A 72089-nucleotide genomic window follows, 5' to 3' on the forward strand; every position below is an offset into this window, starting at 1 on the left:
TTACAATCATTTTGGTGAGTGGGTTCATGGACATAATACAGCCTGTTTCTTTTATTAGTTCCCTTCCACTTCCCTTTTGGCAGGAAATAATTTCACAGTTTCCTGAGTCATTTTCATAGATAGTTATATGTCTGGGATTCCTGTAAATGCCCCTTTCCTAAGACTTACCCTTACCATGATACCAGGCTGCCCTAGGAACCCTGGCTCTCCAGTGCTATGCCACCTGGAATGCTGTATTGCAGCTGATGTTTCCTTCTCTGCCTTTGCAACTCAAAGCATTCCTACTCCACGGGGACCAGAAGGGCATCTCTTCACACACTTAACTCCACTGCCAACACACTGCTCAGCGCTTAAAGGAATAAAAGTCTTCAAGTAAATAAATGAACTAAACCTAGTTGCATAACGTCTCATCAACTAGAGAGCAGGCTTTATTGATTATATTACAGAATTTGGCTGTGATGCCTACACACTTTCAAAAACTCTGTGCTAGTTTCAGTTAAAAATCTGCTTTCTTCTGTGTTACTCCATTCCTGACCATGACACACATAGTAAAGCGTATGACCGGGAAATTCTCTAAAATTAGAACCACAACCTCCAAAAACTTCTGCCTTTCAGAGTAAAAACTCCAAACATTTGAAAGATTTGTGTGGATGGCTACCTGTTTCTCATGCTGATGGGAGACTATTCTCCCAAATTCCAGATTCTGCAAGGGAGATCTTGCCCAGCCATTTGTCTAAAATGTTCGACCCAGTGCTGGGCATTCAGTAGGCACTCAAGAGTAAATACTTATTTAAATAAATTATTTAAAACTCAGGGCAGATCAAAATGCTTCCTTTTTCATAAAACTTTAGAGATAGCTCTTATTTTCCTATATTCACACGGCTACAATATATTAAAGACTCAGTGACATTATCAAAGTTGAGGTATTTTTTATGGTAAATTGATTTGAAACATCATAAGGATGCTATTGGTTTATGTAAAGTTAGGATGTTTAGTATTTAAACTTACTGCATTAGATTTTTGTAAAAATGCTTAAGATTACTATGGTCAGGAGCAGAGCATGGTGACACAGGCTTGTAACCCCAGCATGGGGTTACACACGGGAAGACTGCACGGTCAAACCTAACCTGCACAATTTAGCCTAACCCTGCCTTAGAACTGAAGAAAAACTCCCTCGGTTCCACAGTCCCAATATCAAAAATAAATAAATAAATAAATAAACAAACAAATAAAAAGTTAGTACGTCTTACAAGATTTGTTTTTCTTCTGAGGTCAGTAAACATACTGTACACCATAAATTTGCTAACAATAAGCAGTGTAAATCTAAGTGTATATACAAGAGCTTTCTGCACCTTTACAATATTGAAATAATGTGAATATTTCTATAAAGGAAAAGTTACGATAAAAAAGGTGTATATATATATTTATATTTGGAGGAGCAGTTGAATTGCTATTCTATTTTATACAAGTAGAAAATAAAAGAATAAGAATTTTTAACCTTTTATAAAATGAATTTTATAAAAGCATTATCATAAGTCATTTGTACATTGTTTTATAAAATACTGTTTTAGATTTATATAAAAATTAATATATAAATTCATTACCTTGTTTTAGACATTTAATATGGTCACAATCGCTTGTTAACTAAAATCAGACTATCGTATTATTTAATGGATCTTTTTCTTTTTGTGTTTAAGGAAAACTCTATGAGTTGTAAGAAGTCAAAATGAGATGTGTTGTGAAATATGGTGCTCACTATTTCAAAGAATGTGATTAAACCTGATAGGATTAAAACTATTTTCTGCAGTGGCTGCACATGTACCATATGTTAAGGAGCTCCTTGTAAGGACGTGCTCAGGTCCAGAAAAATTCTGCATCTATAACTCTCTTTAAATTTTTATTTAAAAACAAACAGATAAAAAGCTACCCGATGCTTGAATTAAAGGTCAATGAAACTGTGAAGGCCAGGGTCAAACACAAAGAAGTCAGAGTGAAGTTGAACATCACCAGTCGTCCAGAGTCATAGTTAGCCCACTCTTTCTACACAGTTGGTAGCTATCAGATACATATTTAATGTGGTCTCATTATATCCTATAAATGCTGGCAATAGAATCATCTCCCCAGGGTATTCAGAGAATAATAGGAAAGAGAAAATGATGAGCACATTTAGCACATGCACCCACAACCTCATGATAAAAGGCAGCATTTGCCCCATACAGCACCTGTTGTCATAGCTGGTTTAATTACTTTTCATTGTAGTCAGAAACCTGAAATATTTATCATGGAGCCTATAATTTTCCAAATCCAAAGCTGACAGCGACTCAAGTGTCTGCTGTAAGAACTGAAATCTTACTAACCCCTCCTCTGTGCTTCAGTGGTGACTTCAAAGTGCTCCACAAATGCTTTCCAGGGAAGCTTCATTTGGTTAAGTGAACCGGGGCATTAGAAGATTGCAGGGTGTTCATGCAGCAATCAGGAAGCAGTGTAGCACAGCGAATTTTGACCAAAGGAGGTACAGAAATAATTTAATTATTAAATAATAAAGCATCCAGTGGCCCAAAGTAAAACACAAGTGAATTTAAAGACTTTTACACAGAGGAGCCAGTTAAGAATTTTCCAGCCAACATTTCTAGAACTTATTCTTCCAACCTGTTTAACACAAAAGAGAGTTTGATTTTTTTCCTCTTCAGTGAATTATTGATTACAATTCGTGCCCTTGGGCTATGCTCTTTTTTGTTTCAGTCATTTAAAGTTTGTGTATTTTAATAACATGTTTATTTTAGTAAACAAGTAATTTTGCTGTTATTTTAGTAGTGAAATATGCCGTGTACTAAGCTAAAATTTTACTTTTTGTTTCAACGGATACCTAAACATATTCTTTTAATCCTATTTAATAACAATGTATTTAAATATTTATTTACTATATAGCTGTAATGCTATACAGGCGTGAATTCATTTAATCCTCACATCAATCCTATGATTTCACAACTATAATTTTTGTCTGTTTTACAGTAGAAAAAATTGAGGTTACAAAAGGGTAGGCTGGAACATAAGTTGAACCAAAATTTAAAAAATAAAGAAAGCAATTGAGGTGCAGAGAACTTTTGTAATTTGCTATTGGTTTCTAAATTATTAAAAGATCTGGGGTGTAAAAATAGGCATTTTACCTGCATAGTCTATTGTTAACCTATTCAATAAAATCTAATTTAATTTTGTAAGAAAGCATGTATTAATAGGAAAAATTTTGCATAAATCTTATGAACTCATGAGAAAAATTCAAATGATTAAAGTAGATTAGTATAATCCAGAGTCAAACATATATTTTTATTGCAACTTAACAACTGTTTATATCCACACCCTGACATAAGGATAGTCAACACTCAAGCCTCCCAAAAGACTATGTTTACTATGTTGTCATAGTCAGTACTGTACTTTGGTTTTTTATATTGTGCTTTTTAAATACAGGACTTCTAAGCGATAGAACTTTGGAATTATTTTACACTAGGATGTCAGGTTTTGTGTGTTATAAAAAAAACCTAGTGAATTCTCAAGGCAGTGTAAAAGTATTTCATTTTTTATAAATGTAGATTTATAGTCACTCTTTCGTCTTATGTACTGTACACTGTTAACTTGCCTAACATGTCTATTCTCTTCAAAATCTTGTGACTGTCTATAAGTGAAAGACTAATAGTACATACTAATTTAATGATTAGGTTTTGAGCAATTAACTGCCTTATTGAAAAAGGCTGCCACCAAATTTGGCCTTGAACACACTAACTCTAAAAGACTGGGCCAGAGTCGGCTGCTGACCACTGAAAGAACAGTCACTGCTGGTCATCTCCCATGCTGAATTGCATGGAAATTACTAACCAGACGCATCCAGGAGACTGATGAAACGGAACAACCAAAATAGTGCTGAGTTGGCCGTTTGCATGCATTGATACAGGTAACAGATGTGTTGACATGAATTTAGATATTTATTTTTACATTTCCTATCCTCCTCTTTGTTTTGTTGTAACTTTTTTATTTTCAAACTCCACTGGCCATATTCTAGTTTTGATGGTGAAAGTGGGTGACATCTTGCAGGGGAAGAGTCTCACAGATACATTCTCCAGACCCGTGACTTCGTTTGTGTAGTCGGCACACTGTTCCCTCGCATTTGATGACAGAATTTATGAAGACGAACCCTAGAACATCTGCCATTGGATGCTCCATTTTGAAGCTAGGATTAGGAATGTGTGAAAGAACTGTAAAAATGAGGCTGGTTTTACTGTTTGGATAGATAATATAATACACGAAAGAGTGAACCGGGGCATTAGAAGATTACAGGGTGTTCACACAGCATCAGGAGGTGGCATTTTTATATCAGAGATACTGTAACTGCAAATTGCAATTGGGACTATTTTAGTTCTCTCTGGTAGTGGTTTTGCTTATTTGATTTTGGTATGATTTCAATTTCAGTTGCAAAGTAAGGTACGTCCAAGAAGGAAACGATGTATAATCTAAAGCTGAGTTAGCACTGTTGATATTTTGGACTGAACAACGCTTCATAGTGGGGTATTGTCATTCTTGACCTCTACCCACTAGAGGCCAGTGGCAGTCTCCAGGATCATGGCAATAAAAACTGTCTCCAGCCACTGCCCGTAGGTCCTCTAGGGTCAAAATTGTGCCAGTTGAAAACTATTGATCTAAGGGATGGAGAAATTAACAGAATTTAAAAAATAATTATAATCACTTTTCTTTCATGTCTTCAAAATTAAAGTTACTACTGAAAACTACTAAGAAAGCTATTTAGTATGTGCAATATACAGTTTCTCTCATTTGGCATTACAAATGAAATTGAATTTAATCTTTCTGTGTCAGTATCTACTGATTGGATAGCACAACACCTGTGATGTTTTCTATAGGAAGTCGGCCCCACAGCTTCAGTGGGTCTTTTGTAATGTGACTGGATTATGCGAACAGCATAAATGACTTACTGTTAGGTGGTATCTGGTCACAGGAGACCAGCTCACTGCAACGAGGCCTGGAAGTGTTTATCTCCCTCTCTGGCCCTCCTTTTACCCTCTGCCATTTGTACACCATCACTACGGCAGCTGCTCCTCTGCCATGCCCCGGTGTTACACCATCCTGTCTTGAAACTATCAGACTATGGATTTAAACATGTAGGAACTGTGAGCCAAAATAAACTTCTTTAAACTGTGTGTGTTTGATAATGTGTCTTAGCTATGAGGAAGCAGTGAAGACAACACCCTCCCCCCAAACAGGAGGCATTTCTGATTTTACTTTGTAAATGTCCCAGCAGAGCAGTCTGAGATGGGCCACATGAATATGAATGCCACTGGTGACAATAGAAATCATACATTTGGTAAATTCAGTCTAGCAAAGCCCTAGAGAGTTAAAACTGTTAGTACTGTCATGCCCACTACTGGACCTACCATTTTGTATTTTTGACTCTCCAGAGTTTAATCAGTTGTGAACAGTCTGAGACAAAGTAAGTAACAACTAGAGTGCACTGTAGCTTAACCCCAGTGTGATTTCAGTTTCTGTAATGATGGGAGTATACTCAGAACTTTGGCATCTAGGAAGCATCGCATTACTAAAGTTACACTAGGTAATTCAATAAATAATACTCAAAATGTATAATGACCAAAACACAGTAATTTTTAATCCAATAAAGTCCAAAATGAGCATTCCTAGTTTAGGGATGATTGCCATGCGAAGTCTTAGTTTCTTCTATCATGTAGCTCTGCCATATTTAAAACACAGCTTCTAAGATTGCTGTTTTGGTTTGGATCAAGTAAGAAGAGGAGGAAAGAATATGGAAAAGCACACAAGTTTTTATGAACCTATCTTCTAAAATGAAAGCATGGAACCTGAAGACCAAGCTAAGGTGCCAGTTTAAGGGTAACACTTCATGGTATTTGGACTCTATCTTTCAAGACCCATGCATGGTTAATAAATGGTGTGATATCCCCAGTAGTTACAATATATAAATCTAGAAACCCATACACACAATTAGGAGTGATCTCTCCTTCTATGAATACTCAGCTCTCATGAAAGGAATTCTTCCATAGGAGGACACAGTAAGATCTTACTTTTCATGGGTACTTTGGACTTTCTATGGTTACTTTGGACTTCCCTTGCTAAGAGATCACCAGGCAAAGTCTAGAATAATACACCTTGATTATCATGAGAATCCAAGAGAATTTACCATGGTATCTGTTGGTATTTCTATTCCAAACAGCAGCTTCACATGGGCAATGGCAGATTCCTCTTGCCAGAAGACAAGTGAGGATAAACTGGAGTCCTGACTGCCATTAGAAATCCAAAGGAAGCTCTATGAATTCTCTTCCTACCTTCCTGACCAGAAAATACTATCTGGGAAGCAGCAAAAACCCTGGTCCTCAATAAAAGATAAGCCAAGGGCCCAGACCCTCCTGGACAGAGAGTTTGCTCAGTCCACTGCAAGCAATTTCAGCAGCTAAAGTGATGTATGAGAAAGAGAGAAATTTAGAGTGGGTGATAGGAAAAGAAAACACTGAATAGTAATTACTACCTGAGGATAAACTGCAAGAGAGGCACTGGAACTTGGTTGGCTAATAGTATGCAAAAGTGCAATAGACATCAACTTAAATAGTTAGGCTTGTATTCTGCCCTTCAGGAAAGGGAAGAATTATACTACTGTCATTTAATGATGACTCCAATATAGGTTTTTAAGTAAACCATGATAATGTTTCTGCATTTACTATAAATGACAATATTGGCCTAGAGATAAAAAGTTTCCTAAGCCAAATTTCTCTTTTAAGTCTGAACCTTCTTGTTATCAAAGTGAATATTCACTAAACATTACTGAGCCATCACTGACATGTGAAGTCAGCAGTGTGCAGCCTCAGCCTTGGACTGCAGGAAGTCTGCCAGCAGTCCAGCCAAGGTGTGAGGAAGCCCAAGCTTGCTAAGGAAAGTCTATGTGGACAGAGGCATGATCATCACTCTTCCCATACTCCATCTATTCCACCTGGACCTGATGTGAATAAAGAAACTCTCTTGGCTAGCCAAATAAGTTGATGTCTAGCTATAGCCACATGAGAAACCCACACACAAGAACCTGTTGGCTGGTACCAGTGAATCTACAGCACTGCAAAAGCAAAACATGTTGTTCGAAGTCTTATATAAACTTCATAAAAATTCAGAGGAGGGCCACCTAAGGGTATGAATATTATGGGAATTCAGTGGTTTGAAAAATATTAGGATGCTCCATACAAAATTAAAGATTAGGTCCTGCTCTTTAAAATCACTGGATTTTGAAGACACATATATAAAGGACAGGGTGGATCCCCGACCCACGTATCAAGTACTCTACAGTGTGCAAGATACAAGTATCTTCTAGGTTGACAGGAGCCAAAAGAAAAAAGTCTGAATATGTCTGGCCTACAATGCAGGAGCATTGGGCTGGAGAACTCAGTAGTGCTTGGAGTGTCTGTGGCAGGAGGTATGTGGAATTGTGCAAGACCTAGTAAAAGAATCTCAACACAAATCCCTTGTGTTCTAGGGTCACATCGTGTTCCTTAAGTTGGATAACTACTTTTCTATTAAAAAATATTTCCTTGATTTTTATAGAGCTCTGACTTCTGCTCAGCCACACAACAATAGCATGAACTTGCAATGAGATATCTCATCATAATCATGGTGCTATCTAATCCAGGGAGCCATAAAACAGGCAGGCGTGACAGAATCCTGTCTTCAGTGGGAGAGATACAGCAAAAGGGGATTTGTGGCACCCACAAAGTACAGATTAATTTCCAAGACAGATGCTTATACTATCAGAGTTCCCGTTCCTGATGCACTGAGACTTCTCCTTTAATCCACGTCTACATGTCTTATAAATTCCACATGATCAGCTGATAAAGAAATAAAAAGCTTAAACTATGGATTATGAGTGACTCTTTATAACACCAGAACACACGTGGTAAGTAGGAAATGCTCAACCTATGTGAAGAAGGAAGTTATTACTAGTGAGAAGAAGCTTCCAGTGTTACTTCCGGCATCCTATGCTACTGAGGAGAACTGACAAGTTACACATGGACACCTGTGCATGACCAGTGATGAGGTGTGTCTTCAGATGGTCAGAGGCTTGGAAAAAATAACAGAGGAAATTAGGGCCAAGAGAACCAGGTGATGGGAGGGACTTCGGTTAGGCCAGCACACATCTTGAAACTCTGAAGTGTGGGATGGTGGAGGATGAAGAAAAACAACAGTCAAGATGCAGAAAATTGAGGTCAGCTGGAGCTTCCTAGCCTGGTGGGAGAGAAAAAACACCCAACAGCTGCAACATATTTATTTACACGCTCTAGAGACTTCTGTCAATTGAAACCCCTCTGCCTAGCAACGTGTTTGCTTTGTTCAACTCCAGCACCTCGCATTCTCAGAGCTGGCTTATCTCTGGTGCTCTGTGTTCTTAGGGCTGCACTTGCTTAGCCCAGCAAGTGTGATCAATCTCCAACTGCAGCCACTCCCTACAGGACTTCTCAAAGGTAGAACTGAATTTCAGGGTATGGCTTTCCCTCAAGAATGCTCATGAAGCCATGCACTGTGGCACACACCCATAATTCTAGCACTCTGGCAGACTGAGGCAGTATAAGCCTAGCCTGGGAAATTTAACAACTTTGTGTCAAAATGAAGAATAGAAAAGAGCTGTAAAATGTTGCTCAGTGTAAAGGTTCTGGATTCAATCTCTAGTAACACACAAACTCTCTCTCTCTCTCGTCTCTCTCTCTGCATTCCCAATGTGCACTCTACATTTCACAGTGATGTAGAAAATGTAGAAACATAAAATTTAAGAATTTGTATCTGCTATCTGATAGGCTGTTGGAACACATGACAAATGCATCCACAGCACAGGAAAAGGTAGAATAAAAATTCCTGAAAATTCTTGGGTTTTCTGAAAGAAGAGTTACATTACTAAAATTATGAATGAAAGAGATAGCATAATTACTGGCTTTATAGAAATGAAAAAGATGATAAGCAAAAACTACATATCAGCAAATTGGGTAACTTAGATTCAATGGAAATTTTCTAACCAAGATACAAGCTCCCAAGAGTCACATAAAAAGAAGTATGAAATCAATGTACCTACAAAGATATCCAATTATTTTACAATCTCCTACAAAGAAAAGGCCAGATCTGGATAGCCATATTATGAATCCTATCACATATTTAAACATTTACTGCAGTCTACTTTTAGGCATATTTTTTAATATTTGGCTGATTTGAAATTTACTAAAAGCACAACAGGGAAATTTAAAATAGCACTTTTAAAGTCACAAATCAACCACTTCAGTTGTGTTCACTGAATGAGGCTTTTCCCCCCACTGATTCAGAGTCCTCCAGTATACAAGCTAGAAGGCAATCTATCGTGCTCCACCAGCATGTCAGTCGGTTCTTGAATAGTACAGCATATCAGTCACTTTACCCTAATAATGTGTCATAATGGAGCAAAACTTTCCTCCCCATTTCTCCTACCCACTGTCACACTTTGGATCTGGAATGGAAAGCTTAGCACCCAGCCTAGTGGTACTGGCAGGTGGTAGAAACTTTAGGAGGTGAATCTCAGCAGATGCTCTTCTGGTCAGTAGGCAGTAGGCAGTGGCGCCCCCACTTCTTCCTCCTCCCATCCTCTTTTGTCCCCAGCTACCAGTTAAACATGGTTAGTCCACCTTGTACTTCTCACCATAAGTAGCTTCACTACAGGTCTAAAAGCAATAGGTTTAGGCAATCCTGGAGAGAACACACTCAAAAGTCAAAACAAACCTTTCTTCTTTACAATTGTCTGAAGTATTTTGCTACAGTAATAGAAAGCTAAGACATTTACGTAGTTGCTAATTAATCTTATTTTCTGAAAGTTTTGTAGCTGTGATCATCTAGTTTCTTTGCTAGATTTTAGAATACTATTAAAGCCCACATACAAAATTCCATTAAAATTTTGAGATTTGTGCTACTATTCCTATTTTCTAATTTGTTAATTCCATTTTTTTCCTAATTATTGGCCATAGACTTGTTCTTTTTCAAATTTCATTAAAAGATTGTTCTTTTAGACAAAAGTATCATGTTGTTTACCTTGCACTTCCTTTGTCTTTAGTAAAGCAGGATGCATGTCCCTCTGCCTGTTGTCCGTGCCAATTTTCTTGTTTGTGGAAGAGACTTCATATTCTCATTGTTCATCCATGTTGTTATCATAATTTTTAGACAGAAGTTTGTTAGCAGCAATAATGACAGCCACCATCTGTCAAACCCAGTTTATGTAGACAGGAAGGAGGGTTGAAAGGAAGCATTCTGGTTGGTTTGTGAGTCTGGAGGACAGGAAATATGTCCCAGTTTCCCCTCCAAGGACAAGTGTCTCAGCTGTATATGACAACTTTTTTGTTTGTTTGTTTGTTTGGTACTGGGAATCAAACTCAGGACCTTGCATTTGCCAGGCAGTTGCTTATGCCACTGAGCTATATCCTCAGTCCATAACTACCTTCTTTCTTCTAAGTGGGGGCAGAAGAACAGGAGAGCTCTATTTATCCTGTTTCTTTTCTACTTTTACATAAGGATTATTGGTAACAGTTGCTAACTTGTAAGAAATTTTCACAGGTCATGACAATTAGATGTATTCAAATCATAAAGTTACTTTATGACCTCCTATTCAGCTGGCATTTATTTCTTCTACCTTTATCTTTTTTCATAATGAAATATAAATATAACATAGGTGATAAAATTATTAAATTTTTAAGAAGGGATTTTAATGATCATTTCCCACATTTCCACAATGAAGAAATTTAACCTTAAGGAAGCCAAATAGTTAGCTCAAGGTTTAATTCCAAGTAGATGAGTAGATTTGGACTTTCTGTTTTTCTGTATTTTGAATCCTCTGCTCTTTTCTAAATATAACTAGGGCTTCTGATATGTGTGTATCTATCCAATCAGATTTCTCATTTAACAGATTGTATCCAATAAAACTGGCAAGATTATCCAGCTATATATAAATCCTCAATGTACAGAATTGTATACATAATATCACTTTCTATGTATATTACTGATCTACCTGCATCACTGAAAATTAGAGATCATTCATTTCTGGAGTCTTCCATGGGTTTTATGTTTCTTAATCTAATCATCCATTGAATTTCATAAGTGGAATTAAAATTCACCACACAATTATTTAATTGACTGTTGTCATGAACTTCCTTAGCTGAGTGGCATAAATTATGCAGTTTTACTTCATGTCATGAGTTTTTGCATGTACTTGTCTGGAGCCCTGCTAGCCATATGGAAGAACTAAGAAGTTGCTGCAGGCTACGACGGGGAGCACCTGCAGTGAGGTAGGATGAAACATGCCCAGTGATTTTAGATTCTTAAGTTTCAGTAGTTAAACATTACATCAACTAACTGAGCATTTTCACACACTGATAATATTGCTCTATGTGGCAAGGTGGCTGTAGAGAAGACCAGGTAAACTTTACAGCTCAAATAAATGACTGCATCATCGGTTTGAGGAAAATTCAACTCCTTCACCAGTCTGAAATTATAATATTTTGATTAAAGAAATATAATAATATTCATTTTATAGTATATTAAAATAAAGGCACACATTCTCTTGAATTTAAATTGAAGGAGTTAATTAGCATGAAAAGTTGAGCATTTTACAGTTCCATAAGCCATTTTATTTTTCCATAGAACAATCAGTAAAGCTGTTCCACATATGTTAGTGATGAACAGTGAATCCTCTGACCACGAGTACAAATTACCTTTGCATAGCATATTCCAGCCTGCAGCTATCTGTTGAGGATTTTGAGGATATTTAATTATATTTGGTACTTTGTGCATTCTGTTAGCTAAATTTTAAAAAGTTGTATTTTGATAAACTTCATTCAATTATGATCTGTGAGGTCCTGTTGAAAATTCTACATGCTTATAGTCTGTAAATACAAGTTCAAGCTTCTTAAATATGAACTTGGAATACATCTAGACATTTTAAAAAATGCACATCTACTTGGAAATTAGGTTTGTCCCAAATTTCTTTCACAGAAATAGTAGTTTCTTTCTTGCTTCTTTGTGATGATTTTCCAGATATGCAAAATTACACTTTTTTCCAAGAAATTACTAGGCCTTTACCTAGTGAGTATTGGGACACCTCGTGTAGTTTAGTTCCCAAGAAGTAAGGTCCCAGAGTAACAAGGGTCTTTATATTTTAGATAATTCAGCCCAATATCACATCATAAAAGTTTCTCTGATTTTCTTCTTGGAAATTCATGGTAGAACCATTCATGTAGCCTTTCTTCATGTATATGTTTTAAAATGAATCAGTAAGCTTCTGAGCTGGGAGGGGTAAATTGAGGCACTGGAATCAAGCACTGTTCACTGCTCCAGGGATATAATGTATTTATTGGGCTGACTAAACGATGTCGCCCTCCAGCTTATGGAATCTATACTAAATTATGAGGCTTATATGTCATTTGCATATATTCTGACTTTCAAAGCAATGCAAAGAAATTTAAGGTATAAATTAGAGGGTGTTATCGCCTTGTCTTCACTGACATAAATGTGCAAGCTAGTGAACGGAAAGAATTTCATTACAAGGATGCTGCAAATTTTAAGTGCATAAAATATTTGCATACTTATTTAGGTCAGAAACTAATAGCTGGTTACATGCCTTGACGATTTCTAATATTTTTTGTTTGTGTTTCTTTGTTTGTTTTGTACCGGGGATTGAATTTATGACTTCCCACTTGCCAGGCAGGCACTTGTGCCGCTGAGCTGAGCTAAATCCCCAACCCAAGCATTTCTAATATTTTAAGGACTATACATATGTAAAATGAAGTAGTAGACATAAAACAGGCATGCTGAGACAGCAATGAAACTTATACCTCTAAAATACACTTTGAATGAACTTTTATTCTCAACTCAGAAATTTTTGTTTACTGAAGTGTCATGCATTTTTTAAAACTGGAGATTTTAATTTAACGAATATTTTTTCCACACGGATATTTAAAGACAAAGAACGTGCAATGCTATGAGCAGAAGTTGACAACACGTAAACTGAATCTGACACACTCTCTGCAGCTTTCCATGCCACGGTCTTATGCGGTCTCCTGGGTCCCCTCACTTTCTTCCCCGTGTCTTGACTGAAAAGCTCAGGGTGCCTTGGGCTTCATAACCAGCCAGTGGCAGGATTTTTCTAGCAAGATCGAGCCCAAACATGGCTCTGGAACAATTCCTGTCACTGATAAACTTATTTAGGTTATTACCTAAAACACTGAAAACTGAACCGGGCCCTGTCCTGAACCCCAAATTCCTGAAAGCTGCATACCAACTGCAGAGCTGCCCCTGTTGCTGTGAACATAGCCAAGTAGAACATCTTGCTGTCCGGCTCATGGAGAAGCCACGGTACTCTGTAAGTGAGTGTCCCTGGTAAATGCTTTGGACCGACTCCCTGGCTCTTACTGCTTCGTTCTTTAAAATCCCAACCTGTCCATCTCTGGATGGTTAGGGACACCCCTTGTGGGAATTCTCATGGTGCCATATAACAAGTATGTTTATTTAACAAATGCTTTTTCTAGAGACTTGTTGGTTTGGAAATCCACTTTAAATCTCCTTTAAAAGTTGCAAAAGCCTGAAGGATGGGGAGCATTATTTATTTTTTACCTTTTTTTTTTTTTTTTTTTTTTTTTGGTGCCGGGACTCAAACTCATGACCTTGCGTATGCCAATCAGGCACTTACGCTGCTGAGCTAAACCTCCAGCCCAGAGCACTATTTAAATGTGTGTAGGAATGTTTAAGGCCCTGCCACATCTCCAGTGGGGGCACTTTTTGGAAAAGGAGCTTTGCCTGGGTTGGTGATAACCACTGATTTACACAAGGACTCGCTCAACACGTGGTTAGCAACTTAACTACAGAAATGGGCAGGCAAGGAGTCTTACAGAATTACCTGTAAGACTCCTAAAGGTAATAAGCATTATTTCCATATTTATATATAAGATGTACTTAGTGTACTCCTTTTCTCTTAGGAATCATTCAAAGTTACAAAATAAACTTTCCCCTATTTAATAACTGACTTACAACAACAAAGAAAAAAAGCATGCAGAATTTAGGAACCTTAATTGTTTATACAAGTTTGAATATTACTGTGATTCAAATTCTTAAGGTGATGTAAACTTAAAAATTATGAATCAATTATTTCCCTATTGTCCATTTCAATTAACCATAACATGGACATTTATGTACCACTGTCTTTGCCAGTCAACTATCTAAGGGTTTTAAAATGCTATTTCATTGAGTCCTTAGCATCTTTGCTGTTTTTATTCCCATTTTACACATGGAGCAGTTGAGATACAAAGTAAAGTAACTTTGCTGAGATACCCAGCTTTCAACAGCAGAGCCTCATCCACTTGGGTCATTGTGTGACTAACTGCACAGTCTGTGCACTCAGTGTCTTCCATACTTCACTACCTTCCATTCCTTCATGTGTCTGAGAACACAAAATTCATTTATGAAAAAGAAGGAATTTCTTTGTCAAGTGATTAAAGGAAAGGGAAAGGCAAAAGGGATGTGAAACTGAAACTCTCCTATCAAATCAGGCATGCGTGTATGCATCTGCTCTTCAGCAGGGGGAAATCCCACCTGAAATCCCACAGTGGAGCCCAGGCTGATACTAATGTGTCCTGAAGGTGACACACATGTGCCAAACTTCACACCTAGCAGACTTATGGAAATCAGCTTGTTCAAGGAGATAATTCTAAGGAAAGGTGTTATTGTCAAATATGGGGCAAAATGCTTGTGAATAGTTTTTGACAAATTCAATTGTTTGTATCAAGAATGTATTAATAGTTTATTATATATAGATGTGCATGTTCTACACTAGATGCTATAAGAATATGGAAATATAGAATTCCACATGAGATTTAAATTTAATGTGAGATAAAATCAAATAAAGCTAAATGATAATGCAATATATGTATATATTAAAATAATCAGACAGAGAAAACAGCACCAGAACATTTGTGCACTGAACTTTGAGATTATTTTTTCTTAGAAAATGAGATGTTATGGTGCTCACTTTATTGAGGTCCCTGAAGGCCACCTATCTGGGATATATGATTTGGTGTCAGAGAACCAGTTCAAGAACTTCAGTGACAGTGTTGACAGCATGAACGTGCTAGAGGGAAGCACACGGTAAATGTGTACCTTAAGTATTTGACTTTGCAGAAAAGATGAAAGAAGATACTGCAGATGAGACAGGCTGGAAGATGGAACACTGCAAATAATGGAGGCGATGTGAGTCCCGGCACTGGACACAGGGGCAAAAGGGAGTTAGGAACTAGACGTCAAGAGGAGCAGATGATATTTACCATGCACACACACACATGCACACATGTGGTGTAACAGAACCTGTTTATATCCATAATGAAGAAACTGGGCTAAGTCACTGAGTGATTTCCCACATTCAGAAATAAGTGTGATGATGCTTGTTAAAATTATTTGTGTCTAAGTCCTAACTCCTAAATGATACCTTCTGGGTGTAGAATGTAGGATCTGTATTAATTCCTTCCTCATTCAGTTGCTCTTCCCTATTTGAAAATTACTGGCACTAAAGGAATGCACGTGACTTTAATATTTCTGTTTAGGGCACTAGAAGTAGAATTCTAGAGCTGTGAACTTAACAGAATTGTGGTGAGACTGAAAAGTGAGCCAAATGAAGTTTCTAAAAATCAGAAGTGGGGTTAAATATACTATGGGTACTATAAAGAGCTGTGTCTGCTGGAAAGTCTACCAATCTTAACATCAACTTTATATAAATGTATAGGCAGGTTGACATTTTTTATGATGAAAGGAAAGATTATACTATAAAATTCTGTCATTTATTTTTATATTAATTAAATGAATTAATTAATTCTACTTGTCTAACCTTGTGCACATATAAGAAAATCAATTGTATTTTGCTATATGTCACTTGTAATACTATAAAATTATGTCAGTACATTGGTTTATGAGTGTTTTATGAAGCTACTCAGCATGTAGTTCTACATAATATGAATCATGTGCATTTCTCAAAGAACTTTTAGGATAAAAATCATGTAACAACTATGTTGAGTGTTGCATAATTTATATTTTCCCCACCCAGACATGATTTTGTCAGTGAATATTTGATTTAATGAGTGCTGCCTTCTAATAGCATTCTCCACTAGATGCCATGGAGATATGCAAATGAAGATAAAGACATTGTCCTCATTCTCAGGGAATTTACAATATAATAGGGGAACAAAGTGCAGATGAAAAGATATAACAACACATGCAAAGATGACATGAAAACAGGAACAAATTAATGTTAACACAAAACATTGGCTCTAAGAGAAATGAAATAGTGGAATAGTGGATGTAGAGGTCAGTAAAGCTCTTTGAATAGATTTCATGAAGAAAATTTATCTTAATAGATGTCTGAAATGAACATAAATGAATCAAGACAAAAATAGTGGGAAGAAAATTCTATTTAGAGACCATGGAAAGATGTCTCAAGAACAAAGGATTCAAAGAAAGTAAAAGAAATTTGACATGATTACTAAAGACATAAAACTTGTGCCCAAATAATAAAAATGCCACATGTAACTCCCTTTGATTCTGCTTAGAATTAATTTTCATTCTTTAGGACACCTATTTTCCATTTCACATAAGACTAGGAGACCTGTTAGCAAGGACTCTGTGGAACATCATTTTTTCAAGAGTCACCAATAGCCACTGTCTAGAAATGAAGTCTTGGGGAAAAGAGAGAGTTTGAGCTAAGGTATCTACTTCAAATTCTGAATTTGACATTTAAGACAGGTAACAAATATATCTCTCTTGCTCCTGCACTGATAGCTGGATCAGAAGTATAATCATCTGTTTTGAAAGGACAGATACCAATGCTAGGTTTAAAAGATTATTTCAAAAGAGTTTTTGGAAATTATGGCTATTTTTGTGCTTATACTTAATTTTTATTTTATTTTAGAAACCCATACTCACAGTTTAAATATAAAATTATATGGGCTAATGAGTGGACTTTCCTTCTCCCAAAAAACATACCGATTCAGTAACAATCCATAGAAAAATTCCTTTCTTGAGAAATCAGAAACTACCTGGAAAGCCCTTGCACCTCAAACAAACATGAAACCAGACTCACTAAAGCTTCAGGAGGATACTGTCCTGCTGGGGACCTTGTTCTCCCTAAACAATCACCTGTTTAGTCCAGAAGCACAGGTAGGTGCCCAGAAAGAATGGAGGTTATAGCTTGGGCTGATCCACTGATGCCATTGATCCTTCTCCCTGTGCAGTACTTAGTGAGCAGGTGAGAAATCCAAGTTCTCAACTTCCCCTTAGGAAATGCAAGAGTAGTTCTGTGTGTTCATTGACTCACCTTTTGAGAGCATGCTCAAAAACGAGCCTGTGCCTTTCCAATCTTAAAGCGCTGATAGGTTCTGAGCATCATAACCATTTAGGAAAGAACAGAGATAGTGGCGTAGGCTGATAGAGTCCTCCTACTGGAGCAAACAGACACAACTGTAACTGCCTGCTTTTTGCTTGGGAGGTTTATGAAGGGAGTTGTTGGGGACCATCAGATCTGTACAGGCTGATTGGTAGGAGTCTTTTCTTATATGAGCCTCATCCATTAATACTGGGAAAGATTCCTGCTTTTAGACAAAGCAGACACTAACACAAAGTTAGGAAAAATGAGGAACAAGACCAAAGATGTTTCAAACAAAGGAACAAATTAAATCTCCAGAAAGGGATCCCAAGGAAATGTGATTTACTTTTCAGAGAATTAAAAATAAGTCTCATAAAGATGTTAATCAAGATAAAAGTGAAAATGTCAGCAAGAGAAAGAAAATATTTTTGACATGTTAAATAGAAACTAAGATGCCAGCACTCAGAAGGCTGAGGTAAGAGGATCACTGTGAATTTGAGGCCAGTCTGGTCTACATAGCAACACCGTGTTTTTAAAAAGAATCAAAGTGATTAGGGACAAAAGTAAACTGAAAAATTACTAGAAGGGCATGACAACATACTAGCAGAAGACAGGATCAGCAAAGTCAAAGCTAAATCTATTCAGAGGAGCAAAAGAGAAAAAAAGAATAAGAAAAACGTAAGGAAATTATGGGACACCATCAAACAGACAATTATCCACACTGTAGGAGTCTCAGAAGGAAAGAGGTAGTAAAAGGATCAGAAAGTTTGTTCAAAGACATAATAGCAGAAAACTTTTCTAATCTAAGGAAGGAAATAAGCCCTCATATCTAAGAGGTCCAAATTACACTAAATTATACTATTATGCACAGCAAGACATATTATAACAAATTCTCAAGTGCCAACGACACAGAGAGAACTTTTAACTACAGCAAGAGAAAAAATTGCCATGTACAAAAAAATTGCAAAAGACTACTAGCAGAATTTTTAGCAAAACTCTTAAAGGCCAGCAGGAAATGCAATGTTATAGTCAAAGGTATGAAAGAAAAAATTAAAAACCCTGCCAACCACGTCCCTATACCCAGAACAACTCTCCTTCAGAGAAAAATTTGCCCATATCAGAAATAGAAAGATCATCACTGCTAGATGTATCTTCCAAGCCAATGTTAAAGAAAGTTTTTCAAATTGAAATAAAGACACTAAACAGCAACATGATAGCATGAATTCATTGACAGTATGAACTCGTTAATAAAGGTAAGTAAACAGGCAACTAAAGAATATTAAATTACTATAATAATTACATTTGAGAATACAAATTGAGACAAATGTATTTAAAATAACAGTAAAAATATCATAAAATATACAAGATAAATAGAAGTAAACTGTAACAAAAACACAGCAGTTCCCCTATTATCCATGTTTTTGTTTTCCATTTTTTCAGTTACCTGAAGTCAAACATATCTGAAAAAATTAAATGGGAAAAATTCCAGAAATAAACAATACATAAATTTCTAGCTGGATGTTATTCTGAATAGTATAATAAGAACTCATATCACCACCCTCTGTCCTACTTAGATATGATTTTATCCAGTATATCCATGCTTTATACCTCACTCACCCATTAGTAGTTACCTTGATTATCAAGCCAGCTGCCCCAGTGTCGCCATATTTGTGCTCAAGCGGCCCATATTTACTTAATAGTGCTCTTAATATGGCCCCAAAGTGCAAGAATAATGATGTTAGTGATTTGGATATGCCAGAAGGGAGATATAAATGTTTCCTTTAAATGGAAAAATGGAAGTTCATAACCAACTGAAGAAAGAAAAATGTCACATGTTGAGGTTGCTGAAATCCAGAGTAAAAAAAAAAAATGAATTACCTATTTATGAAATTAAAATAGAGAGAGAGAGAGAGAGAGAGAGAGAGAGAGAGAGAGATTGTTAGAGCGAGGCTTGGAGACAGAAGGAAAAGTTTATTTAGCTTACAGGCTTTTGAGGTTGCAGTCCATATTCAGCTGGCTCAAAGGCAGGGTGGTGTGGCTGAGGTTTAACCTTTCACTGTGGTCAAAAAAGACAAGAGTGAGAAGGATAAAAAGGAAAAGGCATGCCTCCTTCCCGCCCTTGTATTGTACTCCAGCTACCCACCCCTGGGAGGGCGCAGCACTCTCACTGCCAATCCCAGTGCTAGACAAGGAACCAATCTCAAACACTAGACTCAGCCACCTCCACGGCTGCATTAGGCTTTGGGGGGACACCCAGACAAAAGCATAACACTAGATAAAGAAAAATATCTAAAAATAAAAGATAAATTTTCCCTACTTTCAGGAACCATCATCTGATACATAGAAAACTCTAAAGACTCCTTTGAAAAACTGCCAGAACTTATAAATAAATTCAGTAAAATTGCAGGATACAAAATAAAATAAACACAGAAAAATCAGCTGTATCTCTATACAATGACAAGGAAATATCTGAAAAGAAAATGAAGAAAATTATCATATTTATATAGTATCAAAAGAATTCAAATATCTATGAAGAAATTTAAGAATATAAAAAAATTTTTACTGAAACTTAGGAAACATGAAAGAAAAAGTAGACACAAGTAGAAAGACAGCCTGTCTAAGAACTGGGAGACTTTATATTGCTCAAATATCTGTTCTTCCCAAAGTGATCTAAATATTTAATGCAGTCACTATCAAAATCCTAAAGGTGTCTTTTATAGAAGTGAGAGAAAATCCTAAAATTCATATGGAACATAGGATAACTACATCTTCCTTGGGAAAAAGGGACAAAGTTAGAGGCATCATACTCACTAATTTCAAAATATATTAGAAAACTACACTAATAAAAATCATTTCATTTTACCATTAACGTAATACATATCAATGGAACAGAATACAGATTCCAGAAATAAATCCACACGTACAGTCAACTGATCAAAAATGATGCCAAGAATGCATAATAGGGAGAGAATAAGCTTTTCGACAAGTGATGTTGGGAAAACAGCACATATCCATACAAAAGAACGAAGTTTGACTGTATATTATACATGCAAAAAACTAATTCAAAATGAATTTAAAACCTCAACATAGGATTTGTAACTTAAGAAGGTACAGGGGAAAACCATCATCATTTTGGTCCTGATGATGATTTCATAGATATGATACCTAGAGCACAAATAATAAAATAACAGTTTTTGCCTTTTTGGGCCTCTGGAAGCACCATGGGTCACCAGTAGCTCTACTGGAGCCAGCAGAGGAAATGGGTTCTCACTCGTGCTGCATTTGCTAGAGCTGGCATGGTCTGATCTGGAAGTGTGGCCTTTAACAGATGCCACCAGGGTGTCCATCAGTATACAAAGAATGGATTATCCAGGACAGCCACTCAGTGCAAGGGACCATTCTAACTCTTTATGTATACAATAAACAATCGAAAGGCCTTCAATGTGTGTGTTTTATTGTGAATAGGATAGTTAACTGGTTATAGAAATCTCTTAAAAATATCTTTTTATTAGTCTTAGCCAATATGTCTTCAAAGTATGTAGCTTATTTTCCATTAGTCATGAAACTATCCATGCTAAACTTTAGTAAATAGTATTTTTGTTTTTATACTTAAAAATTAAAATAAATAAGTAGAACTACAAAGAACCAAAAATTTTTATATAGCAAAGGAATCAATCAAAAGATTTAAGAGACAAGCCTCAAACAGGAGAAAATATTTTCAAGTCATATATCAGATAAAGGGTAATTCTCCAAAAAATGTAAGTAATTCTGACATCTCAATAGAAAAAAACAAAATAAAAAATAACACAGTTTATAAATGAGTAGAGGTCTTAGATATTTCTCCAAGCAGGACACATAAATGGCTGACAGACATATGAAGAAAATGCTCTAAGCCACAAATAATCCAGGAAATGCAAATCAGAACCACATTAACATATCCTCTTGCACCTGTCAGGTTAGCTATTATAAAAACAAAAGACAGCTGGAAAAATGGCAGATCAGTGAGTGCTGGCAACTCAGCTTCTCCAGGACAAAATTTGTAGCATCTGGAAAACAATAACTTGCAGAGGAACTGAAGAGGGTGGAAGGTACACTGGATCCACAGGGCACTGATAAAGAGAAGAAAACAGGATTAAGTAACCCAGAAGACATAGAGCTTGCCTCAGAGACATGCTGCATACCAGTGCTGATAGCAGCTGCATAGCCACCACCCAGGAAGCAAAAGCTAACAACTTCTCCACTCAAGGAAAACCAGAGAGCTGCACCAGGACCAGGAGAACCTTCTACAGTTGGAAATATCAAAAAGAATGGAGTGGCCCTCCAGAGTCAAAAGCTGGTGAATCACAGTGCAAGTGCCCACAGTCACAGTCATGAAGGAGGAGCTCACGGGACACCACTGTAGGGCACGGCTGGGTGTTTGAGCTTCAGTCCCAGAACAGCCCTCACCTTCCCAGAGTGGATGACAGAAGGACATCTCGGGAGAGCAGATGGGGGAGTCCTGCTGAGAGGAAGGTGCTGGAGAAGTCACACTGGGCTCTTAGGATCAGAGGCCGGGCTCAGCCTGAGCTACCCAGGCCTGCAGGCTCACATTGGCGCTGTGATTCCACTGCAAGCAGAGCTGTGCACCCAGCACTGTTCTGGCGGCAGCCTGCCACCTTAGACTTCCAGCACGCACAGAGAGTCCGGGCCTGAGCTCAGCTTCTCAGGCCAGGCTGAGGAAGGGAGCCATAGAAGTTTCATTTGATATTCTTTATTTGATTGTATTATTTTTTATTTTTATTTTTATTTTAACTTTTCAATGTTTTATTTTTTAATCTTTGTTGTTTTTCTCCTTCTGTACACCCCCATGCTTTTCTTTCATTATTTTATACTTTTTCTTTTATGCGAATGTCTCTGCATGTAGGGCTCACTTACTCTTACCTGTTTTTCCCTCTCGACATAGTCTATAAAGGGTGAGGGAATTCTCCCTGTCCACCTATATCCCTCCTATTTTACACATGTCTCTTCACCTGGCCTCATTCTCTTGTGTTTTCTTCACCCTCAATTTTTCTTTTCTTTCTTCTCCACCTTTTCATTTGTCTCCGTTAAGCTTTTTCCCTAATATTTCTATCATAGAATCATTTCCCATCCCTATTTCCCACTCTCAGTTCTGTATCCATTTTCCCTGTTGTCCCTTTCTAAAATATCATTATCCTAGTTAGGGTCCTTTGCCCCCACCCCATCCTCCTTTCCATACCACAGAGCAGAGGACTTTTTTAAAAACCTTTTTTTTCTTTTTTTACTTTCTTTTTTTCTTTCTCCATCTTGAATTTACCCAAGCCTCTCCACCCTGTGCTTTAGACAACCGATTCTATAAAATTACTTTTGAAGGCTGTTTTGCTTCAATGGGAAAGACACATGTATTGCATTTGGTGCACATGGACAATGGGTCAGGATTTGGGTGTTACAGTGCTTACACTATGGCTGTGGATTTCTCCTCAAGATTAAAAGGAGAACCACAACAGGATCTCTTGGTATATTATTTCTCAACCAGCCCAGAAAGATACCACTGTAATGAATTAGCTGTTACTACTGTAGCTAGTTCAATTGCATAGGAATAATTCTGACTCAGTGGATAACTCTGTGCTAGTGAACTAGTCTGCCTCATCCAACATCTCGCCCAAGAACAGGGACAGCAAGAGTCTCTAAACCAAAAACTCAAACTGGAACAGACTCTGCAAGAATACCTTCAACCTGGCAGAGAGAAGTCATGAGTCTAGTGAGCTTCAATATTATGGTGGAGGGATCAGAGGAGTGACTGGAGCATGAGCACCCAGACGCTCTGGCGATGACACTACTTGAGAATCTAATGTGTGCTGTCTCATTGGAATATTTAATCTTTGTTCCCTCCAAATATCTTACTGGTGTAAGTTTTTAGGAATGTGGGATTATGTTCTTTTATAATTTTCTCTGTTTATTACCTTGCTATATTTAGGCATTTGTTCTTTTATTGGCTCTGATTTAATAGGTGTCAAACTTCTGTCTCATGTCTCATCTCTTAATCTGATTTCTTTACCTCAAATACCTGAGACAATATTATTAGTATATTTCTTTACTATTTTTTTGGGGGGGTCTTTTTTCGTTTTTATCGGTACCAGGGATCGAACTCATGACTGCCTGCTTGTAAGGCAGGCGCTTATGCCGCTGAGCTAAATCCCCAGCCCCCATTTCTTTACTATTTTTCCAAACATATAGACTCCTCTTCCCAAGTCTTTAAATTCCCCAGACTCACTGAAACTAAACTCATGTCTATCACCATGCAATAAACTAAAGTCAAAATGGGCCATGCACAAGTACCTGCAGGACTGGGAGCATCCAGACCCAAACCCCTTCCAGCATGCAGGCTGGCAAACGAAGTACCAATCATTCCCCCCGCCCCACCACACACACACGCACACATACCACATAAGCAACTGGCTTATCTGAAGAAACACAGGCTGTGATGATAGCTATTGAGGTGAAATGCAATTGGATGCCTGTGGTGCTTTGCTGTTTCATTAACATTGCAGGTCTATGGCCAGCAGTTTGACCATAGGTTCAGAGGATAGTGGTATGCAGTGTGACATCTAGAGGGGATCTCTTTCTGAGGACTTCAGCCATTATTGATTCCCTATGGTTTTGTTTTGGAAGTCCTATATTGTTTCCATTGTTGTGCTGGGTTGTGTTTTATTCTCTTTTGTTTGCTTGATTATGTCAAATCCAATGGTAGGAGCAGCTATTTCAAAGATAGAAAGATATATTATGTTAGTAATTTTGAATTTACTATAGGCTTGTTTTGAAGTCCTTTATTGCATTCATTGTTTCATTATTATTGTTTCTATTCTATTCTGTTCTGTTTGATTTTCACAACATGCAAAGTTATCTGCAGTTATTTTGAAGGCATCAAAAGCATTATGGTAAGTATGGTTGATTTTGTAAAGTTTTGAAGTCCTGTATCTCTTATACTGACTTGTTTTGATTGGTTTTATTCTGTTTTATCCTCTTTAAAATAAAATTAAATTAAAAACCAGATGATCATATCAGTAGAGACAGAAAAAAACTTTTAACAAAATCCAATAGCCCTTCATGAGAAAAACCTGAAGAAAACAGGTAGAGAAGACCATACCTGAATATGATAAATGATATTTATGATAGACCAATAGCCAGCATCGTTTTAAATGGGAAAATGCTAAAAGCATTCCCCCTAAAATCAGAAACAAGATAAAAATATCCTCTACCACCTTTTCTGTTCAACATAGTACCTGAAACGTTAGACAGAGAAATTAGGCAAGAGAAAAAAATAAAAAGGATACATATAAGAAAGGAAGATCTCAGATTATCATTATTTGCAGATGACATGATATTCTAGATAGAAGACCCAAGGAATTCCAACCCCAAACTCTTAGAATTAATAATGAACTTCAGCAAAGTAGCAAGATACAAGATCAACACATGAAAATTGTTTTCATTTGTGTACACCAACAATGAATAGACTTAGAAATTACAAAAACAATTCATAATTCACAGTACCTTCAATAAAAATGAAATATCTAAAAATTAATCCCAACGAAGTAAAAGACTTCCACAAAAGAAATCCACACTACCCTGAAGAAGGAGATTGAAGAGGACACCAGAAAATAGAAAGATGTCATTGCTCCTGGATAGGCAGAAGCAATATTGTCAAAATATCTCTACTCTCAAAACAGTTATATTCAATGCAGTCTCAATCAAAACAACAAGAGCACACTTTACAGTTCTAAAGAAAAAACCCTGAAATTCATATGGAGCCAAAAGAGACTAGACTAGCAAAAGTAATTTTGGGCAATATTAGCAAAGCAGGCAGCATGGAAATATCTGGCTTCAAGCAACACTACAAAGCAATAGTGGTGAAAAAAAAAAAAAACAGCCTAGTGCTAGGACCAAAACAGACATGTGGGTCAATGGACAGAGCTGAGGATGCGGAAACCTCACCAGACCTCTTCAGCTATCGAGCATTTGGTGGAGGAAAGACAGCATATTCAACAAGTGACGCTGAGAAAACTGGTAATCTGGAAAAGAGTCAAACTGAGCACTCATTTCTCACCATACACTAAACTAAAATCAAAATCAATCAAATATTTAAACACTAAAATAGAAACAATAAACCTTCTGGAAGATAAAGTAGGTAAAACGCTTGAAAATATAGGTGTAGGAATGGATTTTCTAAATGGAATTTCAATTGCACAAAACATCAATAAGAATCAAAAATGGGTTTATATAAGACTGAAAAGCATCTGTACAGCAAAAAATCAATAAAAAATAATAGTTGTAATAAGACAACTATTGAATGGGAAAAAATGTGACAGCTACTCCTCAGACAGAGGGCTAATATATAAAATATACAAAGAATTCAAAATAAAATTAAACCATTTAAAATTAAAGACCCAATCAAGAAATGGGCCAGAGAAATGAATAGATAAAACACAGAGGAAGAAATGTAAATGGCCAACAGACGTATGAAAAAAATGTTCAACATCTCTTGCCATTAGAGAAATATAAATTAAAACACTAAGATTCCATTTGTTCTGGAAAAAAATGGAAATTATTAGGAAATCAAACCATAACAAATGCTGGCATGGCTGTAATGAAAAATGAATATTCCTGCACTATTGGTAGGTACAACATATATGTAAAACCATTATGGAAATCAGATTACTCCAAGAACTGAAATTAGAAATTCCGTAAGACTCTACTGTCCCTGGTGGGTAACTTTCCAAAGAGCTCACCTCATCATACTATCACATACATGCGTACTAACGTTTATAGCAGCACAATTTATGATCGCTAAATCTTGGAAGCAACCTATATACCCACCAAGAGTTGACTGGATAAAGAAAATGTGGCCTGTAGACATAACTGAAAATAATTCAGCTATAAAGAATGACAAATTTGAAATATTTGTAGGAAAATGGATGTACCTGGAAAAAATAATGTTGAGTGAAATAAATCAGACACATGACAGTAAATACTGTGTCGTGTCTCTCATTTGACTGAAGAAAAATAAAAACAAAGAAAATGATAAAGAGTGAACTGAAAGGGACACAGGAACAGTCTCTTGTAACAGGGAAATGTTCCAGGGGAGCAACACTGAGGGGTGAGGAGGAGCAAAAAGGGAAATGAGAGGAATAATGGTGCGCCATGTGTAGAAACCTAATAACCCCGACTAATATACACACTGTGTATGACAACATGAGCTAACACAATAATATCAACGAGAACACATAGAGAGAGTGGGGGATCCCAGTAGGAGTGGGGAGATGGAGGGATTAAAAAAAGGAGAAACCTGGGCTATGTATATGTAACCACTCCCAAAATGATTGTAAACTGCACAAATTGTAAACCTGAACTAATAAAATTTAAAAATTGAAAAGAGAAACCTCATATAATATTAATAAAACTAGGATTATTTTGAGTTTCAATCAAAATAATATCATATGCAAATGAATCAAATTCAAGGTAGGAAAAGTGGATATTGGTAACAAAGTTGAAATTTTATGAAATTTTGGCAGTCAAAATAGTTTCCTTTGAAATCGATTACACAGGTAAATATTCTCTATTATGGGTGATAACGTTAATCTTTTTTTTTATTTTAAAGAGAGTAAAATTAAACATAAAAAAACAGAATAAAACAGATCATAAGAAAACAATGTAAGAAACACAGATTTCAAAGCAAGACCTCCAGAGATCTTCACTATCATATTGTCTCTTGTTTTCTTCCAAATAGTTGTCAATATCTTCACACACAGTGAATTCATACCAAACAAAATAGTGCTAAACTGATCAGAACAGGATGATGAAGGCATTTGAGGTCTTCAAGACCAGACAGTAGGAAAGTCAACAATGGCTGCCATAATGTCTCTCATTCTTTTCAAAATAGCTGTCCATATCTGTCATGGTTTATATCTGTGGCCCCCAGGCCTCATGAGTTTGCATTGTGCGTTTGTGATTGGTTCATTGTCTAGTGCTTGGATTGATGGTGTCAGTGCTACACCCAGCTAGGGGTGGAGCCAGGATGTAATGTAATGGCAGGAAGAAGGTGTGTCTTGCTTTTTGCTGGTTCCTGCTTGCTGTTTCCATCCACCATGAACTACAACCCAGCCATGCCCACCTGCCTTGGAGCCAACTGAGTGTGGACTGAAACCTCCAAAAACTTAAGAAATAAACCTTTCCTTTCCCAACTTGGGCTTCAGGTATTTTGTCTCAGCAAGGAATAAAAAGTAACTAAGACAATATCTTTATGTATGTTGAAATTAAACGAAAACAGACTAATATCACTCTGGACAGAGAATAATAGTATTGCTAGATTTTATATCATGACGCTACAGAATTGGCACTGGGTATCTTAGTGTCTCTTTTTCTTCAGAGTATCTGTTCATTACATCGTGCATTATAGAATCTATTCTCGTAAACTATTTAGAAGTTCTACACATACATTAATCTCTACATGTATATCTATCCTTTCTGTATTAGAAGGAAAAACAGATCAAAACAAGACAAGAAAACAAATTCCTAGAAAATCATGAAATGAAAAAGACATATAAAACCACAATTCTAGGTCATCTACAGTAGTTACTATAATGTCTCTTGTTATTTTCAATAGGGCTATCTATATCATCGGGCATAATATAATTGATCATAGCACTACATTGCAATATTAATAAAAACAAAACATTGGGGACACTATAGGACTTCAATAGCAGTTAATAATCAAACCAGAATGGATATCCTATTGCATCCTGTCATCTTTAGAGAAGTTGCCTCTACTCTTAGACTTGATACTATTAAGCATAACAAATTTAATAAAATCAGTCAAGACAAAACAGCGATCTAACAAACCAGATTAAAATAAGATCAGTCATAGTAAGACAGTGTAAGCAATATAGGACTTCAGGCTAAGTTAATAGGAAATTAAGGATAGTTACCATAATATATCCTGCTATTTTGAGGATAGCGGTCTGTGCCCTCAAATCTAGTATGAGTAGACAGACCGAAACAGAATAAAACCAAACTGAATAGAGTGATAAGACTAATGTGGCTTTTAAATCCTTATACACTTTTAACAATGTCCTCTGCCTACAGTCCCTCCCCTTTCCCTTTCTCAGGATGCTTTGCACATTTTGGGCCCCGCTAACTCCTTTAGTTTTTAGATTGCAGGGTTGGTAAACACTGTCTGGCTAAGTGGTTCCAAGCCTTTTTACTCCTGAGCTTGATCTTGAGCTGTATTCCTTTACCTAGATTGGGGGTGGGGGGTAACCACGGTCTGGCTAAGTGGTTCCAAACCTTTTTACTCCTGAGCTTGATCTTGAGCTGTATTCCTTTACCTACTGTATTCCTTTACTTTGAGGAAAGCCTCAAGGTTTTCCTTCCTTCTAGCTGAATAGTTCTCCACCACACAAAAGTGTTATGACTTTACAACCTATCTGCAACTGCTGTCCAAGCTGTCCCTATTTTTCTCTGGTTCCCTGTCACATAGAGCATCGTTTTCTCATCTTTGACTTTGGGTTCATTAATCCTCTTTCAGGTTGAGTATATTTCCTATTCAGAGCATCTCGATGGATCCTATCTCCTGATCTACTCTGTCTGTGTTTCTTTTTGTTAGTGTATCAAGGCAATCTGTGTTAGAAATTATAGCCAGTCTTCTCTGTCTCATCTCTGCTATGCTAATTTTCTGCTGTTGGTTGTCTACTTTTCTCCTTCATTCCACTGTCTGCTCCATTCATTGAGGCCTGTCTGCCACTGTTGCCGGAATCCAGGTGATTTTTTTCTCGCTGTCTAGAATATCCTTCAGTATTTTTTGTAGGATGGGATTGGTGATCATGAACTGCCACATTCCTCTTTGTCATGGAAACATCTTGTTTCTCCATTAATTTTGAGAGAGAGTTTTTCAAGGTACATCAATCTAAGTCGGAGGTTATTTTCTTTCAGGGCTTGGAATACTTCACTCCAAGCTCTTCTTGATTTGATGGTTTGTGTTGAGAAGTCTGTCATGATTTTGATGGGTTTTCCTTTATAGGTGATGCTTCTTTTTTCTGATCACTTTTAATATTTTGCTCTTGTGATGAATTTCTGGGATCTTATTATATGTGTGGATGTAGATCTATTTTGGTTGTAGCTGACTGGAGTACTGTATACCTCACATATGTGGATATCATTTCCTTTTCCTATGCTTGGAAAGTTTTCCTTAATTATTTCTGTGAATATCCTTTATATTTCATTTGTGTTTAGCCCTGTTTCTTTGCTCATTTTTTTTTATTCTTAAGTTATAGATCCTCTTTTCATATTCTAGCCTTCGTATTGTTACTTCCTGGTTCCTTGTTATTTTTAAGATATCTTTCCCTCCCTTCTGGGAGAACATTGTGGACAAATAACAGCAGCCACGTAGGCTCTCTGAGATTACCAGCTTAGAATCCAGGAGTGGTGCAGTGTGAGGAGTCCTAAGCAAGGGGAAATGTACTCTGCTGACCCAGGAATGAACTAAGCTGAGAGAAAACAACTGGAAATGCAATCCTGATGTTATAACAGGAACAGATAAAATCTCAGGGCAGAAGCTGGATCCCATGCCACTGGAAGCCGTGATTTGAATTTTCTGCTGCCACTGCTGTGTCGCAATCAGCATGGCAGGGAGAGAGAAGCAAAAGCTCTGAGAGCAGGAATCAGCGAACCAAATGGCGTTGAGAGTGGGACTGTCAGGGAGCCCTGCATCAACCCGCAGTAAGTGAGAGAAACAGGGACCCTTTCATAGACTAGGAGGCTTCAACAGAGGACATTCTGGGACCCAGCAGACTAGCCAGAATAGGGCCCTGCAGTGACTTTAGTCGCATATTCCCTTCTCAAGTGGGATTGGTGGGAGTGCTTGGCCTAGTGACACTGCAGAATAAGACCCAGTAGGCTAGCCCAAACCAGGTCCCTGCACCTGGCAATGCACCCTAGCAGTGAAGCCTTCACTAGGTTGATCTGGAGGGATGGGCCCAGCAGAGGCTGCCCGGGTCTGTGTCTCCCTAGTACACTGCAGTGGGTGGAAACACCTAGCCGGTGCAATTCAAACAAACTGTAACAGACAAACAGAAAAAAAAAAAAAACTGGGCCTCCTACATATGCTTATATGGAAGGAACAAAAAGTGTGGGAAGACGAAGCAACAAGAAAGGGTCCTAAGTCCCCAATCCTGAGAACACTGATCCAGGAAAGGGAAACACAAAGGAAGACAGAAAACATGCAATATCAGACACGGCACCAATAGACATAAAGCGATATCTCCAAAGCCTCATAGACGAGTTCAAAAATGAAGTATTTAATGAAATAAAGCAAGATATAAGTAGAATAGTTAGAGAAATGCTAAACACTGCCCAAGAAAAAACAGATGGTGGAATGGAAGAACAAAAAAAAGGGGAGAATTGTTTGATGGAGAAAAATAGAGAAAACATAGAATACGTGAAGCAGGTTCAAAGAGATTACCAGGAAACTAAAAACTCTATTGAAAGCTGGCATAACAGCTTGAAAGAAACTAAGGATAGATTATCAGAACTAGAGAACAGATTTGTAAGGTGGGAACATGAAATGAAAGACTTCTTAAAAATAACAAGAAAACAAATAGCAAAAATACAAAGGCTAGAAGATGATAAGAGGATCTATAACTTAAGAATTAAGAATATAAAAGAAGAAGTAGGGACACAAACAAATGAACTACAAAAGCTATTCACAGAAATAGTCCAGGAGAACTTCCCTAATTTAACAAAAGGTAAAGATACTCAGATATATGAGGCATAAAGGACTCCAGCCACCTACAACCCAAACAGAGCTACACCCAGGCATATAATAATCAAAAGGTGCTATAATAATCACAAGGTGCTTCCAGGATAAAGAGGAAGTAGGGGAATTTGCAACCACCAATTCAACTCTACAGAGAATACTGCAGGATATTCTAAAAATGAAAAATACCAAGACTTCAGAAACAGTGGCAGAGAGGCCACAATGAATGGAGCAGAAAGCAAAATGAAGAAAACAAACTGACAACTAATGACAGAAAAAGAGCTCAACAGAAATGAGGCAGAGAAGGTTGGATGGTAAGAACAGCCATTTTGGAGAAAACAAGACATCATAATAGGTAGTGCTGATTTAATATCATCTTGTTTTGAAGTCCCATCAAGCTTTTGTTCTTCTGTCTCCATTGGTTTTAACCTGTTGTATCTTATTGGATTTTATTATATGTGGTAATATGAACAAAAACTTTTTTTTAATTTCTTTTTAAAGCCTACAGCACCCGGTATTCCCAGGCGGTCTCCCATCCAAGTACTAACCAGGCCCGACCCTGCTTAGCTTCTGAGATCAGACAAGATTGGGTGCGTTCAGGGTGGTATGGCCGTAGATAAACAAAAACTTTTATAGACAAGGAGATTATACAGAAACCATTGTTAATTTTCTGTTAGTTGATTCTAAATACTCTGTAATACTGTCATTCTCTTGAATGGTTTTACATTGTCTTGTTTGATGCTACAGTATACAAAGTTATACCCAAAGATTTTAAGGAAAGAGACACTATGGTAACTACTTTTATGCCGAGATTATCTTGTGGTGAAACACTATTTTGCTTAAATGGCTATGTTTTGACCTGCACTGTTTTGTTGTTATGCCCTCTTTTTTTTCTCAATCTCCTTTTCATTATCTACTTTTTCATTTTTATCCTTTTAATTAAGTGAAAAATAAATAAAAAATAGCAGGATATATTATAGTAACCCACATTGATTTCCTATTAACTTGATTTGAAACCCTGTATTGCTCTCACCATCTTGTTTTGACTGATTTTCCTCTATTCTGTTATGCTTGATAGTACCAAGTTCGAAAGTATAGGCAACAACTATAAAGACAATAAGATTCATTATGATGCCCATTCTGGTTGACTATTATCTTCTTTTGAAGTCCTGTAATGTCTCCAATGTTTTGGTTTTATTGAGTTATTTGTAGGCAATACTCACTTTGTAGTGCAGGTTGGTCTTAAACTTGCAACAATCCTCCTGCCTCTGCCTCCTGAGTGCTGGGATTACAGGCATGAGCTACCGCATGGCTAACACTGGCAATACTCAACTCCTTTACATTAAAATGCTCACTTGAATGATAGCATCTAGCTGAATTTTTACTTTTTCCTTTACTGGCTTTTGGTGGGATAGTTTAAATTTATTCCTTGTCATGTAGGCAGAAATAAATTTTCTTTTATTTTAATGGAAAAAATAATAGACATAATTATTAACAGCATTTCTTATTCCAAAGAGAATGGGAGTTATCTCATTTGTGAGTGATTTGATGTGAGTGATTTACTGCTTAGCCATCAAAATAGTTTTCTATTTTTAAAGCCCAGAAATTTTACTAGAATATGACCCGTTTTGTATAATTGTTCCCCTGGAGTGTATTTGCAAATAACAAAGTACCTTCTTTCTCTCTCCTTCCTTTTCTTTTTGGATCATACATTTCTGTTATTATCAGATGGTTGATAGCTATAGTATTGTGAATTTTTTTCTGTGTTCTCTGTTCTATTTTACCAGTCTATGTATCTAATTTCAAATTTTCACGATTTTTCCATTTTTTCATTATTGCAAATGATTATTCAATAAATGTCTTCTGAGGTCTTTACTGCCATTTTCCTTGCTGGTATAAATTCCTAGAGCTGCAATTACTGTCTAAAATGACATGATAACATTTTAGATTTCCAACTAGTAGTATCAAGTTGTCTTTTCACTTTTAAATGGAACATGAGAAACAATTTGTCACATTTAGAATCTTACATATTTAAGATATTTTGGCTAGTTGGCTTACTGTTATAAATATTTAAAAAACTGTTAAAAAATAAAGGTCCTACCATTCAGAGGAGACAATTACCTGAAACTTGTACTTTGAAATATATCAGTAAATTAATTTTTAAGTAAAGTTTAAAAAAGGTAGTTTACATTAAGAAAGATAAACTTCTCAAAGCTCCAGACTTAACAAGGAAAATAGACTTCATTCCAAATCTTTGCACATTATTTTATATGAAAAATTCACATTATCAGATCCTGGAAAGATGGCAGACTGATATGTAGCAGGCTAGAGAGCCTCTCTGAGAAAATCAACTCAGATGCTAGAATTTAACACCATGGAGAAGACCAGATGAAAGGAGAGGGAGTCTCACGACACAAGAAGAAACTGAGGAAAAAGAAAAATGAAAAAAAAAAGAAAGGAAGGAAGGAAGGAACAATGTGGATGAAAGGCTGGAGCCAGACGCACTCTCACTGGAGTGGGTCTCATGCTGTGCTGCGCACTGTGTGTCCTGTACATTAGTGTTTTCCTCCTCACACTAATGCTGGGTGAGCTTAGAGCATGTTTGCCACCAACTTGAAATAAATCAAAATCCCTCTTCTTTCATTATCCATGAATTTTGAAACTGAATTTTGAAATTTTGAAATTTGAAATTTTGAAATGAATCTTGAAATGAAAATTTGAAATGAATTTTGAAATTCATTTTATCTAATATATTTTCATTTTAAATCATGTGAGTATTTTTAACAATTAGAATAAAATCAACTTTGGAAGCAATTGAATCAGAATAAAAATGTAAATTTCAAAAGAAGTATATAAAGTTATGCCATAAATATAATAAATTGAACATAATACAAACCTTTATAACACAATCAAAATAGTAGACAGATCAACAATTTTTAATATAAAGCATAATATTACAAAAGTCTAACCACAAAGTATTTATCTTGTCAATGAAAATCTACAGTGTTCTATTAAAAATAGGAAAAAATACTTTCACATTTCCCACTGAATTTGCCCTATTCACTTTGGGTGATTCTTCAAATGCATCTTTTAGTAAGTCTCACAGTGGCAGCATGGGACAGTCCAAGTGAAAAGGACATGTATGTGCTTCACATTTATGTCTTTTTCCATGAAGATGCAAGTCCATGTGTGAGTATAAGAATTTAGAATCACTTTAAAATGAGAATTCACTTTAAATTGGGTCATTCTGTATATTCTACATTCTTACCCAATTATTTCAGCCATTGATCTGCTGTGCATAAAAAGATGGGTCATCAGTAAACCTTTAGCAAGAAGTTCTTTTAGGGTTGGGTAGCCTTAATCCAGAAGTCCACTGCGGTGACAGAACCCATGTTTGGCTTGGATGGTTTGCCTCGTGTCATTACAGTAATTTTCATCATGAGAATCATCTTGGCCCGTTGTTCATAATATCCTTCATTAAATCTTTAAGCTTAGTTTTCACGGGTGACTGAGCTTAGTCAAATGACCCTGACTTCAAGCCTTTAGGAGATGCCAGCTTGTTAATATGAAATATCAATCAAAAGTAAAATGTCAAGCATATATTAAGAGACTTTAGCTACCCTAAGGAATGTTGGAGAAGCCCTAAGTTAATTTGCTGAGAACTTTTATTTCTTTTCCATTAACAACACCATGTGGGTGGTAAAATCTGTTTTTTACTTAACAGAACACTGATTCTTCATGGTCTTTTGAAATCCACTCTACAAGTCAACTTTTCAAAGACAGTTTCAAACCTCGGGCATATACATGCAAATGTGGACCTTTAAAGGAAAAAAAAGACAAAATGAGGCATAGAACTCAGGAGATGTGGGCTATAAGTTAGAATCTATGTCTGGAACCCATTTCACCCTGAGTATTGTTTGAAAGGTAACATTCGAGCTTGTAAGTATCATTCAAGCATTCTTATTCTGAGGAAAGAAGTAATAAAGTTATCTAGTGTTAACTTTTTGATGCATGTTTGCCATATTAAATAGCATCATTTCATGGTTTGTTAACAGTATTTTAACATAAGACATCAGTATGACTAATTTATCTATTTTATATGATTATTTCCCTGTTGATAAAATAATAAACACAATAAACTACACATTGACTTTTCAATTGGCACTAACTTTTTAACTCTAGGACTTACAAAGTATAGTCATATTTTATACTTATTTTCAGACAATTGCTGTTGTCATCTAATTTATGTCTCACACAGCCTGGTAAAGAGACAGAATCAAGTCCTTATTTACACTGGAGGAAAGACAGCCTCTTTTTAAAATGGAGCTGGGGAAACTGCCATAAATAAGGGCATAAAATTGAATCTGGATCCATATCTCTCACCATGTACCAAGCTAAATGCAAAATGGATCTAAATGTTGAAATAATCTGCTGGAAGACAAAATAAGTAAAACTCTTGAAGGCACAGACAGAGGCAAGGACTTTCTGACCACTTGCATAAGAAATAGCATCAAGAATCAATATCAAACATATCAAATTAAAAATCTTCTATGCAGCAAAAGAAATAACCGTCAGACTAAAGACAATCTACGGAATGGGAAAAAATTGTCATTTCTTCGGTGGAAAAATTGCTATTTCTTGAGTGGAGGAAAAGTATCTAAAAATATATAAAAAATTCCCCCAAATTAAAGTCAACCTCCAAATAAAAGACCGAATCCAAAAATAGGTAAGTGAAATGAGTAGACACTTCTCAGAAATACAAAAGACCAATAACTACATAAAAAATTTTCAACACCCCCAGCTTTCAGATAAATGCAAATTAAAACAACACTGATATTCTACCTCACTCCAGAAAGAATGGCTATCCTGAAGAAATCGAATAATAGCAAATGCTGGAGAGACTGCAGGGAAAAGGAACTCTTCTAAATCACTGGTAGGAATATAAACTAGTACAATTAATGTGGAAAGCTGTATGACAGGTCCTCAAAACTAGAAATTCCATTTGACCTCTCTATTCCCTTTCTAGGTATCTCCCTGAGAGAGTTAAAGACATCACATAGTAGTGATACGTATCTATCCAAGTTTACAGCAACACAAGTAATAATGGCTCAAACTTGGAAGCAGCCTGTATGTCTATCAACAGATGAATGGATAAAGAAAATGTGATATTTATGCAGAATGGAGTACTATTCTGTCATAAAGAAGGATGAACTTGAGCTATTTGTAGAAAATGGTTGCACCTTGAGATCATAGTGTTAAGTGGAATAAACCAGACATGGAAGCTTCAGTATTGCATGGTTTCTCTTATATGATAAACCCGAAGTATAAATAAAGGGAAAATAAAAGACAAATATTAGGAAATGGAGACAGATACTTTGCAAAAAGAAAGGGGTGAAGAGTTGGAGGCAAAGAGTAGGGATGAAAGAGAACTAAGATGTGTGATGTGCAGACACCAGCTTCTCATGGGACATACAGCCATTATGTACTGTAAACATGCTAATAAAAATTTAAAAGTACACAGAGCTGTTTTTATTTTTCTCTATCTTACTATGAGAAAGTGGAGTCTTTAGCGCCTTGAAGACACCGTCTAGCTCCCTCAGCACTGCTGGTTTAGGAGCTTCTCCCGGCCCAGAATCGCCTTCCCTCAGACTCACAGACCTGCTGCCATTTGCCTAGAAAATTCATGCGCAGTCCAAAGTGGAAACGATTCTTAAGTCCTTTGAGAGAAAGTCAAAGAGAAAAAAAGAATACAAAGTCTTGTTCCTGATCCAGAGGTAGAGTCAGTACTGCAGAATCGCTGAACACACAGATACCCACAGGCAGAGAGATTGACAGCAGTCTAATTCCTGCTCCAAGTCCACCTGCAGCAGGAGGGTAGTGTTGATTCGGGGAGAACTGAAGCATTCTTTCATTGTTCACCTGGTACAGGGGGATAAAAGGAGGGTCTAAGTGACAACAGGGGACAGCTACACACAGAACATAGCTGCTTACTGAGGCTTGCTTGCCGATAATTGTGTGTGTGTGTGTGTGTGTGTGTGTGTGTGTGTGTGTGTGTAAAATTAGGTATATGGATTGTACTTTCTACCTATGATTGGCTATAAAATTATGTGTTTTCAATTCCAATTCCAATGCTGATTTCATTTTCTAAATGAGGAGTTAATATTTTCCTGTCAAACTTTTATATATGTAGTATTATTTTATATTTCCTTGCTTTTATTTTCTGTATTTACTCCATAATGGAACTTGCTTTCAGTTTATAATGCAGGGTAACAGAGTGCCTGAGAAAAAGAGTACACATAGTGCCAGTGATGGAAAACTTAAACTGAAGGTGCCCACTCATAGTCCCACTATGATGAGAGCTACAGGCCCCATCTTCATTCACTCCAAGGCCTCACTAACTCAAGCAAATGAATGGGAGCATATTCTTGGTTCTCAAGGAAGTTGTAACAAGACTCTTTCTTTCTTTCTTTCTTTCTTTTTTAGTATTTTAGCAAGAGCTGTCTCAGTAGAACTGATTACAGGGAAAGGCAGTAGAGATTTTGTCAGAAGACACTTGGCTTCCGTAGTGGCAGGGATGGGGTAAAGGAAAGCTCCACCCCTATGTCTCTATTTCTGAAAACTCAGAGTTGAGTCATCTTGTTGGTACAATGTAGACCCAATGTCGTGAGGTTGAAGGCCCACCCTCACGTAATCAAGTAAAACAAGATTACCTGGAGAAAACCCGGGATTCAGGGTGAAAACTGCATTTAGCTAAGAGGGCCACATACTGTATGAAGGATCAGAGGCTGAACACAGAAGTGCTGTGGACCCCACAGTGGGCTGCCTTGGCTGCCAGCCCTGCAGACCAAGGCTGAGTGTGGGATGCTCACCCTGGAGCATGGAAACGGCTTGGTGAGACAACCACAGCTGGAGAAGATGTGGGTCAGCGGCAACCACCAAAGCAGTGGACCAGCGCCTGCTCAAATCCATCCTAGAGTGACCACTCCACCACAGGGACAAGCAAATAGTAGCCTGAAGAGACTTCTGGGTTTTTACTTTTTATTTTCTCCCCATACTATTTGGAAAAAAGATACCCTGATGAATTGAAAAAGGTCTTCTCATCGTTTGACAATTTAAAACTTAAAGGATTTGCAAAAGAATATTGACCATTTGTCAGTAGGTAGATAGGTGCTCATACAATTAGTTAATTGGAAAAAAAGAGAAAGATATATTAAATTATCCTATGCACATTTGTAGGTCATGCATGGCCTATTTTGAAGTGCTTTTAATTATAAAAGTTGCTACTATAACTTGTTAACTACTTTATAGTTTTTTGTTGTTTATCTTGTAATTTTTATTACCTTGAAAAATGTTTCTCAGAGTGGGGGGGGTGCTGTGATTATGGTTATTGTTGCTGTTGTTGACATTCTGGAGATTCCTGGGCCTTCACACATCCATCCCAGAGTGCAAGGGTTATAGGCGCACACCACCACATGGTTAAGTCTTTTCTTTTAGGAGTGCAATACTTTTTAAAATTTCTTTATATGGGTGGTTCTGACACTGGGGATATAAGATGATTGAGCCTTTTGGAATCTTATAAACCCTATGAGCTTCTGAACAGTAATGTCCTTGTGGACTCAGAACACACAATTTTGCATGTAATTCACGAATTTCATGAGATCCCAGAAGCCGATATTTTGATTACCATGAAAAATTCTTCTTAAAGTATGGGTTAGTGTCACCAGTGTAAATGTCACTTGGATTGATGGTTAAAGCAAAGTCCTGTGCATAGTTTACGACCTTACTCTAGATGGCATCCAGTCTTACTTTTATCTAGACCACAGAGAGTGACAGACATGGGCGAAAGCCTGGCCTTACTCACTCCTGATCTCTGTTTCTCAGTTCCCGTTCTTGTTGTAAGAATTAAATTAGTATCTATTAAGACACTCCCCACTATGTAGCATGTATAAACTTACTATCTTTAAAATAATTAAAAGGACTGCATTCTGCCCTAGACCTTCTACATCAGAACTTCTGAGCACAAAACTGTGGAGCCAGCATTCTAACCGTCCTCCTTTAGTGATCTTCACTCTCTATGATGTTTATGTAATTATTGGCATTACCATTCAACACCACAGATAGTCCAGAAACTTCTGGTTAAGATCCTCATATGGGGACCATCATGTCTCTCTTGTCTAAATGCACATTTTACCATCACAGAAATTGCTTACAAGTGTTTTGTATCATGTTTCTTGTAATCAAAATAATTGAAGTTGCTATATATTTTATAGTGTCTTTTCAGAGATGAAAACTCACCATGATGCTTGAACTGACTAAGGAGTTTCATGCTGTTTCATGCTCTGTTTTCTTGTTGGGGGCTGAATTTTGTGTCACTTGTGGTTGATCCTCATTACATTGCATCAAGTTGTAATTGTTAACACAATGGTCCCTAAGACTGAAGAGACTAGTGAGATCTTGATCACACTATTGGTGAGAATTTAGAAGATTTAAGAGGTTAGGATTATATGCAAATTAGGTCCAAAAAATTTCAGAGAAAAGTTAATTTCATTGATGTTCATTTTTTTATTTATTATTTAAATATAGAACAAATATGCATGCAATAAAAATCTAATATTGTCTAGTGTCCGTGCAACACACATGCAAATTTTAAATTTTGTTGCTTATTTTGAGAGATTTTTATTCATTTTATAGAGAATTCAGGCCTGTATTACCATATTCTGTATTAGCATTTTTTATTTTGATGCATTTTTAAAATTATGGTCTACAAATGCTAATGCTCAAATAGCACTGAAATAGTTAGGAAAACATACCTGTACATTTACATAGAACACCTTATTGACTGAATATGCTATTTCCAAAGTGCTTCTTTTATGGTTGTTAGGCCACTGGGACTTGACTGCTAGAGTTTTAATTAGCCCTACTCCCTGCCAACATGTTGGGTAAAGGTTTTATTACTTCATGTTAGTCTCCTGTTATTAACTAATTAACTGCACCAGGTCCAAAGATCTACAATAATAGCTTCTGACAGTATGAATCATGCACTCAATTGTAACACCTGTGGTGGGTAAATTCTCAAAGCTCCTTTCTTACCTGAATAGGAGGATTTAGCTGAGTTCCATTGAGTTCATATACATAACACTATAGACTACTATTTTCCTCCTTAAATTCTCCATACCAGTGTTAGTCAAAGCTCTTTTCTGTTCACAATGGTATTTGCTACTACTGTGTCTTCATTTACTCAACAAATATTTATTGAACATCTACTACATATCATGCACTGGGCCATGCAATGACAATACAGGAGACAAACACAATAGACATGGATCTTACACTTGCAAAGATTAATGAATCAATAGTTGGCTGTTTTCTTTCTTCCTGTTTTCTTTCTTCTTCCTTTCAATATTTATTTGATGCCATCAGTTATTGTTGCAAAGAAGCCTGATTGTGAATGGTTGATCCAGTTCTGCTACACTGGAATACAAAATTTTTGTTTTTCAAAAATATAGCATCAGCAGCAATTGTCACTGAACATGTTTCCCCATCTGAAAACTAGGTGTCTTGATCACTTTTCTCGTGTTGCTGGGACAAAATATCTGACACTCAAAATTAAGGAAGGAAAGGTTTAGTTAGCTCATAGTTTGTGGAGGTTTCAGTCCATAATCAGCTGGCTCCAAAGCAGGGAGGCATGGAACAGGGACAGTACTTCAAGGCAGCAGAAGACAGCAAAAGAGCAAGAGCAAAGCAAGCATTTTCTCCTCCCTTATATTGTTAAGCAGGCTACCTGCACCCCGGGGCTGGTGTAGCACTCCCACCACCTCCAATTTCCTGCCCTCCTCTTGCATAGAATGAGGAGGTTTACAAAGTAAGGACCCTGGCCCACTACTGAGTCACTTAGGGAAACTTCTAAACTTCTCCAGTCGACACAAGTATCAACCATAACACCAGGTTTGTATGTTTCTGAGTATGCACACAGGCAGGCAGTGACTCAAAGGGCTTGCACATTGCTCTTTTCATCGCCCATCCCCATGGCAACAGGACCTAGTGAAAACAAGCAACCTTGTCACCACAAATTTTGATCCAAATAATTTTACAAAAAAGATTGGGGCTGGGGATTTAGCTCAGCGGCATAAGCGCCTGCCTTGCAAGCAGGCAGTCGCGAGTTCGATCCCTGGTACCGATAAAAACGAAAAAGACCAAAAAAAAAAAAAAGATTAAAAGGTGTGTGGCAACTCTATCTTTATCTTTTGCATGGAACAATTTCTCAGAAATATGATCAGCATTTGAGATAAGCGATTAAAAATTAAAAGACCCTGAATTACGTAAAAAGCCGATTCATGTCATGATTATTGAAAGCCTAATGAAAAGTGAATGTAAACATGAGAGGACTGCAGTCTAACTTTTTCTGCACTGTGAACAATTGATCCAAAAAATCAACTGAGATTTAGATCATCATTAGGAGGTTAAAAGTTTCATCTTCTGACAATATGTAATCCATCAACTAGTGATTTCCTACTGTTCATTTTTTTTCTGTAAATCTGTATAACTTGTACCCTTTCCCTGCTTTTTTTTCCTTTTCTCCTTAAATAAAATTTAAAAATAAAATAAAATTTTAAAAAAGTTTCATCTTCAAGGGGTTGCACTTTGAGATGAATGAAGAGCAAACTAATTTACTAGTTAAAATTGAAGACAACATATGTTTATAAGGTCACATCACTTAAGCAAGTAAGTAGAATACAAATGTAGACACTTACATCAAGTTTTGAACTTTGAATGTAAGAACCTGTTTTCCAAAACCACGGTTTCACTAATGGGCAAACTTACTATTGGATACAGCCCCTGATAAGACAATAGAGTCAGTGCAGAACAGCCGCCCCAATATCATGGTGTGCTTAGTGTCAACATCTGTGTGCTATGTGATAGCATAAATTAATTGTGTCAAACTCAGTTGAACTCAGTAGTTCAGAGAATGTTCTAATAAGGCTAATGCTACAAAATTAACTACAGTATACACTGTTTCATGGCCCCAAACTGCAATAGAAGATCTCTTTCAACCAAAACAAACAGCAATTCAAGCAGCAAATCTCAAAAGCTATAACTATTGAAGTTCTTCTCATAATGACTAAATATAACTAAATGTGCACCTCTACGTGGACTTGGTTTTACTAGGAGATTTGACTCAAGAATTTTGTTTGTTGTGCCAGTGCACCCGCTTGGGAGATTAGAATAATGTTCATAGAGTGCACGCTAACTGATCATTAGATTTTTTTATTTCTTTTACTTATAATTTAAATGGATAGAACATAAATACATACATAGTCAATATCTAATATTATTTAATGTATGCACACAAATTTTAAATTGTTCCTAATTTTGAAAGATTTGCATTCATTTCATAGAGAATCTAAGATTCTATACTGCCATTTTGTGAATTTCAAAATATATGAATAGATTTTTAAACAAAGCTAAGTGAAATTTTAAGAAAAACATATTTAGCAGGGGCCAGTGGCACATGCTTGTAATCCCACTTACCTGGGAGGCTGAGGCAAGAGGATCACAAGTCAAATGCTACCTGGACAACTTAGTAACACTCTGTCTCAAAATAAAAAAATATAAAAAGAGATGGGAGTGTAACTCAGAGATAGAGTGCTCTCTGATTTGGTTTTTAATACTAAATACATACATACTTATTTAACATTTATTTTATCCTAGGCTCAAAGACCTGGGGAAGAGGTGAAGACAGAAGAGCTAATCTCATCTATCCCTGCCTAGCTGGAGGATGTCACTGCCCTGCAAAAACAGAGATGAAAAGAGATAAATGTAGAGAAGTGCTAAGCATAAATGGAATATGGTAGGTTTGAAAATTAGAGTGTTGGGGTTTAGATTTAGGACATTCAAACTAAAACTATGTTGCTTTTAAATTCTGCCCCAGTAGCCTGGTCCATCTTAAAAACTTCTAAAAGAAAAAAAAAAAAAACCGGAAAGGAAGGAAGGGAGGAAGGGAGGGAGGGAGAGAAACAAATAAAATGCCCTCATAGCTTTTTTTTAAAGGAATGGCTACTAGTTGGAAAGTTCTAGAACAGAGATGGTGTCTGCATCCATATTACTGGCAGATAGTAAATACCCTGTGAATAATTAGAAACTGATCAAGAAGAACAAACCATAGGATCATTTTAAATTTCAAGCTTTAAATTTTGAAACTTTCATTTTGAAATATTAGACTTATAAAAAAGGTTGCAAGACTTGTACACAGAATCTACATCTATGGTTTACTCTCCATTCATCTTATGTAATCCCAGCACTATCACCAAAACCAAGAAATCAATGCAGCAGTTGTCCTGTAGCCCCAATTTCACCTTCCACGGTTTCAGTTACCTGCAGTCTACCACTGTCTTAAAATATGAAATAGAAAATTCTAGAAATAATTCATGATTTTAAAATTGTGTGCTGTTCTGAGTAACAGAATGGCATCTTCTGTCAGCCTGCTCCCTGCCTCCAGGTTGGGGCCGTCCTTTACCATGTGCAGTTATGTTATGGTTGCTACCTTCACTTTAGTCACTGAGTAGTTTTGCTCATCATCACATCACCTGATTGTGTTCAAGAAACTCTCATTTTACTTAAGAATCACTCCAAGGCACAAGCCTAGTGATGCTGGCATTTCAAGTACATCATAGGTACATATGTATAGGAAAACTCAGGATGTCTAAGGATCAGTACTATCCTCTTTCAATATCCACTGGGGGTGGGAACATGTTTCCTATACAAAAAGGAAGATGGCTATATTAGAAATTGCCATTAGATAGTACTGTTATCTAATTTATGTACTTATTTAAAACTTTTATTTTACTATTAATAGCCTTTTTCTAGTTCAGGATATAATCCACTAACCTTGAGTTGTCATTTCTCCTTATTGTCCTATAATCTGGAACATGTATTCTTAGTCTTTCATACCTTGGCATGTTTAAGAATACCAAGATGTTGCTCTTTAGAATGTTGGTCAGTTGGCATTTCTCTAATGTTTCCTCATGATTAGGTTCATGATATTCATTGTTGGTAAGAATATCACCGCATGATAGAGTATCCTTCTTAGTGCATCCTCTCAAGGGGCACTTGAGGTCAACTTGTCCTAGTTTGTGATACTAACTTTGATTAATTGGTAAAGGTAGAAGTTGCTTTTAAATCTTATCCTAGCAACACTGGAGAACCTCAGCTAAGTCTAAGGATGTAATATGTGTAAGTGATTTTTCAGATCCTTCAACAAAATCTTATGTTTTCATATCTAGGAATCCCTGGATAAATGCAGCACTTGCCTCATTGTGATAAATTCAATATCCTGTGAACAGTGCAATAGAAAATATCTACAAATGATATAGGAGTAAAAGAAGCAACTATTTGGGACTTTGTAAGAAAAACTGATTAAGGACCACATCACAAAATTGATGACAATTTAGCCTTCAAAAGGACAAATAAACTTGTACCTCGTATGAGAAACAACAGAAACTGGTGAATTTAGATAAGCAAGAACAAAGCAACTTAAGTATGAAAATATTTATGAAACCAAGGAATAGCAACAGTTTCAGTATTTTAAAATATGTGCAAGAGAGTTACTAAAAATAAGATAGTGACTATATACAAAATGTTCTGTCATTTGGAGCTTACTACATTGAGGTTAGATAGACCTGAATAAAAATAAAATATTTTAATTCATTCTTTTACTTTCTTTTTTAAAATAAAGACAACTATGGTTGCAATGTAAAAAATGTACTACCACAGAGATGATGAGTATTTGAAAACTTTTGAAATATGAACAAACTACAATAGTCCAGATAGAAGATGTAAAGGTTCTAACCTGAAAACCCTAGAAATTCCAAGGCAAACCGTAAGTACATGAATTTTCAAGGGTGATTTTTATTCAATACAAAAATCATCTCAATTCCTGAAATCAGATTAGTTGGATGAGTTGGAAATTCAAGGAAAACTAAAAAGCAACAAGAATTTATTTGAGTTTTTGTATTCATGAGGACTGTTAGCTAAAGATAGACCCTTCACGACAAATTTTCACCACTCACATAGTGATAGCAGTTGACTCAGTGCATCAGTATAATACGTATTCCTTTCTTACAACTGGCTAGAAAGAATCATATAACTGATCGTACTATCCCAAAGCACCTTCAATTTGCTAACAAATTACTACTACTGACTAAGCTATTGCCAACTAAAGTAATTCCACTTAGGTTTATTTGCCAGGTGTTTTCCATTATTTGTTGATAAACACAGAAACTGTGATTAAGTTATAGACTCACTGGGCTGGGGGTTTAGCTCAGCGCCATAAGTGCCTGCCTGCCAATTGAAACGTTGTGAGATCGATCCCCAGTACCACAAAAAAAAAAAAGTTATAGACTTACTTTGTGATTAAGTTATAGTCTCATTTTCTGATTGTTGAAGAAAGCATATTCATTTTGTATTTTTAATATGAATTAGTAGTGAAGATAAAACAATTCATTGCATTTCATGTTATTCTACTGTTGCTCCTATTATTTTCACTCAAATAATGGGGAGATACTATTATCTATAAGACAGTGTCTTAGTTACTTTTTACTCATTGCTGAGACAAAATACCTGAAGTCCCAAGCTGGGAAAGGAAAGATTGATTTCTTACAGGTTCTAGAGGTTTCAGTCCATACTCAGTTGGCTCCGAGGCAGGGTGGCATGGCTGGGCCACAGTTCATGGTGGCTGCAAACCAGCGAGGCGGAAACCAGCAAAAGAGCAAGACACACCTTCTTTCTGCCATTATATTACATCCCGGCTCCACTCCTAGGCCAGTGTAGCACTCACACCTGCAATCTAAGTGCTAGACAATGAACCAATCACAAATGCACAATGCAAATGCACGAAGCCTAAGGGCCACCAACACAAATCATGACAGACAGAAAGTGGACAAATTATCTTGCCAGGTAAACTGCTTGCTGAGAGAGGGCCAACAGTGAGAGATAAAGGGCTGAGAACTGTGGGTAGGCAGACGGCAGAACCGAAACCAGCCCCAGCCAATAGCAGGAAGACAGGAATGTCAGAGCTACACAGAAGGAGAATTCTGCACCAACATAAAGGACCTTGGAAGTGGATTCTGCTGTACTTGTGCCTCCAGGGGGACCGTAGCTCTTGAGAACACCTGGATTGAAGCCTGGTGAGACCCGAGGACAGAGAATCCAACTCCACTCCCAACCTACAGGGGCAGAGTAATAACAGGCAAATGGCACCTATGGCTGTGTGCTTATGGCCATGTGTTAAGCTGTGTAGAAAACTGGCACCTGACAGCGAAGTTGCTAGAACAAGTCCCTAAAGTGGCAGAGCAGCTATGACAGTGAGCCCTGAATAAGGCACATAAAAGCTCCCATCACCATGAGTGGACTATCACTAGAATTTGGACTTCAGGATGCTGCCACAGGGGGCCCAAAAGAAGAACAAAGCGTGATACCAAAAAGGACATAAAAGGGGACCTCATTAGACAATGGTTGAATGTTGATGATATCATCTCCACAGCTATGTAGAAGGCAGCACTTATAACATATAAATTTGATTATATTATTAGGGAGATTTCCAAAGTGTTGAAGGTGCTGACTAGCTTCTCGTTAGTGCTTACATTAAAATATGAAATGAATGAGAAAGACTGAGGGATGGGCCATAAAATAAAAAGAACTGCAAGCTATTCAGAATGATTTGTAAATTCATGGTCTCTCTGTGTAGCCAGAGATGCTAAAATGAAGGACAGTGTACACTAGAATAAAGGGCCACAATTGTGACTGCACTACCTTTTGCTAAAACCTCAAATCAAAACATCAGAATAGACTATTTAGTCACACAAAAGCAGCTTCACCCCGACAGTTCTTCTCAATCTTAGGGTTCCTAGGAAGCTGAGGAGAATTTTTTTCTCAGCTGTATCAGTGGGAGGGAGGGGGGGGGAGGAAAGAGATCATCTGAAGAACTGTAGGGATCCCTTTGAGATCCACTGAAGATCTACAAAGTTCTTGAGACAGTTACTTCAGCAGGAACCTATCCAGTCTACACTGAAAGAGGCAGATAACACGAAGTCAAAAGAGGCTGTGAGATGCACACATCCACCAGGTAGAATGGCAAAACTGCTCAGCTGCCTGGTGCAGAGAAAGCAGGGAAAGAAAACATTGCAGAATCCTCCTCATGCACTCCAACACACAGGATCTGCTGACTTTCAGCAATGTTCTGAAGAGCATTAAGAAGTTTGCTTGTTTATTTGTTTGTTTGTGTCTTCTTCTTCTTCTTCTTCTTCTTCTTCTTCTCCTCCTCCTCCTCCTCCTCCTCCTCCTCCTCCTCCTCCTCCTCCTCCTCCTTCTTCTTCCTTTTTCAGTAGTGGTATTGAACTTAGTCTTTATGTCATTCAGATCACAGATTGCTGTCCAAATTGTGATTACTCCTTACCTCGAAAAGTTAACCAAAAAACTGTGAAATCTATTTCAGTCTTTCAAGAATCAGCTCCTTCCACATTTTGTCTATGGCCTCTGATAGTTGCCATTTTAGGTCTTCTCCCCCTAATTTATAGTTACTTTTATTTGGAAAGTTAATCTAATAAAAACTATTTTCTCATATTGAGGGATCACATGGTTTTTATCCAAATAAATAAGAGAAAATAATAATAATAGAATTACTAATTTGTTGTACAATGCATAGTTGTTGTACAATGTATAATTTTAAAATGATTGCTTTGATAAAGCTACACAGATAGTATATAGTGGCATGAAAGGCCCTCATGTATAACCACTGTCTGGTACTCTCTTCTAAAAACATGGCTCTTTGTCCCTGGTACTAACTTGGATCATTTTTGACCATAGAAAATTTTTCATTTATAGAGGTGCATTTTTCTACTTTTGCCTGATTTGACATGTTGTATGAAATAAATAATAAATACAAAAGTTAATAAAAATTGTAAATAAAGGATTTTATTAAACATAGTGGCTCTGTTTTAGACTCAAAATTTATTTCCCAATTAGGTTTTTAGATATGTTTAATTAATATATCAGGAATTCTTTATACATCAAAGCAAGCTCAGGGATCTCAGACCTATACATTCTCTTTTTTAAATTTTTATCTGCAAGACAATCTAATCAGCATATGTTTTCAGTCTAGTTAGTAGTTCTGCAGCTAGCTGTATATTATAACTAATCCTACCGTTAAGAAAATCTTTTTTCTTCACTTCCTTCTCCTTCTCCCTTCTCACCTGGTTTGCCCTTATCATAAACACAACATGCTACAAGACATGAGCAAATGTGTACTTAAGCAAAATAGTTATTTCCTTAATTTGACTCACCATGGTACCCTAGAGATAATGCTGTAACTGATTTCACAGGTCTCCAATGCATGTGAATTTCTATGGGATTCTATTCAAAGAGGGAACTAAGAAGAAAGAACAATGTCCCTCTATACAAGGTGGGTTTTGCATTGTCCTGCACATAGCCCGCTGATGGCCGTGGGATGGCAAAGTCATCTTCATTAGAAGGAATTTAATAGTGAATCAAAGTTCTTGTGGAGAATAGACTGATCTAAACTTTAGCCTCCCTTGGGCCCTGCTGAAAGATTAGAGGGAAAGAGTAGGGCTTTACTAAGTTGAATGTATCAGATTGTTTTTCACTAATAGTTCTCTTGTAAAACTCTGAAAACCACCTAGTTTAACCCTTTAAAAAAAAAAGAGAGAAAAGCAACAGGATAGAGGAGGAGAGAAAGAAAGCTCAGAAAGCACAACACAGGCACTAATTTCAATGCTTTTGAGATGTGCTGTTACTGGTGTAGCAGGATCCATGCCCCTGAATATGCACACATGGCCAAAATCTGCCCTTCTAGAGTAAAACACCTTTTCTGCCACAAATAGTGGTGACTACTGGTTGCCACTTTAATAAAGAATTTACAAAACCCCATCTCTATTCAATCATGCTTTAATTTTATATTCTGATCAGAGATTCTAAAACTCAACCTAATGACGCAGTTATTTGATTTTAAAAATCTTCTCAAAAATGTTAGGAATCCAGAAGAGTTAACAGTGGAAGAAAAAGGAGGAGCAGCCCGGGGAAAAGGCGTGAGCCAGCACCTGTCCGGCAGGCTCAGACATAGTTAACAAGAAAAAAAGGAAGGAGAAACAAATGTGTTAGGTGATCTTTAGTCCAAAGAATTCTCTGTTGGGCAACCGGGCATTTTGCTCCTTGCCTTTTATTTCCAACTTCCTTTCAAAGAATTCGTGAAGTGAAAGAGAGAGGGTAGCAGCTCAGTATATCAAAGCTCAGTTATCAGTTGGCTTATTCCAATATCTTTAGTCTTTTGTGGGTGCCTCATGATGTGTTGTGCGGTAACACTGGGAAGTCAACTTATACCATCAATCACCACATAAATGTTAAGGAGTCTGAACAAAATCACAAAACAGGAATGCTACTCTCTCAGGTATAAAGTGGCACTGATAAGAATTAGTGAATCCAAAAAGATTTGGGTAGGTTTCTTTGTCCTTCTGGGGGGAGGACATGGAGAAAGGTTTGACTTATTTTGTAGTAGGATGAGAAGAAAAAGGAAAAGAAAAAATATAATACAGATTTTCCCATCATCTCCATTAGTACTGACTGTGAACATGACAAATAAAATTTATTTATTGGCAAATTAAACACAAAGTCTACACCCTCTACAAAGAAAATTGTTTTTTATGTAATATTTTCATATTTTAAAATTTTTAGAAGACATTAGAAAGTAAGCCTCACTTTAGAATCAAAGTGTACCATTTAGGAGATGAATGTCAAACTTCCACTAACCCTCTGACAGGGAGGCTTCAGAAGCTCTCAAAGGCACTGGTCAGGCTCTGCCTACTCAGAAGCCTCATCTGGAATTCTGAAGACAATGGACTAAGGCCCCATTTTAGAAGTGTGGGCAACATTAAAGGAAGCAGTAAGAGATGAGCCAATCACGGACCAGCAAAAGCAGGAACACATTACCACCCCAAGGCTTGTGGGCAAGAGGAAATAGCTGTTTCCACTCCAAGGGAGGGTTCTGTCATATGAGAGGGCACAGCCAGAAAACCAGTGTCAGAGGGACAGGGAAAAATGCCCTGACCACTTTCTTTGGTCTGCTAATTCCTCCCATGACTCCTTGTAACCAAACGAGAATTCAGAGGACAAATGGACTTAGTGTTGCTGTCTTCATGATGATGCCTTCAGTTGGCATCATCTCCTCCCTGGGCCCAGAGCAGAAATCAGAGCAAAAAACCAAAAAGAAAAGAAGAAAAAAGAATCACAGACTTCAATCCATAAAGGATCAATTACATGTTGCTAAGATTATTCCTAACAGTGGCCTAAGGCACAGTCTCTTCACTATTGATTCAGCTAGAAAAACCACTAGGAAAAATATCTTAGAGAAAGAATTTAAAGAAAAAAAATGATACACTGGAAGATTTTCTTTATGGCTTTATAACTTTATTCATATCCAGTATAATCTGTTTTACTCTAACTAGTCACACTGATGCTTATCTTATTTTGGCATTTCTATGTGAGACAGTACATTGTGTTATACCTACATTAGGTAATAAGTGTCTCCTTTGAATCACTTTTATCTTTACCTTAAATTGCTTCCATACTGGGCAGTGTTGTGTACTGAGTTTAGGTGGAAAATCTCTTAGAGGAAGGATTGAATTGCAGTAAAATTAACATTTATGAAAAAACTTCCTCCAAGAAAGACATGCCCATTACAACCCACTAGAGTTGACAGTTTTAAAGATCAAATCCAAAGCCGTTATTTTATAAATGATAACAAATTTTAGAGATGGTAGTAGCTTTCCAGCAGTAACACATTACTGACTTTCAGCAAAGTTAAGACCGGAGTCCAGTGTAGGCTCCATTGTGTTGATTTGATTGTCTTAGGCGCTGTATAGGGAATTGTGGAGCACCGTACTGTGTCTGGTTGGGTAACCTTGGGTATACATCTTGTTCCTGGACCCTTCCTTTCTAGTGCTGCTCTCTTATCTTCTTTCAGGTTTCTGTGAATTTAAATATCTTTACCCTGCCATATCTGGCATATTGTAATGCCAATGATATTCCTGCACTGAGACTGCTGACCATGTACTGAATATTCTGAAATCATGAGCCAAAGTAAATTCTACCCCTTTACATTGTGGATGTTGACTATTGTGTCACAGCAACAAGAAAGTTAGTGCACAAGCTTTCCTAACTCCACATCTGGTTTTCCCACCTTCCGGTGGTATATTTCCCATTTATAGTTCTATTACTTAGAAGTACCAATTATATCTCAAGGAAGCAATACATTTCTTCTTCTTCTTCTTCTTCTTCTTCTTCTTCTTCTTCTTCTTCTTCTTCTTCTTCTTCTTCTTCTTCTTCCTTTTTCAAATTCGGTACAAAAAGTATACTGAAATATTGTAACAATCACTTTAGTGTTTTCTGACCAAGGAAATACCATCAAGGCAGGAGGGAGTACCCTCATGGGCCTGCTAGAAGCTCTTGGGCTGTCCTATTCAGCATCTCTCTGTAGATTCAACCTAGAAGCTGTAATAAAACATCTGAGCATAAATTAGTCTCTCGTGGACACAAATTTTCTCCCATGAGCTCATTTAACTAGTTTTAAAAAGCTATAAAAGAAACAACTTTACTTTGCTGTGGTTTTTTAACTCCATAAAAGAAATTTTCAGTGCTCATGGGAAATTTCCTGAATGTAAATCAACTTTTTTGACCTTTGCTTCTGTTTTATTCTGTCATAATCACACTCTTCTGATACTAGTCTAATCATTTGCTGTTCCTATTTCCTCCTAAATGTCTGAATGTCTTTTCTTTCTTATTTTCCCTCCATGCTATCTTGCTTTATTATACTTCCCAATAGTAAGCAATGGCATATAAACAACGGCACAATCTTTTAGGCAGCTGCATGCTTTCTGTGTGCTTACAGATAGGTCACTGAAAGTCCATGCAAATTAGGGCATCTTGCAGAGCAGCAGAAGTTCATCTGCAATAGCAGGTGTGTTGCAAAAGAGAACTATAAATGACTCAGTGTGAGTGATGGCTGTTGATGTTTCCCTACGCTTTATTCTTAGAGTTCACCCCATGGGTCATGCTGCTGACATTTCAACTCTACAAAAATGGTCACGGAAACCTCATGTCTAACGTTCCACTAGATGAGGCATTAATCTTCTGAGGATACAAATTACTAAGCCGTGGTCACCAGTCTTCTCAAAATAAAACATATAAATTTTATTAATAAGATAACTACTCAATATCATAGGAATATAAGTTGTGTGGCCCCTGGCAATGAAACTGTGTGAAAATTTTAGCCTCTTATCATAGATTATAAAAGTAAAATAAGTTAACGTGTACTAAAGCAGAGCATCAGCCTAACAGGAACATTAAGCAAAATATTGCTGGCTCCTGTGCTTTATAGGAGAAATCAGAGACTGAAAATGCGGAGTCAAAAACCCAGACTTCAATGTCTTGTGATAATAAGAGGGACGACAGTTAGATAGATCATAACATGCCTTGCACAAATTCAGAAGGGCAGTTCAAGTTGGAGGACCACAAAATGTAACAGCCTGCCCGTCTGTGGAGTGTGTTAATTAGCTGACCACTGAATAGCTCCAGGACCCATTTTTGAAACTGTCATCTTTAAGGGATTCTTGGGAGGAAGTAGATGTGAAGGTCATAGTAGTGCCTCAAAAGAATGGAGTAGCAGCAATAGCAGTAATGTCGTAGATGCAGAGCATGAGAGCATGCCAGTTTCTAAAGAACCAGAACTACCGTCTGTTCTAGACTGAGGCTTGGATGACATGTCTGTCAGAACATCAAGAACATTGCTGTACCCTGAGCTCTTCCCCACACAAGGCTGCCCCTACCAGAGCTAATCCCATTAAAAACAGTTCTCTTTGCAGAGAGAATGGACAATTTGAAGAGAATAATCTTAGTTCCAGTGAAACAGATGCAACTGCTAGTGCTAATGTGAGTCTCCCACAAATCCTGGCAGATCTCAAAACCATGGAGGCAAAGGACTAAGTAAGCCACCCTCAGAGGCAAGACTCGGTACCGGACATATGTCACCTGTCAAAGACTCACCAGTCAGCATATTGCAGAAGAGGAGAGGGTGATCCTGATGTTTGTTTGCCACAAAGTATCTCAAATTACCAATAACTTTCACTATATATTCTGATAGGTTTATTCACTGTCAGTTCTTTTTCAGCAATTCATATTTATTATCCTATGATACTGTCTTCTGAACACTTTTAATTTAGCTGGAAAAAATCTCTGTGCAAAAAATAAGAAGGCTAGTAGATCATGTGAACCAGGACCGACACCTTGAAGCTGTATAAAGTCCGTTTGCATGTATTCACACTCAAGGAGAAAGAGTCCAAATGTCTGATGCAAACGATCTAGCAGACAACAAGAAACCAGCACAGCTAGATATACAATAGAGGGAAAACATACAATAGGCTTTACCTAAACATCTTTCCACAGAAGAATTACTTAAATTCCAATCAAGACAACTGTGGCTCATAGACTGAAGAGTATTCTGAAAGGTGGACTCATGGGAGTGCTACTGATGCTCTAACTCACACAAAGCCTTCCACATAGCTTTGACTCAGCTGTAGAAAATGTACTTACTGAGTTTCAGGCTTATTTAAATTTCAGTAGCAATTTTACTGAAATTCAGGTCAACCTAGAGCCAAAAGCAAAAACTAATATGTTGATTTCTTTTATCTGTTTAACAGAAACCAAGACAAATTCTCAATTTGTTGCAGTGCTCAACATGTTATGTTCTACAAAACCAAGCAATAAACATCTTCTAAATTATTTTACATAAAGAAGTTCATTCACATATGCCAGATTTTACTGAAAAGCAGCAAGACATTTTCTCTTCAGATTTAAATCAGTAAATATTTACTGAATATCTCTGATGTGCAGAGTATTCCCCTAATTTGAATTAAATTGAAGTATTTACAATTTCTATTGTATATTTTATTTTTTTTCTATGATATCTTTTAAATAGTTTTACCATGGTTTTTTGAGTCAGTAATTTTTCAAGCATTACTTATCTTGTGTTATGGCTTAGATATGGCTTGTGTATGACACTAAAACTTCATGTGCTAGAAAACTGTCCCTCAGGGGAGCAATGCTGGGAGGCAGTAAAACCTTTTAAGAGGTAGCCTAGTGGACATAGGTAGGCTAGCAGGGAGGACATCCTCAGAAAGAATTAATGTTGCTTTTGTGAGACCCTTGTCAGTTCCCATGAGGGTAGACTTTGACAACAAAGCAAACCTGGCTCTGAGATCACTTTGGCTCATTGTCTCACCAAGGAATTTCTTTGCATACTTCCACTATGACATACTGTCATGTGATGACATAGTCAGAAGGACCCTGGGCAGAGGCTAAAAAAGATGAGGCTGCCCCACTTTAGGCTTTCAGTCTCTAAAACTGTGAGCTAAATAAAGGTTTTCTCTTCATAAAGTGTCTAGCCTTAGGCAATAGGTTATAGCAATACAAAATGGACTGCAAACAAAAAAATATATTCTTAATATAATTGATCTAATTTAAATCAGGGCTGTTATCTTTCTCTTAAAGGATAATATTAACATTTTCCCTTTGGAAGAAAAGTATACTCTTCTTATTCTAAAGCTACTGGTTCATACCATTTCATATCAAAAAGGGAATGCCTTATTTTTGAATATGTGGCCATGCCAGAGTCACAAATAAACTCAATAATAGTATCCTGATGGCAAGTTTCCTCTAAAAGTGAGTCAATAAAGGTCCCTTGAGAAAAATATCTAGGAAAAAATAAAATATCCCAGATACTTCAGTCAGGAAGGTCAAATAAGTCTTAGAAAAATGGCTTAGAAGCTACCACGAAGTCTTACATCTAATGGAAGAAAAGAAGCAAGACATATGGTGTATGGGTACAAATGCCCTTTGATGAATGTCATCATCATGTAGATCTAAAATGTACCAATAGGATAAAAAGCAAAAAAAAAAAAAAACAATTTTACATCTGCCCATATATGCTGGTTGCTGCCACAGGAAGAAGACCATGGCTTCCACTTCCCTAGCATCATGACATTTTTGACACGAACACATCTTCCAATGGAATTTAACCCTCAACATGGCTGGGAGGGATTCTAGAAATGCAGCCTCCAAGAATTCTGCAACACTTTACCAAGGAGATCGGAGGGGAGGAATGGGACTAAACTACCCACCAATGAGATATATAGTTAGGAGGGAATGTTGAAGCCAATTCTTTTCAAACAGTATTTGCCAAAGAACTTTAAACTGTGTTTCAACAGCTCATCTTAAATTACTAAAGGGAATAATAGTTATATTATCATTTATTCTCAGTTATTCATTTAAAATGTTTTGATCTTCAATCCTCATTTTTTTTGGTTACCATATATATTTAATATGCTACCTTTACCTAAACGAGCTACAATAATGACTAGGTAGAGATTACATAGATATAAAAATATGCTACTTTAAAATTTGTTTTTAAGATCTGTAAGCATAAGTCTTTAAAACTTAAAATCCAAAACTATTATGTAACATCAATAATCCTGCAACAGGACAGAGAATGCAAGAATAGTCTAAGGGTCTGAGAAACAGCCAAACTAAAACCAACAGGCAGCTCTTTTTGACCACTTAAGATTAAGGAAGCTTCAATTTCAATTATTTAACAGACAGAAACATACATTAAATTAAATTGTATACATTAAACCAGGGGTCCTCAACCCCCTGAACTATGGACTAGTACTGGACTATGCCACAGAACTGGAGGTAGAAGGTGGGCACGGAACTCAGGCTTTGCCTATATCACAGCCACTTCCCATTGCTTGAATTGAGGCCTGAACTCTGCTTCTGTCAGATCCATGGGGCATTAAATTCTCATAGGCAAATGAATCCTACTGTGAGCCATGCACGTGAAGGATCTAGATTTGAGGTTCCTGTGAGTCCTCCCAAAACTGTTCCCCTCTTCCGTCTCCCACCATCCATCAGTGGAAAAACTGTCCTCCTTGAAACCAGTATCACACACACACACACACACACACACACACACACACACACCACACAGATGGTGAATTTCATTGCTCAGGATTTATCCCCATCTTCATATTAGTAACAGCTAGTAAAAATTATGTTTTCTTTTATGATATCCTTCCTTGTCTTACTTTCTTCTTGCTGGGAAAAAATAGTCATACTCACTAGATAAAAGAAGAAAGTTTTATTTTGGCTTACAATTTATAAAGGTTTCAGCCCACAGTCTGATGGCTCCAAGGCAGGGCAGCATGGCAGAGGAGCGTGGTGAATGAGAATCATCTCATAGTTTGGCAAGCAGGAAGTATTCCAGGGCTTCCTTCATCTCTCCCTTTGAATCCATCCAGGCTACAAGCATATTGGTTGGAGCCACCCACATCCATAATCTACACTCAAAACTTCTTCCATGTAAGTAAATCCATAGTCTTCTTCAGTAAATCCATTGTCTACACCCAGAATTCCACTAAACCAGTGGGCTGATCCAGTATCACACATCTATGATCAAGTGTATGAGGTTTTGGGGGGATATTTAGATATAAGCCATAACATTCCCATTGCATGCATTTATCCTGCTTTCAAAAAAGAAGGGGTAAAGTTAAGTTTAAAATAAAACGCACAGAAAAAAATGTAATACAATTCTGCCTACCAGCTACTATGAGTCTGCACCATACTGGTAGCTTATTTATATTTCATTCAGTACTCACAATACTCCTTTGTGTTTTGTTTCTTATATAAAACCAAAAACCATTAAAGCAGGGATAAAAAGATAAAAATCATAAAAAGAGCAAGTAATTATTATGCCAGAAACCTAAATTCAGGAAATTCATACGTAATATATTTTGAGTTTCTAATCACCTAAGAGAAAAGTTACAATATAAATAAAAGATGTATTCAATATGTATTAAAAATATTGAGTAAGAGCAGAAAGCTTCCTTGAAAAAAAGAAAAACATAGACCACAGGTCAAGAACCTCCAAGATTCTTGCCCTAAGTCTTTCCTTTTATAATGAAGGCAAGCTGCTATCATTAAATCTAACTCCATAAACATATCTGAAGAATTACTAGGTTCAAGACACTGCGCTGGAGGTCACTGTGGGGGATGCAAAGATGGCACCTGCCCCACAAGTGTTCACAGCTCCTGGGAAGCCAGGTAAAAACACAGATCAGTGCAATGGAAGTGCACGCCAGGGAAGAAGCAGAGTAGGCTGACAGCAGCAGAGATTCCTCTAGACTGGTGAATGGCAGAGGAAGTTGTGAGGAGGAAATGCTGTGTGGGCCACAAGGACTTTGACAGATGGAAATGAAACAGTACACCAAGACAAGGGGCTGTGTAAACAAAACTCAGAGATGGAAGAACTTGCCAAGGTTAGACTCAGATGCTTACAGTGTGGAAACAAAGAAGGCCACTGATGTGGGGACCATGGTCAACAACAGAGTGCAACGGCAGAGTCAGGTAAGGGAGCCCATACTTGTTATCCCAGCCACTCAGGAGACTAAGGCAGAAGGGTCACTTCAAGGCCAGCCTGGGAAATTCAGCAAGACTCTCTCAAAAACAAAACATGGACTGCACAGGGCATCTAAGGAGACATCCCAAGGTTTCCAAGTGTTTGACCACATTCAGTTGGTAGAATTCTAACTTTTAAGTGTCAGCACTTATCTTTTTAAAAAAATGAAGCCTTACATAGATCAAATAAATGACATCTATAGTCCACATATATATAATCCCAACAGTCATCCATTTACAATCTTGAGTTAGAAGCAGCTGAGTTTTCTATCCAACTAGCTTTAGTTACTAACCCTGTTCTCACTCAATAACATGTTCTACTTTAATTGTATGCATGTTAAGCAATATTTCATGTCTTAGTTTCTTTCCTTTGCCATGACTGGATACAGCAGATAGCGTAATTTATAAAGAGTAAAGGTTTATTTAGCTCACTGTTTTGGAGGCTGGGAGGTCGAAAGGGCAGCATCTGAAAAGGTCTTACCAAGAGGACACTGCAGAGTTCCCAGGTGGGACCAGGCATCACATGGTGTAGAGGTACACACAAGAGACAGAGGCAAATTGACTTTCAATATAGACCTACTCTAAAGATGACCCACTAACTCATCTAACTCACCAACGCATGAACAGTTCTAATCACCTGTTAAAAGTCCCATCTGTTCCCTCTTAATTCCTCACAACGTAAATTAAGTTCTGACGTAGGTTTTGAGTTTTGTGGGGACACTCAAAATGTAACACCATAGAAATTCTCTTCATATAAATTATGAGTCTTTTCTTTCCTTTATGAATCTCCATAGAGTTGTGCAGACTTTCATTTGTAAGAGGCCTAATGTGAGGAGGAGGAATAATAGAAAAGAGCCAATGGAAAGATCATCAGAAATGAAATACCACAGACAATTACTAATGTAAACAACATTTATTAGTTTCCACATATTGAAAACTGCTAATTTTGTGTTATTACTGCCTAGGGAAAGAATAGTGAGGATTTGAGATAAAAGAGGAAATATTAACTTTTCTAGAATGAAAATTATTTGCTGCCTTAGATCAATAATATACTCAATGTGTATACTTACTTAAAACCGAACCTACTGTAATGTATAAATATTTCCTCAAGTTTACAGATATTCTCTGCTACCTCAAAACTTTTTGTCAACTAATAATGCCTCCAAAATTGTGAAATACAATAATAATAACAAAGCAAGGAGTAAAATGAAATCTAAAAAGTAGTTTAATATGCAATTTTAAATTATAAGTTAAATGCTTCTCCAGATTAAAAAAATCAAGAATTTTTTTCAATAAATTTTTCAAAAGAAGCAAATAATAAGCCATTATGTAAAGCTTACACTTTCTATCACACAGTTCAAGAGGAGTATTGAATCATCTATGTTACTACCTCTGATCGATTGCTCTTTTCCTTTTGGCCAACAAAAGGAAATCCCAGTTATGTGAGCTTCAAGGTAAGAAGGCCCTCCAGAGAAAGTCTTCTGATAGCCACCTTCTCCATTCTTCAAAAACACTTAAACCTTGAACTTGGACAGATACTTAACTTGAGGTTTTTCCCACATAGAAGAGCTTGCTCCATAATATAATAGAGGAGCTCGTGGAACATAAGAAAAAGATCAACTATCATTGATGATTTCAGAAAAGAAAATGCCCCACTAGACAATTCTTTTTGCTCTTGAGTTACTGCTTCAGAGAACAAGCACAAGCAAGTGTAGGTAAGCACACATGCTGTCAGCTGAAGAACAAAGAATGAAACTCTAAAAAGGTAAAAATGAAAATGTGTGCTGTTCAGCAGCAACAGAACAGAGAGTTATAAAGGCCGGGAGAACAATATTGGGTTTGCAGAAGCACAATCACATCACAGAAGATTTACCCTCAGTCTGCAAACTCAATATAGGGCAATAACAGTCTATTACACACAGAGCGACACAACATCAAAGGAATGCTTAAAAGAACTAGACAGAACCTTTAAATCAACGCAATCAAGTTATTGTCCCCCAGAGGAAACCCTGCAGGAGAGCTCAGAGCAGGATTTTTCAAGAAGTATTACTAATTTACCATAAAGTATATTTAATACACTATTTAAACATAGTTTGTAATCTCACTCTAGTTTTTGAAACACAGAGCAATAAATTAAAAGAGAAATATTCCCCCAAAGAGCAAGTGAGAGGAAGATAAATGAAAATTGTTGTATTCTTTGGGGGTGAGCCCTTCAAATAATTTGTCCACAATTGAAAGGAATCTCCTGTCCCCATTTCAGAAAGATTCTTTGATTATGAGCCTAGAGAATGAACAGTAAAAATATAAAATCAATAAACGTTAAAGTCCTGTTAAAATGCAAGAGCTCATCATAACACTTCAGGGATATGGCAAGAAATTTTCCTAGTACCTCTACTAGAAAAATATAGTTTCATTCTGCCTTTCTGTAGCTAATATGAATCTCTACTCATCAGGGCATTTCAGAAATGATAGCAAAACCCTTCTGTAGTATTTATCTTCATTGTTGGCAATTACTAACCAGTTTCTTGCCATTTTGCTACTTCTTCATGTTTTTTAATTTTTATAATAGTATGTTTAATAAAGTTTTGAGAGATCACTTTGCTGCATATAAAAGTCATTACTTTTTTAACTGAAGAACAAGGACCTAGTGCTCATAAATTTTAGTCTCATTTCATTCACTTGTGTTTCTCATGAACATAAATGGAACTATTGAGTCCAACCCTAATTTTTACATTTATTTATGTCTGATACTAGCGAGGCATGGTGGTGCACAACTGTAATCTGAGCCCTGAGGCAGGCCAGGTCAGGAGAACTGCAAGTTTGAGTCCCACTCAGACAATTTAGCAAAGCCCTGCCTCAAAACACAAAGGCTGGCGATGTAGCTCAGTGCAAAGTTCTCAAGTTCAGTACAATTCCTGCTCCTCCACTTCTTCTAAAACTTATACATCTGTTTGTCTCTTGGATAGCATTTGTGTTTTGGCTTAGCTACCCTGATTAATACCAGAAGTTGGTATACAAAATGTTTTAAATTCTAGATAAGTTTTATCTAGAATGGATTTCCTGTCCTTAGATTTTCTGCATCAGTGGAGAAAACACACCCTCGACAGGTGCATGAAACTGCCCGCAACACATGGTTTGTGGGGCGGGTCCCAGGGCTGCCTCTTTTGTATAGAATGGTTTTATTGGTGTCATACTCAAAGATTTTATAATAAATCTGATTGCATATGGATTTATACTTATGTATCTGGTGTTATGAAGTATTTAATTCGTGTTTATAGTGCTTTTAATTTTATAACCAGCTTCCTAACCCTCTTTACAGTTGACTTTTATATCACAAACACTCCATTTGAAATTGACTATCACCAGACAATGTTTTCAGAGGTTTGAATCATACTGCTGCTTTTCTTTTTTAAGTATACTTTTAAAATAAGTCTTGCAACTCCTTCATACTAACACTATGTATTTAAAGTAGTATTCTGGTTCACATGTGGTATATTTTTGCCTGGGAACAGAAAACTAATTTCATCTGCTATTATACACTTTGATGAGTTTCTCTGGAGTTCTATTATTTGAAACAATTACTGTGAATGTAACAGAATTTTCATGTGTAACATTAATATGATTAGAATAAGTATCCCCAAGATATCTTGACAGGTTCATTGAGGTTTGCTTTTTAATTGCTGTGTTCTACTCATTCAAAACACAACTGGAAACCCTAACATTAACCATTCAGCCTTTTACTTCAGTCACAAGTTTCATATACACAGTTCTGATCTTATAAAAAGAGCTCCACTGATCTCTACCTGATCTCAATGTCATGGTTAAAAGAAGAGATCCTTAGGAATCACTTTCTGAATTGATCTTCTGACGAACTAGTTTGTAGTGCTATGACTATTCCTCATTTGCTTCTTCTAAACAGAAATGAGTATGATGTTTGTAGGATTTCTGTAAAGATTAAATTAGACGCTACTTATAAAATGTCTAACCCCATGACATGTAGGTATTCTTATTGAAAAGATACGTTCAGAAGTGTTCCGATGCCTTCCAACGAGTGTCTCAAGCATTATTAAATTTTACCCAACTCTAGGACCCACTTTCTGTGTACAACAGAATAATAAACTTGTCTCTTGTGCAGAGATTAGAGAACAACCACCTGCTTCCTCACTGCAGTGGGACCCAGACCAAGGATCAATGAATGAGTAACCACACGACATAGCAATCGCCGTCAAAGGCAGTTGGTGTTATAGTCTAATCCTGAAGCAAGTCACCTGCTCACTATCACAGCCATTCAGAGTGATAAAAATTTGATGTTAATGATTATCTGATATGATAGGGCATCATGTATATATCGTGTTTCAAGGATATGTTAGTGGGATGCATTGGAGAATGTTAGTATTAGAAGTTGCATTTGTCCTTATTCTCAACAAAAACATAACCAATTGGAGAGAAAAGAGAGGAGGTATGATTTATTATAAGAAGTGGACTCCACAGTTATGGAAGCTGAGCAGTCCTATGATTGACCGTGTTCAGCCTGTAGACTCAGGAAAGCAGATGTAGCTCAAAAACCAGAGAACCAGGAGAAGCTGAGTATTACAAGCACAAGTTGTCAGACAGCAAGTGAATTCTTCTATATTTTTGTCCCATCTGAGCCCTCAACAGGTTATGTGGTGCCACCCACACTGGGAGGGTCACCTGCTTTATTCACTTCACCAATTCAAATGCTGACCTCTACCTGAAATGTTCTTACACACATGCCCAGAAATAATGACCTACTGGGTATCTGAGCATACTACAGCCTCGTCAAGTTGACACATTAAATTAACCGTCAAAGAAGTGAAGCACCATCAATTTTGACTATTTAAATCTTGAACCATAAAAACCACCACAACTTAATGGTATTTGTGAGGAAGAGAATATGGTTATTGGGAAAGAGAAAACTTATGGCAAAAATGGGTTGTCAGAAATTTGTTAAAAAATACATAGATCAAATGTTTTCTGTGAAACTTGAAATACAAGCAAACAAATAAATAAATAGAGTTTGATCGACTTTCTTTCAACACAACATTAATTGCACCGTTTATTTCTGAGTTCCATTTGGGAATATTGCTGCTAGTAAGTCTTTTACTACCCTTAATCACTCCCTGCACACTGGTGTGCCCTCTGTTAGCTGAGCCCACATGGGTTGTCATTACTATCTTAGCTGAAAAATTGTCTTTCTAGAACAATTCTAAGTCTATGCATGATACAGAAATAGCTGAAAGCTAACAATATGTTGGTACATCCAAGGTTATTTAATACACATTTCATTCTTTGGCTTGTGATTGCATGTATTTATATAGTCTACTCTGCCATTTTTTTCAAATATCCCATAAACAGAATCCAGTAGTTTCTGGTTCCCCCTTCCTTATTTCTTCAGTACTTTATACAGTGTTCTTCAAAACCACTTAAATAGCAGTGAACAATAAATGATGGACTTCCTCAAAATCCATTAAAGGATCAATGCATCTTCAGTTACCTAAGTAATTTGATTTTTCTCCTTTTTATTACTTTTAAAATTTAATAGGGATTCAAACTTTTAAAGAATTGGCAGTACTCTGGAAAGTTTTCAGATATTGCACAACAAATATGAATAAGTAAATCAGAGAATTAATGGTAATGGAGTTCCTACATCCTTCAACAAATTACAGGCAATTGTTGCAAACTAAGAATTTTTAGTCATCAGGACTGTTAAGCTATGTGGCCATACAGAGAATAAAACAGAGTATTATCTTATTTTCTATTGCAATGGTAGTTGATAAACAGTGTTAGGTATTCATTTATTTCTAGCCTATGGACCATGTTGATCACAGAACAAACTCAAGAATTTTAAACTTTAATAATTTTGGCCAATGAATTCAAAGAATCAGCTGCATGTCTCGTCCTCTTAGATCTCAGAGAATTGGGATCCTAGATGTACTAAAGGATTAATCCATTCGGGGTAATAATCACAGCTAAACCCCAGACATCTATCAAAATGTCTAAATCGTTGAGATAGTTTTGGGTTGGATTCCAAAAATTTTCAAGTTGGAAACAGATTAATAAATACCGGGTCAACCTAGCAGCTCTCAGAATCCTCTTGACCAGACAGTGGCCGAAAAGGGCACAGGACCGACTGTCCAAGTTCCTGCTGAAGCTTCATCTACCCTCTTTCTTCTCCTGCTACCCCTCATAATGAAATGCTAGGTATTCTTCAAAATCTGGCTAAAATACCAGCTATTTTCTCAACTCACTTAAGGTCCTTTCCACACTCCAAAGTCCTTACGTTCATCAACTCATTCCTTCAACCACTTCCTCATTGAACAAATATTGGGAGTATCTGCTTAGCACAAGACACTTTTCATGGCACTTGTGTGAACAAAACAGGGAAAACCCTGCCCTAGGGCACTTAATTTTTAATAGAAGAGTTAATTTTTCCTTTTATGTTTTCATATTAATTATTGTAATTGCACATATATCATAGATGAGGGTTTCTGTTGTTTCTCTTGTTAGGTAGCAGAGACCAGAAAATGTTTAATTTAAAATTTTATCATCAACATTCATGATAAATGCTGGGCACAGTAGCACATGCCTATAATCCTAGCACTCAGGAGGCTGAGGCAAGAGGATTTCTGTGAGTTTGAGATCAACCTACAGTACATACTGAATCAGGCCAGCCTGAACTACACAGTGAAACCCTATATCAAAAAATAAAACAAACAAACAAAAAATTCATATGACATTGCCTGACACTATGACATAAGAGAAGAGACAGAACATAAATTTGAATTAGTTCAATATATACATGTTAGTCATAGGTTGCTGCATAAGAAACTCACAATTTAATTGTTTAAAAGAGCATTTTTGATCCTGGGATAGAGCTCAGTGGCACAGCACCTCCCTGGCAAGCATGACATCATGAGTTTGATTCTTGGTACCAAAAAAGTAAAACGAAAAGCACTTTTATTTTGCTTATAATTTTCTGTGTCAGACATTTTGAAAGGACTAATAAGGATAGTTTATATATTAACCAAATGATTTCAGCTGGAGAATCCTCTTCAAGAATGGAATCTCTGGATCTCTGTCTCTGCCTCTGCATCTGCTTCTCTGTCCCTGTCTCTTTCTCCTCCCCCCTCCCACCCTCTCTGTAAGTTTCTAACAGGTAGTAACTTCCAAGAAATTTAAGGGCTACTACAGAAATGGCATGACATCTCTACCATTGTGTTCGAATGTTCAAAATAGTCACAGAGACTTCTGTGTTTAAGAAAATACAAACAGCCACCTCTTAAGGAGAAAGCAGCAGGTGGCTCAGGGGCAGTAGAGGAGCAACTCCTGGTGGAGGGCGTGTGGCCATCTGTCTTATTCCACTGGGTGACTGCAAGAGATTACTGGAGTCTGGGTCATTCCTGAATAACAGTTTATTCCTCACACTTCAGGAGGCTGAAAGACCCAGGTGGAGTGAGTGCCTGATGAGGGTTTACTCTGTGCTCCAAGATGGTGACTTGCTGATCCATTATCTGCCTTCCAAAAGGTACCAGTACTGTGTTGTCACATGGCAGAACACATGGAAAAGCAAATGGGCCTAGTTAGCACCCTTCCATACTTTTATAAGGACATTACTCTCATTCCCAAGGACAGAGTGTTTGTCCTAATCAGCTCCTAATACATCACACCCCAGTATATGAATTTTGGAGAGATACATATGAACTACACATTTTCTGTTACTATAACAAAACCCTAAAGGCTGGTTATCCTGTGAATAAAGGAAAGTTATTTAATCTCCCATTCTGCAGGTTTCAAGAGCACACTGGTGGCCCAGGTTCAGCTCAGGTGAGCAACGTCTGGTGACATCACAACAATGCAGATGGCACTGTGACAGGAGCACAGGCAAAGGGGAGAGATTCCCCCAGTGAGACAGGAGGTCCAAGAAAGAGAAGTGTAGTCCTGCTCTTTACGTAACAACCTGCTCTCCAGAACTGACCAGGGTTTCACAAGAACGGCAGTTTCTTCTGATGTCAGTGCTTCCAAAGTCCTAAAGACCTTGCCTCAAAGATCCTATCACCTCAGACTTGCCTGAGAACCAAACTCCCAACACACAAACACTTGGGGACACACTAAAGCGATATGCAAGTCACAATAACATAATTTCAAAAAAAAATCTTTAAACTGTATAGCTGTATTAAACATGAATGAGAAACACATATTTTGAAGGAAAAAGTGTGTATATCTTAGAAAAACATAATTAAATGTCAAAGATTTTGACTTTTAAAGACTTAGTATATCCCTTGGAAAAATACTTTCTGCCATAATTTATGATGTCTGTTTAATGCATTTAATCAGTTATAATGTTTAGGACAAGCAAATCACCCCCGAAATACAATTCAAATTCTTATTAAACAATCAAAAAAGTTTCTAATCTCTGTGATTTGGTCTTAAAATGTTAAGTGAATGATGATATAAATATTGAGCAACAAATTGAAAGCATCTAATGTCAATGTTTTTAAACAACATATCAAAATGGTTACAAAGGGACTTACTGAATCTGTAAAACTCAAAATCTTTGGCATGACAATTGAGTTATTTCTAAAATGTACACCATTTTTATTTATTTCTCTGATATATACTTCTCATTATGTTTGCTGCAATTTTATAGTTCTTAAGATTTCCCTTGATTTTTGTGGTAATTTGAGAAAGTTCTCCCAAACTAATCCCAACTAATCAAGTGCAGATATATATTATTTTCTCAGCTCCTTTCATAATATGATATATGTCATGATTTTTTTTCTCCATGAGTCACAGTCACTGTAGAATTCAACAGTTAATTAAAGAAGATTTAAGAGATTTGAAAATTTGAAGGCAAAATTGTGGTGTGTTCTCAAAAATGAGGATTATATGTATTCAGTTGTGACTTTGTGAATATACTCATATTTATAGTGTTTTACTTTAGCTCATGATTGTGCAAGAAGTTTATTGTTCTTTGCACTCTGACCATACTATACTGCCTAAATATTGGTTCTTTAAAATCAGTGCTTACTGGCTTTTGGTAATCCAAAGTGACATTTATAATTTTCTTATAATCTGAATTGGTATGGGTTTATTTTAACACTAGAATTCTGCTGCTATTTTAATGGCTAACAGTATTAATACATAGAAAAGAAATGCCCTAATGATGATATAACAACTCCAGTTTATTACCTGAGATTGAAAAGACCCTTTGTTTATAATTCTCCTAGATAAAATATTCGCTTTAAAAATAAGCTTGATTTCCTTTGTAAGCTACTGAAATGCGTGTACAGTAAAGAAGGCCAACTATTGACACACAGTTTTTAAAGAGTCAGATTAAGAGCTTTGAACAGAAAAAGGAAATGTGTACTTGAAAGTCAAACTGAACCTTCAGAGTTGGTGACATAACTCTGAAGCCAGGTGCACCGTTGACTTCTGTGTGTCCGAAGCACTGTGGGATGGGCCAGGAGTCCACCTGTGGAGAGGCTGCTTCTGTGACCTATAGAAGACCTGACCCCAGGATGGGAGCTTCACTACTCATAACATACTCATGTTTTCTGTGTGCCAGCATTAATGGAAATTGACATAAGCCAAATTATAATTTTATACTGCTACCTAAAAACTGAGATTCCTGGTGGTGGCTAACCCACAACTGTGAGGGAAACCAAGGTTGCTAAAGCTACACTCTGCCACAAGAATCCTAAATTAGCTAGAAACAGACCAGGGGTAGAGAGAACAAAGCCACACCAGCAAGCAAGCCCAGTTTGGGAAGCAGTGCCATGCACAAGCCACCACCAGACTCGAACATACTCCAACCCCTTCTTGTGCTTGAGCTGGCAAACAAGAAGCAACCGGCCTCCCCACATCTCCATAAGCAAAAGGCTTATCCATAAAAACACAGGTTGTGATGATAGCTATCAAAGTGAAATGCAATTGGATGCTTGTGATGCTTTGGTGTTTCACTAACATTGCAGGTCTAGGGCCAGTGGTCTGATCACAGGTTCAGAGGATAGCAGTACACAGTGTGGTATCTAGGAGGATCTCCTTCTGAGGGTTGCAGCCATTGTTGAATCCCTATGGTCTTGTTTTGAGGTCTTACATCATTTCTATTGGTTTGAGGGTTGGGTTTTATTCTCTTTTGTTGTGTTTGATTATGTCAAATCCGATGGTAGGAGCAGCTATTTCAAAGATAGCGAGATATATTATGGTAGTAATTTCGGATTTACTACAGGCTTATTTTGAAGTCCTTTATTGCATTTCAAAGAATAGAAACAATAAAAACAAAACCATAACAAGTCATGGTGGCACACACTTGTAATCCCAGCATTCAGCAGGCTGAGGCAGGATTGTGAGTTTGAGGCTAGCTAGGGGAACTAGCAAGACAGAAAGAAGGAAAAAAAAAGGGAGAGAAAAGAAAGAAATATCCACTAACTGAAGTACAGTGGTACCTCAATTCATGAATGTTTTTGTTTTCAGACAATTTGGTTTGCAAACAGAAGCATTTGGTAAAATTTTGATTTTGTTTGCAAACTCTACAACAGTAAAAAAACCTGACTGTAGCCATCTTTCCCACAAAAACACACTGTGGTCATCTTTTCCAAAATGATAGAACAAATTAAATTTGAGAACCAAGATATCACTGTATTAAGTAGTAAAAGAATGTGACATATGTAACACGCCCTAAAAAGGCATCACAATATGTTGTGGATGGCACATGCGTAAAGAAGAAACAGAAGCTAAGGGATTTAGCTCAGTGGCACAAGTGCCTGCCTGGCAAGTGTGAGGTCATGAGTTCGATCCCCTGTGCCAAAAAAAAAAAAAAAAGAATTTAAACATTGTCATGCATGGTGGTGCTCACCTGTAATCCCAGCACTCAGGAGGCTGAGGCAGGAAGATCTTTGCAAGTTCAAGACCAGCTTGGGCTACACAGTAACCTCAAGGCCAGCCTGAACTACATAACAAAACCTTATCTCAAAAACAAAAAAGAAAGAAAGAAAGAAAGAAAGAAAGAGAAAGAAAAAAGAAAAGAGAAGAAAATAGAGAGAAGAAGGAACAGAAAAGGAATCAATGATAAGTGGGTAAAATAACTTAAGTGAGCTTGGGTAGAGGGCATAAAGATATTATATAAACTGTGCAACATCTGTGAATTTTTAAAACTATTTCCAAATTTTAAAAAAGCAAGTCTTGTAGAGCAGCGTACACAGGAAGAAGTACACTGCCATTTCCCACTGGCATACCCGCCCTAGCGTGAAACAGAGTCTGCCTAAAGCTATTATGTGGTGAACTAGGAATTATTGTATACCCACATTTCAGGTGAATTTGATTCCAATTAATGTAGTGGGCAGTCTTGGTAGTTAACTAAACTGCCTTCAAATCAAAGGCAGTGTAGTACAGGTCATGGGATTGAGTTAACTGTAAAAAGCCTCGTTCTTAAGTCCCTAGGTGATACCTGACACACACAAGCACTGACTTTGTAGCTTGGGTACAGAAGATAAGCAAAAAGTCACACAGTGGTTCCTTTGCATTTGGCCCAGTAGCCAGGTTTAAAAGGACAAACAGGCTGTACAGCATAGAAGGTGAAGTGCTTGAATGTCACAGCAGCATTGTTCAGACCTATCTGCATGCACAGCAACTATCATGTGTTCCAAAAAGAAGAGAGTACATTTCACGAAGGGAAATGAGAATAAAAGACTGTATCCTGTTTTACCATTCCCAGAAGACTCAGAAAAAAATCTTTTAACAATTTAAATGTTGTTGACTTGATTGACCTATGCATTGTGTCAGTCTCAAAACCAAAGGAAACTATTCAAAATGTTTACATATTTCTCACCTGAGAGCACAATGGAGCAGCCAATCGAAGTCAGTCTTCATTTTCAAAGGGAGTGTCTCCCTTCCGATAAAGGTCCCAGTGCATCACTGGCAGCTATGAGAACTCCTGATTCTTTTGCCTTATGTGATCTCAGATACAGGCTTTTATGAAAGGCTGGTGAAATATTCATTTCCTCTAAAAAAAAAAGTCATGCTAAATAAAACATCCTTTTTACTACTTGAGATAATTTTCCTCTTTGTTCTTTTTCCATTTATTCTTTCTTTCTTTTTTAAAGAATATTTTCCAATGAAATTTCCCAATATGCCAGTGAAATTGTTCATAAATTGATCATCACACCAGTGAAAGTATTCATAAATTGATCATCACATCATGAAGAATGATTAATTCTTTTTGTCTTCATGAAGAATCGTTGGAGGAGGTCAAAAAGGTTTTAAACTCAGGAGAAATAACAAGGACAAGTTTTAAATAACAGAGTTGAAGTTGCCGCGGGAGAAAAGAGAGGAAAAACACCAGCCCTCACAGGAGGGACCCCAGCCAACAGGCTCAGCTCAAAGGACTCAGCACTGCCACAGTCTTTGATACCCTCAGGATGAGTTCTGAAGCCTTCTGTTTCTTCATAAAGTTCTTTTTTCCAAATATTAAGCATATTTCTCTTCTGGTTGCTTTCACTTTTGTTTAAAGCAGTGAAACAATGGCACTTTGGTTAACTCAGTGGAATGGAGACGAAAGGAAAGTCTGACATTCAATTGCAATCTCCTCTTTCTTAACACAATGAAAGTGTTTTAATAATATTTTCCCCTATGGCAAGTCGCTTCATTTTTAGGATTTTTTTATCATATTGAACACTGGTAAAGCATGAAGAACTAAATGGTGGAAGATATTAAACATTTTACCTGAGTTTTATCTGAATAATAAGCCCATGCCAAGTATACTGGTCAGCCTCCTCACTGCAGGGACAAAATCTCCAACACCCATCATTTAAAGGTTTAATTCAGCTCACAGTTTCAGGGGACTCAACCCATAGTCAGCTGGCTCCAAAGAGGAAACATCTTGGTGGAAGGGTGGGGCAGAGTACCCTGCTCACTTCATAGGAGCTGGGAAGCAGAACACAGCCGGAAAAGACCAGAGGGTAGGGGACAGGGACCCCATATAACACAAAGGCCACATCAGCTTGACCTACCTAAACACACCCAGAAGTATGCTTCACTAACCCCCTGAGTCAGTGATGGCGAACCTTTCAGAGCTTTCAATGATAGCAAACAGCCCACTGCAGCACATGTGGTGCAGGTTTGCCTCCACTGCCCTAGATACCCGCAAGCCCATCAAGCTTAACCGCCATGCTGAGGCACACAGATTTCTGAGCCAGAGCTCCTGTATTTATACTTACATTTCCTTGAGCACACTAAGTCCTCTCTTTCTAATCACATAGTGGAGATGCTGCTGCTCTGTAGATTTTCTGAGAAGACTAATTTTGAACTCATAAGCAGGGCTTGGCAAATAGTTAACTCATAACTGGGACTGATTAGAGGTGTTTTTATTATGATTATATCGTTAGGCTCTGCTAACCTTTCATCAGTGATGGTGATAGATCTGCTTATTACACTTGAACCATGCTTTTGAGATTTTTTCCCATTATTTTATCTTGATTTTCCTCTAACTGCTATTAGAGAGTTTCTAATATCTATGAGAGTTACAAATTTACAATCCCTGATTCTTCTCAATCAGGCAGCAGGTTAATTCAAGGCAGAGATGATGTCTGTCACAGCTCTGACCCATACAACTACACTTCTTGTCAATGTTTATCAGACCCTAACAGATGCTAAGCCCTGCTGCAAGCATCCGGCCTGTGAAGACTCACTCTTCTGTGAGCATCATGTCAGTCTACTTCTATGAAGTATGGATTATTACTGGAGGATCTTAATTTCTCAGATGAGAAAACTGAAGCACTGAGAAATAACAGCTTGACAAAGGTTGCACAGTAAGGGCTGCGACTGGTGATTTGACACCAGGCTTTCTTTCCTGAGATCCTGCTGCATCCCTATCCATCTTGCTCTATTGCCTCTCAGGAAATACACACTACATGTAAGTGCTCAGACAGGTTCTTAACCTTCCCAGCAAAAGGGAAAGCCAAGGATACACGCTACAAAAAAAGAAAGTCATCAAGGAGTATACTTATACCTCAATTATGACCATGAGTCAAGTTAGCCATTCTTAGTGTAGGAGTTCTCAAACTTTAACATGTTTCAGGATTGCAAAGAACACTTGTTAAAGGACAAATAGGTAAGCCTACCCATAGAGCCTTTTATTAAGTGTGTCTGGGGAATTTACATTTCTAGTAAATTCCAAGATAATAATATTGGTCTGAAGTCTACTGAGAAACACTCTTCTAC

At 37.1% G+C, this 72089-nt stretch overlaps 1 non-coding gene across 1 annotated transcript; it reads right to left on the reverse strand.

Annotated features, from left to right (window-relative positions):
* Positions 1–31779: 31779 nt before the first annotated feature.
* On the reverse strand, positions 31780–31898 carry LOC111757458 (5S ribosomal RNA). The gene has a single exon (XR_002791802.1). It is a non-coding gene; the product is annotated as a 5S ribosomal RNA (ribosomal RNA).
* Positions 31899–72089: the final 40191 nt, after the last annotated feature.

The sequence above is a fragment of the Cavia porcellus genome, unplaced genomic scaffold (genome assembly GCF_034190915.1).
Source record: "Cavia porcellus strain 051 isolate PalLab524CR breed Dunkin Hartley unplaced genomic scaffold, mCavPor4.1 scaffold_4, whole genome shotgun sequence".
Taxonomy (NCBI): Eukaryota; Metazoa; Chordata; class Mammalia; order Rodentia; family Caviidae; genus Cavia; species Cavia porcellus.